At 37.3% G+C, this 60,948-nt stretch overlaps 3 protein-coding genes and 1 non-coding gene across 5 annotated transcripts; 2 read left to right on the top strand and 2 right to left on the bottom strand.

Annotated features, from left to right (window-relative positions):
- The first annotated feature begins 631 nt into the window (after positions 1-631).
- On the top strand, positions 632-22,134 carry LOC135465143 (coiled-coil domain-containing protein 33-like). The gene is made up of 25 exons (XM_064742589.1): positions 632-648; positions 1,653-1,777; positions 2,181-2,469; positions 3,212-3,744; positions 5,634-5,800; positions 6,340-6,471; positions 6,641-6,696; positions 7,220-7,329; positions 7,587-7,691; positions 8,314-8,405; positions 9,229-9,349; positions 10,160-10,292; positions 10,652-10,785; positions 11,410-11,481; positions 11,770-12,072; positions 13,029-13,053; positions 14,310-14,446; positions 17,039-17,181; positions 18,775-19,010; positions 19,354-19,442; positions 19,641-19,827; positions 20,065-20,141; positions 20,271-20,378; positions 20,813-20,911; positions 21,226-22,134. The coding sequence occupies exons 3-25, from the start codon at positions 2,190-2,192 to the stop codon at positions 21,325-21,327; spliced, it is 3,441 nt and encodes a 1,146-aa protein (XP_064598659.1). The 5' UTR covers positions 632-648; positions 1,653-1,777; positions 2,181-2,189; the 3' UTR covers positions 21,328-22,134.
- Positions 22,135-25,336: 3,202 nt separating this feature from the next.
- Positions 25,337-40,557, top strand: LOC135462224 (tether containing UBX domain for GLUT4-like). Its single transcript, XM_064739641.1, has 17 exons — positions 25,337-25,434; positions 27,114-27,172; positions 27,829-28,044; positions 28,535-28,616; positions 29,507-29,580; positions 29,833-30,310; positions 31,024-31,134; positions 31,344-31,390; positions 31,792-31,816; positions 32,038-32,104; positions 32,214-32,286; positions 33,068-33,216; positions 36,393-36,455; positions 36,913-36,965; positions 37,284-37,335; positions 37,622-37,694; positions 40,410-40,557. Exons 1-17 carry the CDS (start codon positions 25,354-25,356, stop codon positions 40,429-40,431), a joined length of 1,725 nt encoding a protein of 574 aa, XP_064595711.1. The 5' UTR covers positions 25,337-25,353; the 3' UTR covers positions 40,432-40,557.
- On the bottom strand, positions 35,117-35,198 carry Trnas-gcu (transfer RNA serine (anticodon GCU)). The gene has a single exon. It is a non-coding gene; the product is annotated as a tRNA-Ser (tRNA).
- A 427-nt stretch (positions 40,558-40,984) lies between the features above and the next one.
- On the bottom strand, positions 40,985-59,844 carry LOC135462223 (centrosomal protein of 95 kDa-like). 2 transcript variants are annotated; one of them, XM_064739639.1, is made up of 23 exons: positions 57,776-59,844; positions 57,045-57,266; positions 56,458-56,626; positions 55,847-55,923; positions 54,671-54,754; positions 54,289-54,404; positions 53,702-53,918; positions 53,375-53,500; positions 53,141-53,234; positions 52,351-52,497; positions 51,797-51,944; positions 50,646-50,725; positions 50,080-50,310; positions 49,666-49,840; positions 49,338-49,421; positions 49,008-49,071; positions 45,972-46,082; positions 45,507-45,673; positions 45,240-45,314; positions 44,793-44,945; positions 44,472-44,605; positions 43,782-43,866; positions 40,985-42,747 (listed from the first exon to the last, which is right to left on the bottom strand). In XM_064739639.1, exons 1-23 carry the CDS (start codon positions 57,918-57,920, stop codon positions 42,583-42,585), a joined length of 3,069 nt encoding a protein of 1,022 aa, XP_064595709.1. In that variant the 5' UTR covers positions 57,921-59,844; the 3' UTR covers positions 40,985-42,582. The 2 variants fall into 2 exon arrangements, with proteins under 2 accessions (XP_064595709.1, XP_064595710.1); XM_064739640.1 differs by lacking the exon at positions 54,671-54,754.
- Positions 59,845-60,948: the final 1,104 nt, after the last annotated feature.

The raw sequence follows: 60,948 nt of genomic DNA, 5'->3' as shown, positions 1-60,948 counted from the left end.
GTGCAGTTTATCCCGGATTTATAAAAAAAATTTCACCAGAAATCGCCTAGATTGCGTCTTCAACAATTGCGTTTCAATGTTCTTAATGTTAAAAAAAAAAACTTAACAGTTTGTCTATATAAAGAAACATAAATTATACCAAAGGTAATGGACTTCTGATTATACTAGTTTTATTTCAACTATTGTTTTTTAATCGTTACAATAAATAAATAAGTTGTCTGGTTATTTTCAGTAACAATAAAAGACAAACTATTCGGCTTTAATAAGTGCTAACAACATATAGTTTTGCTATGTGTAGTGAAAAAAAAGGATTTTGTTAGCAAGAAAAAATATTGTTTGTCTATTTTTAGTAGTATTGGTAGCATAGCATCCGAAAGGCAAAATATAATATTTTGGTTATATAGACCAATGTCAACTAAAAAGAAATAACCAAGATTTTGCTGGCAAGACAAAGATCATTCAGCTACAATATCGTTAATTGTACAATTGGCTCGGGCTTCAAAGTGTTCCTCACAGCGTCTGGACAACACGTAGGCCTACCTGTGCTCATTATCAAGTGTGTCTCACCCCAGTCCGCTTTCATGTATATCATGCCGCGTTTTACTAACACCCTTTTAAATGTGCTTTGACCGGGAAAGTTTGTAAAATGTACGTGAGTCTGAACGTTGGTCATTTAAAGTTTAAACATAAATATATCGTATTATTGATTTTCAAATGTGAAGAATTATCAATATTTTTTTGTTATTAAAAGGACAGCGATCGATACTTCATGGTCGGTGTGTATAAAACATGATCTAATGATATCGAACTTGAGGTTTACAGGTGATGACAACAACAACAACGACCCTAACTATTAACTAGCTATAATTAGTCTGAGATTGCCCTGACGTTAGGGTCTGGCAAAATTTTGTTCGGTCAAGTGTCGCCCTAAACCAGTGTTAGAGTGTGCTCCATATGCAAACCTGATGCACTTAACGGGGCGGTTTGTCACGGCGGTTAAGACAAAAATCACACGTCAAATATGTATCCACGGCCTGAAGTTTGCAGACACTTACATGTATGTTCCTTATCTTTCTATCTGTCGATTTATCACAAGTACAACATCGATTGCTTATTTCCTAGGCCGCATGGGCCCAAGATTCCTTGGTGATGCTTAAATCTAAAGGCTGTACCGGTACTGACATTCTGGACATATTTGGCCTGGGCAGGCAAACCTAACGTCAGTGCGATCTCCGACTACTAGCAAATGTGGACATAGCGGTAAAAACAAGTACCTAATGGAATTTCTAGTCAGAGAAGAAAAGTAGGGTGTCTCTCTTATATTTACCCATCAGTGTTTACTTTTGTGTAGTCCACTAATATATATTATTGATCTGGGAGATAAGCATGTAAGTATCTAATTTAATGGTAATATATTTTTTTAATAAGAATGGACTGTTTAGATGCTCATAAATTTCTCGACCAAATGAAAATGTGTGGTTGTCATGGCTGTATGACATGTATTTGTGTGTTATGTTGAAGTCATATTTGTATTTGAGGGAAATGTCCCTGTCTTTTGAATGAGTACATGCTGTCATACCTTAATTGTGTCACTGGCGTAACAGGGGTTGGTTATATTTGATAATTTCCCTGAGACTGACTTCTGTTTCCAGACTGGCCAGTGTCACAGCACCTCAGTTACAGTAGTTACCAGGATAGGAATGTTACCCAGTTGACACACCGGGCACTGTAGGACAGCTAGACCAGAATGTTCAAACCTGAGTGAACACACCCTTTTGTAAGCATTTATGTCTTCTTTTTGCTAGCCCCTAAACTACAAAAAGGTCATTTCATTGAGGACAGTTGGTGAATTTGGTTTTTACTATTGAGGGACATTCTGTTTACCCTAGTCACTGTGTTGTAGCACAGTGTGTTTGTGTGTTCACAAAACTGTCAGTGATAGGCAGTTAAATCCAAGACTGTTTAGTACTCTGTGGAATTGTACATCACATGTCGGTATAAACCACTATTACTGACAGCAGTAAACAGTTACAGCTATGGACTTGGTCTACATGTATCTTGGCTATCCTGTCAACACATGTACTCCCCATCCACAGTGGAAATTATGAGGTGTTCAGTGTTAATAATTTAAACTGAATTAATTTATCTTGGCCAGTCTTTGCATTTATTCTTTTCTGTAGGTCGAGGATATGGCTTTAGAGCCAGAGCATGATTTCCACATAGAGGAGAAGGTCTTAGAGTTCAGTGTTGAGGTAGTTGATGCCCAGTTCAATTCAGCAGGGCGTTATTTCCTCAAGCTTTCCATCCAAAGTCTTGCCACCAAAGACTACAGCCGTGTTCAGCTAAAGAAGGAATCTGCTTCAGAGTTTATCTATGACAGCGAGGTCATTACCGATGTGGTCTCCATATTTGACGCTACTAAGAACTGCAGTTTTCAAGAGAAATGCTTCACATTTAAATTACCAAAAGGTAAGTGCAAAGGGTTAGAGTTGTTTCTACTTGATGTCATTATATATGTCATCAGCTATAAGTTAGTTTTGCTCTCATTCCTGTAAAATAGAATACATACAGTACCTTATTTCTTTATACTTTATATTTTTATCAAGCCATAGTATTAAGCATGAAGAAGTAATGATTCAAGTTCATATTAATCTGTAAGAAAATTTCTTCAGTGTTTTTTTCTCTTGATTATATTAGTTAGATACTAAGTCACTGTTCTGCTGAATTCAGAATTTAAATAAAATATTTAATTGATCCATTATGCATTAGGATACACTGATTGTTTAATTATTATTTTGATTTATTCGTGCGTCATGCTCATTCTTTCAAGAACATTTCGGTTATTGAGGTCAAATTTAAAAGACACCATCCTTAACCAGGTACATCAGCTGACTTATACACCTGTGGCAAACTAGCAAAGTCTGGATTAAAGCACTTGACCTCATTTGTTGAGGGCAGATTGGCAGTTGCAACGGTAATGCCTAATGGTGATATTTTAGATGAATGAGCAAGTAAGGGACAACATACCAGTAAAGGATAAATATTTACATATATCATATGTATATCATATGTATATATATTGTTCCATTACTGACTTAATTGAATATATGGAATAATTTAACGTTTAACCTAGAATGTAGTAAGCATATATTATTGCTGCATGCACTGAATTATTATTTTGTGTTTTAAGATATGGTACCCTTTCTTACAGGTTTTCTCAAAAATGATAAGAACTATGATGTCTTCTTGTTGGTGGAGGCCTTCACCTTACCCAACAATGATGAGGACATGGGCACAAAGGTGGGGGAGGGTAAAGTGGCCATATACCCGCGCACAAACGCTCCCCGTATCAATGTTTGGGTGGCCAGGGGGAAGGACATGTACCACTTCACAGACATCATGACCATTCGCAGAACTCTTAGCTCGGATGACCTTAAGATGCACTGTGGCAGACTTAAGTGTGTATTTTCTCTGAGAGAGGAAGTCCCTCCATCATCCGCCCCTAAAACTCCTCCAAGAGAGTCTCCAGATTTGTCTGAATTCTTAGGCAAACAGGATGAGGCTGAGAAACACAAGTCTCCTGTACTGCCTTCTCCTAAGCCCAAGACTCCAATCCACACCTCCATCCCTGAGCCACAGCAGTCAGACACACCCGATAACTCCTGGAGGCACATATCCACTCCCCCACCTCTACGCTCAGCAAGAACTGCCACGCCCACCTCATCAGCTCCTACAAATCAGCAGGTGAGTCAGAACATGGTAAAGTGTTTACAATGAGCAAGGAATCTAATTTGAACTGTTGAGATCATTACTCAGCTGGTTACTAGGGAATACTGTGAATGAATATGTTTTTAGATGTGGCTTAAAGGAAAGACAATATTATGTGCAGTTACATAATGTTCTGCCATTACCTTTGGCCATGAAAGCAATCCACACATGTGACACAGAGGTTTTATTATAACTGGAATGGTCTTGTGTGGATAATGCATGAGATGGGCATATTAGCACCAATATACATGCATTTACTTTGTGTGATGATGAATTTAAGTGTTATCCTACAACAAGGGAAAAGGGATAGTGACATATACTCTGACTTCAGTGGCTCAGTCGGTTAGCGCGCTAGCGCAGCGTAGTGACCCAGAAGCCTCTCACCAATGCGGTCGCTGTGAGTTCAAGACCAGCTCATGCTGGCTTCCTCTACGGCCGTACGTGGGAAGGTGTGCCAGCAACCTGCGGATGGTCGTGGGTTCCCCCCGGGCTGTGCCCGGTTTCCACCCACCATAATGCTGGTCGCCGTCGTATAAGTGAAACATTCTTGAGTACGGCGTAAAACACCAATCAAATAAATAAATAAATAAAACTCTGACTTCAGTTTGTGTAGTATTTTCAAAGAGGTTTGTTTCAGTTATTAGGGAGTGACAGGTGACACAAAAAAACATAAGTCTTCAGCAAGTTACTTCAACTTTAGTTTAGTGTTAAAACCCATAATTCTTAGTACAGTGGGTGTGTGGCTAGGTACAGAAAATCTAAAATATAGTAATATAGTAACCAAACAAATATTGACCAGTTCACTGGTTGTGTGAATGGCCGTGTACATTTTGAGGGCATGGGAGGTGAACTTGACACCTCTGTTAAAGTAGGTTCTGTTCTTACACAGTATCATTGACAGATTTATGAATGGCCCCCAAACTTCGGACGCAGTAATGGCAACCAAGATCAGTGACCGGTTTCATGAAGCTTACTTAGCATTAAGTTGCCCTTAGCTAAGTACACTTTATATCTCTACAACGTATGTTGTCATGGTAGTTAAGGGCTTACTTAGCTAAGTGAGCTTCATGAGATTGGCCCCAGCATTTGCACCTTCTCTGAACAGTTTTAAGAGCATTCATTTTTAGTGAATATGGAGCTATATGTTATAAAAAAGATACTATTTGAGGCCTTGTCTGACTCCAGTGGTTGTGGTAGTTAAGTGCTGGGGACGTCTGCCTGGAAGGTGATAATGTGCATAAAATCATAGAAGAGTGTCCTGAAGAAACCCCTGGCCTTGGCCAAGTAACTGAAAAAGTCATTTCCAACATGTACAGAATTCAAAGCAGCTCACAGAGCATGCCATATAGGAAGAAAGTGATCTCCAGAGCATGCCATATAGGAAGAAAGTGATCTCCAGAGCATGCCATATAAGAAGAAAGTGATCTCCAGGGCATGCCATATAGGGAAAAAGTGATCTCCAGAGCATGTCATGTAAGAAGAAAGTGATCTCCAGAGCATGCCATATAGGAAAACAGTGATCCCCAGCTTTGTTTAAATAATTCATGTAAAACCCACTAAAGTAGTCTTGTGAGTTCTGATAGCCACTTAATTATAACCACCAAGCCCCAAGGTGCTGCACTTTTCCCATATAATGTAAACTTTGTCTCCTTTTTTTGTCAGACACAATGTTAACAGATAGGCGGTGGGATTTGCCACCATGCCCATTTTTTGAGGAGCGCTTTGCCTCATGATTCTTTTTATTTCTAGCTAGGGATCTATGGAAGGGTGACATTAATTTGATGTAATTAAATGTAATTGTTTGTTTTCTTAGTTGATGTAAAAGGTTCATCATGTGTTGTACATGTGTAGTTGTGATGTTTCAGATGATGGAGTCGCCTCTGCCCCATGATATGATGGGTATTCCCAGTTCCCACCCAGGCTGTCGCCATGTTGCTAGTCATGGGAACGAACGAGTGGAGGTTCTCATCCATGGAGCCACTAACTTACCCACCACAAGTGATGGATCAGTACCTCAACCATATGCCATCCTGTGAGTAACATATAAACCTTCAAACCTAGGAGAAACTCTATTATTATTGGTATACTTTTTTATTTATGCCAAATTGGTAAACAGCTAGACAAACTGTCATTGGAGCATGGATCAGTTTCCAGTCTCATTCGCTGTGCGCAAGGATCCCAGCAGTTAATAGGATGTTCTATGCCACAGTGTCTTTGAGAATTCATTTCAGAAGAGATAGAAATGTAACAATCTGTTCCTCATGTAATATAACAGATGTGTATTTAACATATGTGAGTGTTATCCCAAGGCTTGTCTCAAAATATCTGGCGGAAGATGTTTTTCAAAGAAACAAAATAGATTTATATATGTCTTCACATTATGTTGTCATATATTACAGAAAATATTATTTGTTATCATGCCGTGCAACCTAAAGGAATGATGATGTACAATGAACAATGTGCGGTTTTTACCTTACTATTCTGAATATTTCATTGTTACTGTGATACCTTTTACTCGACATCCCACATATCAAGGTTGTGTCAAATTTCGTCCGTGTCTTTTGTTGACAGGAAGTCTGGGTCTGATGAGCTGCATCGGCGAGTAGCTACTGGTCGTACACACGCGTCACTTCATTCCACACACACACCTTTGTGGAGGAGCTTGTGTCACTGGAAGTGGATGAAAGAGGGGCTTCAGATGAGGTAAATATTAATAGGTAGCACATGTGTTTAAAAGTTTAGATAGCCTGGATTGAATCTGGATTTTCCATTTTATTTGAAAGAAATCCAGTATAAAAACTGACTCCATTGTAAATAATAATTTGGCTTAATATTGAAGCTGTCTAACATTATGTCCATTATATTCCTGCAGTACGTATCATCTCTATGACTCATCTCTACACCTGTTAGATGTACATACCTTTGCCTGTATGTTCCATACTCATATGTATCACGACATTGTCTTACCTGTGCGTTTATGCTCCATACCTTTGTTTCTGATGTATCACCACTGCATGCTCCAATCCTCTGTGTCATGTGTATTGGTATCTCATCATTTTTTCACCTGTATGCTGCATACCTGGCTCACATGTATCCACATTGCCTCACTTGTACCACCACTTTGTCTCACCTGTATGTTCTACACCTTTGTCTCACATTGTGCCACCTGTATGCTCCACACCTTTGTATCGCATTGTCTGACCTTTGGCTCACATGTATAACCACATTGTTTCACATGTATCTCTACATTATCTCCCATTTATCACCACACTGCCTCACCTGATCCCAACACTGTCTCACCTGTATCACCATATTGTTTCACCGGTATCTCCACATTGTCTCACCTACATCTCCACATTCTCTCACCTGTATCTCCGCATTCTTTCACCTGTTCAACTCTCATGTATGTCTCACCTGTTTATCTGACCTGGATGATATTCTCTCCAACCAGCCATTATCCTTAGAGTGGGTGATGACAACCAGAGACAGAGCCTTGTGACTTACCGTTTACCATGGGCCTATCTCAAACCATACCATCAATATCACCTGGAACTTGTTACGGTAATTCTTAACTTTCATTTATCAAATATCAGGAACAGAACATCACTACACCCATTCACTGAATGTATTAAAATATGCACAAAAACGAGTATTGTGGTTTTTGCTATCTGCTATAATATTGATAGTCATCCTTGATGCAGGCTGCCCTGTAAATTAGTAACTTATATATTAATATTCCATTTGATTTCTGATGCCCTGCATTGCAAGCAGCATCAAGTCATTGTTTTTAGTACAACAGGTTTGCTTGGTTTTGCCAGCCCTCCAAGAGTAGTCCATTTGGCATCAGAACGTATGTGACAATCACAAGGAAAACAGCACGTCTTCCTCATGACATGGCCTCTCCTAACTATTGTGGACTGGAGGTATGTTTCATTATAAAGTACATATATGCTCTCTAGCTAAATTATTCTTCTAATTTTTAGGACAGATATTAGTAGTGCTGAAAGCAAACAATTACATTTCTCTCCCATTTTTTTTGAAAAATAAAGGCACGAATATGTTGTTCATGAGATGGACTAACAATATGAAAAATAAAGTAACTAAATATTCCTGCTACAATTACATGTATATTGGCTAAAAAGAGCAGACCAAGTGTCCCAAAAATTAGAACTGAAGAATTAGGGTAGTTATAATATGTATACTTTGTTTACAAAATGCATTGATGATTGATTTATTTGATATCAGTCATTCAAAGTTAAAACTTAAAACCGGCCGTAAGTGGGAATATCTGCCAACAACCTGCGGATGGTTGTGGGTTTCCCCCCCGGGCTGTGCCCGGTTTCCACTCACCATAATGCTGGCCGCCGTCGTATAAGTGAAATATTCTTGAGTACGGCGTAAAACACCAACCAAATAAATAAATAAATTAATAAATTGTCAAGAAACACAAGTATTATGCCAAAATTACAGTGTACTGGTGTAAACATTAGATTAATCACCATTTACTGTTTGTTCTGAGAATTGTTTTTGCTCTCTGTCCACCAGGTGTTACTGTGTGCTGTAGAGAAGCCTCTGCTGAACCCTGTTGGTCCGCTCATTGCTGTTGCCCGGGTAGTCCCAGACGGATCAGTTTATCAGTAGGTTTTGAGGAGGGTGTGAAAGTTTCAGTGGGCACGTGTCTGATTGCTGTGAATGTTTTCTTCTAAGCTGAGATTAATTACTTTTGAAGTGTTATATCTAGGTTGAAACATTTCTTCTGAGCCCTCTAGGGTGTGAATGATTATTTTTGAGTTGAGTCTGGCAGTGTTCGGGCTGTGTCCTGAGACCTCTAGGCTGTGTATGAATACTTATGAGCTGAGTCTGGCAGTGTTTGGGCTCTGTCAGTTGGCATCTAGACTGTGTATGATTACTTTTCAGCTGAGACTGGCAGTGTTTGGGCTGTGTTTAATGTCACCTAGACTGTGTGTTTCTAAGTTGTGAATTGTTTCTTTTGTGTTTGGTTGTCAGTGTCAGGTTGCTGCTGAACTGCTGTTTTCAATTATTAGAGGGGTGATGTAAAGTACATATGTCAGCTTCTTCCTGTTTTATGGGAAATTTATTTATTTATTTATTTGATTGGTGTTTTATGCCATACTCAAGAATATTTCACTTATACAGTGGCGACAACATTATGGTAGGAGGAAACAGAACAGAGTTCGAGGGAAACCCACAACCAGCCGTATATTTGTGTCAGAGGGGGAGGCTTGGTCTAGACGGTTGACATGCACTACTGATGATTACTGTATTTGCTTGACTCTGAAGTGACTGGTTCAATTCTCACAGTGGTGTGATCGCCAATTTTCATCGCTAGAATGTGTGTTATACTCATACTTTAATTAATTGGACTGATTTAGATCCCTCAGTGTTTTCTAAAATGCTCCAACTTTATTCCAACAATTGTACTGAAGTATTTGTTTCCAGAGAAGACAACTTAGCAGTTCACCCTCGGCCTGCTGGAGTGACTCTGACAACAGTTACCTGCCCTTCCCCTCACCCATCCTCATTTAGTGTGCCAAACTCTCAGCCACATGGCTACCCTCAGGTATTTTACCTCTACAGATTTACATACCCAGTGGAATGAAATGTCAGTACTACTGCATAAAGTTTTCCTATCAATTTAGCCATATATAATTCTAAATATGTTTGAGGGTTATGGTGATAAAAATGATACCCTACAGGACTGTTGATAAGTAAGCTAAATGTACATTCCTTCTCTCTACCATTTATTGTGCTCTTTGACTGAGAATCTGTCTCTGATAATTTTTCAAAGTAGGTTCTCTTTGTACAGCAGTGGCTGGGTAGAGTGAAGAAATATAATGTAGAGTAAATCCACTGTTTTTAGAGAGTTGGTACTTGATTTTGCTAGAATACCTAATGATATCACAGAAACATACCTGTCAACTTTGGGAAATGTCAGAGAGGGGGATTTTTTTGGGGAGCAAAACATGAATGCAGATGGTTTGGCGCTTTGGAACCGCTCTGTCAGACTGAGCCCACTAGTGGACCTTGTTATTGGAAGGTTGTTAGTATGAACTAGGAGGTCGGGAAATAACTCTCCAAATCGGAAGGCTCCTGATGATATCAGAAAAATTTACAGGTATGCAGAAGAATATTACAGTTTTAACACTCAAGTACTTTACTATTATTTGTCAGATCAGATAACATCTCCCACTTGTTTCACCATGTTTAAAGTGGCGAGTGCTTTGAATGTTTAGGTGTTTCATGAGCTAATGATATGATCTACTTGAGGGTTAGGATATGACTAATGAATAGTATGAATAATGGTTTGTGACACAGTGAGTAGCCTACTTGTACTGGGGCTGATTTCAGACTGTTACATATTTGTGAACAGATTACCCAGCATGGATATCCTGAAGCTCAGCCTGTGTGGAATCATCACTTTCTGTTCTGTGAACGTCGTGAGAAAGCTACTTTGTTTACCCCAACGGCTGCCCTTGTTGTAGAATATTATAGAGCCAGTGAAGGTATGTACACTGTATACTGGGCTCAGTTTGTTTTCGTATTATTGTCTAAGAAAAGGATTATAGAAATATTTTGCACAATAAAGGGATGTGAATTTGATGGTCTAATTGGCATCAGCATCCTTCTGGAAGTAATAAAAGCTTTTTATTCCATTAGTTACCTGACATATTTTACCTTTCAAAATAAAGGTAAGGATGAACCATTGACCTTTGATCACGATTGGAACAAGCAGCCTCTTTTAAGGTGATTTGCAGGCGGTGTGTAGAGGAAATCCATTGGCTAGTTAATATTAAACATGGAGGACTTAACCAACACACCACACCTGGATTTGAACTCTTCTCTTTCCTCACCTTTTTTTCAGTGATGTCTGACATGGTCTGGAGGGTAAGGAGTCCTGTGGGCTACTCCATATTACCGTTAGATGAAGATGTCTACAAACAATTGGTATCAGAAAGGGGTCATCTAGGACTCAGAGTTGAGGGACTCCAAGTTCAGGTGAGCTGTCCCGTTAATGTATATACAATATATGTACATGTACATTACTGAAACTGATGTACCTTCAACTTTACTGGAACTTTGAAAAAGACATTAGAGACTTTTTAGGGAGGAGGATTGTATTGAGAACGTTTTATCAGGGAGCATTTGGTAGAATAAACTACTTTTTCCCTGTAAACTGAAATGCTTAATTGGTAAAATCCTTATCGGAGCTTTTTATTATTCACATTGCCAGTTTAGGTTGGAGTTCTCCCTGAAGAGAGTTGGTACTGTACTTAATATAGTGTAACAAACATTACAAAGATGTGCACTACTGGGAGAATAAAAACCCCAAAATGTATGAATATATTCTAATTACCTGAAATTCACCCAATGATATAATATACACTTTCGTTATTGGTGAACAGTGACAAGAGAGAAATCCTTGTCAGGAACTAATGGGAATACTGTTGACCAATAAAGTGCAGACTTCTTGTTGGAATCAAAAATTATATATACGTGACATGCACTGCATATTGAAGAAATTTAAGATCGCATGTATGCTATTCTACCAGGTACATGTATACAGGTGTTTTCACCTCTTGAAATTTCATAGCTCTTTCATCTCCATCTGTGTCATTGTAGGGTTCTGACTTGGAAACCAAGGACAGTCAAACACCAACTGTGGGCTTGGTGCTAAGGCTAATGACTGTGGAGGTAAGGTTATCAGTCGTTCTAATTTAACGCATGTACTTTGTCTTATTATTATTTTTTGTCATTTCATTTATCCTCAGATACCATCAGCAAATGATTATGTACAGGTAATCTCTGGTGGTTTAGGGTTTTAGATGAAAGGCATGTTCCAGAATTGTTTTAGAAATAGTTTTAGAATTTTGTTGATGTCTAAAACAGTCTCACAGTAACTTCCTATCTATGCAGTATATATAAACTATTTCATTAAAGTCAACAAATAAATAAATAGTCATGAATTCACACTTTTTTCAGCGTCCTGAGCACCTGGCTAGTGTGAGTGACAGACAGAGTTTAGCTGTGTTACTGCGGAATCCTGCCCCTCAGGGAACCCCTCATGTGTCCACTGAGTACTACAGGAACCCCTCCCCTGAGGTCCTGTTTGTGGATCAGACTGCAGTGAGCCCAGAGTCATCAGAACCACAAGCCCCTCCAGAAACACACACACCATCCATACCACCAGCACCCACCCCACCAGACTCCAGAGAAAAGAGCCCACAGGCACTAAGGTCATCTCCCCTTCTGTACCAGCAAAGGATTCTAAAAAAACCACTACTGGTAGGTCATGTTACTCAGAATTTCTCAGATGAGAAAATGAATATTGATTCTTCTCCATTACTAGAAGTCTACATGAATTCATTGATTATCTAAGAATTATGACTCAAGTATGTGTAGTTTTTTGCACAACCCATTGAAGCCCTTCTTAGATTCTCAGTTCAAATTAAAGATAGTTTAGTTCAGAAATTCTCTCTTTTTCAAGCATTGCAAAACTTCCTGTTATCACTGACTGTCTATCAGTTTTAATGTATGCCTCGATCTTATCTTATTTGCTCTTTGAGTACTTCTTTTTTGACATGCAAATTTACTTACAGAGCAAGTTGACTTTCAGAACTTGACAGACACAAAATATTTTACAGTGTATACAACTTATGGAATCAGAGTGCTGGTGTGATATACAGTCCGTGTAATATATACCAGTGTGAGGAATCATTGACCTCAGAGTCAGTTGCTGGGAGTCCACCTCATGCTTTCTTTCTGGGAAGGTCTTCATGCAACCTGTGGATGGTCATGGTTTCCCACACGCTCTGCTCATTAGTCATTAGTTAGGTGTGTGAACAATACACTATGTTTCTTGTGGCAGGGCGAGCCGCCAAAGAGCTGTCGCCACTGAACTATCATGCCGAAGACACCATACATAATACCCCACCCAGTCACATTATACCAACCAGTGCTGTTTCCTTGCTCTAACCTCTCAGTGCGCCAAGCATTTTTTAAGTCTTCACTGTGACCGACCCAGGTTTGATCCCAGATCTACCAACTTTGAAGCAGACGCTCTAATCATTAGGCCACCGAAGCGGTCACAATCAGTGATAGGATGGTATAATATATATGTATATGAAGATATGTGATGATTAGTAGTCCCTGTGTGATTTAATATTGACTAGCATGAGGAATCATGGCATGTCTGGTATAGTTATTAGCAGGATATATGAGTGTGTTTTAATGTACACCAGTCTATGGAATTTCTCATCAGGAAACGTGAGGTCTTTGGGAATTTGACATTGGAATTAGTTTCATGGGTTGATGGCCTGAACTCTGATTTGGATGCTTCACTTTTTACGTGACCATGTCTGTTCTTGTGTATTTTTTACTTAATTAATCTATTGGGCACTATTAACATGCATGAAAACTGTATTTCGCCTAAAGTTTGGTATGTAAAAATGCACACTGAGAAGCACATAAATGCCCTAGAAATTATATTTTTGATACCAAGGCTAAAGTTTTTCTGATAAATTAATCTAACTTAAAAAAAACCCCAACTCTTCAGTGACCTTGTAAGATGGATGAATCAATCAGAAGGAAGGAAAATTTGTCACTTGAGAAATGACAAATTTTAGGTGAAATACAGTAAATTTTTGTTTTTTGATCTTGTTTAGAACATTGTTAACATAATGATTACATTGATTGCCTTTTTTGCTTCTATGTTACTTCATATTCTTGAATAAATAAAGTAGCTCTCCATTGCTGATTGCTGGGGAGGAAAGGGCAGTAGAGATGTCATGCCATGTAGAACGTACATGTATTGCAGTAGGTAGCATTATGAAACTCCTAACCACAGGGATAGTGGGGAGAGAGTTTTCTGAACATCACAGGTACTTGAGTTTCAAGTGCATATTTACTTAGCTTATAGAGATTAAGTTCTAGAGAATATCAATGTGTCATCAGTCATTTTCATATTGACTACATCATTTATCTCAATTTATCATCACTTGAGGCAGGCTTTACACTGACTTCCATAAAGATGGTCAGAAGATAATTATCTAATTTAGCTAGGCCTCAGTATTGTTGCTTTTAAATCTTATTCTGTTAGTCTGTCTATTTTAGCAATAAATCAGTGAATTAAAGCTGTGAATCTACAAGATGAAAGAAATCTGTCACATCACTCATGGATATAAGTTCTTGATTTTGATTTCGGAAGAGTTGAGGCATTACATTCAGACAGCGTGACATAAGTGCAGCTATGTAAGCTAGTTCTTACAAACAGCTTAGTCTCTGCCATGGTTCATAGCCTCTCTGGCTGAGCCAGGCAATGTCATGTTTTGACTTGTTACCTTGGAGCTGGAACCCCACCAAATATTCCTGTACCCTTTATGTGGGTCAGCCCAGTGGAGACTTATACACAGCCCTATCACAGAAATGGTCTGTCCATTATTATAACATACCTGCCAATGGAGTACATGTTTGATGTAGTGTCTTAGTTCTGTGTGATTAGGTTTTCCTGTGTGGGTAGTAAGAGCTGACAGTAGCCACACAGTGTATAACCACTAGTAGATGTAGTCCTCCACACTGGCCACAGGACACAGGGTGGACTATAGCTTACACCATATACCCCAGTATGGCAACACTTTACTACAGGCCTTACACCACAGAAGTAAGTGAGATGGAGTATATATTGTCAGTCAGTGTTTGGCGTAGATCCTATGAGATATCAAAACTTTTATGATCAGGTGAAGATTCATCCTAATCAAGATGTTTGCATTTACTGTTTGACCAGACAGCTATAATTTCAGTACGCAGCACATAAACCTCACAAACCCTTGGCAAATGTAGTAGTTGTCGTGTTTGTTGATTGTACATGTAGAAATGAAAGCTGACTGCCAGTGGTAATATTAGTCTTGACAAATAAAGGCTTGTATTTTCCACTGTTGAGTGACAGGGGGTGGCTTCATGTTAGGAGTGGTTGGGGTGGGGTCATCTGATAGTGATGACTGTTTCACCTTCCATTGATCTCTCAAATCATTCATTTCACAGTCTTCAACCAGGGCCATTTCTGGAATGACTGGATGTAAGAATCTAAAAATTAGTAGATTTTCATGTGTGTAGTTCAAGTGACACCATTATTTACATGTGTTCATTTTGAGCAATTGTTGAGCTTAAGAGCGAGTTGTTGCTTGTGTGAAGAAATTTAGGATAACTCCTTTGAAGGCAAACTAAGTATGTATTATAAAAGAATATTCTGCAGTGTAGAGGTTTTACCATAACGAATAAATACAGGACAAGTTGTACCAATCTAAACATGGTGTTATTGGTATGAACTTTCCAGAGCAACTGCTCTCATCACGTGAGTATAATATCTGATGATGAGAGCAGTTGCTCTGGAAAGCTCATATCAATAACACCATGTATAGATTGGAATTATAAAAGTATGTGGTGACATTAATTCCTCAACCTTTTCGCATATGAAAGGACAACTTTCACTGCAAGTAATGCACATTTTTAATTTTATTTTGGAGACAAAATTACATTGGTTTGATTGACCAGTTTCAGGGTTTACAAAATGTAATATGTCATCATGCTTGAGAAACCACCTTGCAGCTTTTGCAATCAAAGGTTGAAGAATTACATTTATAGTAGTATGTAATGCTATTTTATTTCAGTGCCGTTTTCAGCACCGACTTAAAAATATACTTATTTTCTCCATTTATGGTCTTGCTAAAACAGACTTTTGGCTAGCCATCAAACTATCTTCTCACTCCAATCTTTAAACTTTTGTGGTATAACTATTCCAGTTTGAAAGCCGTGTCCAAACACCAAACTCCTTGGTTAGTCTATATCTAAATGGTTTTTCTCCAGAGGTAAGCATGATATCTGGTATATAAGCACCGGTGTTATAGTGTAGAAATAGCTCCAGGGCCACGTACAAGCTTTCCAACAAACACATTGCTTATATTTATGCTTGTAGCAGATTTTGGTTCACTTTTATAGTCAAGTCTCCATGTATAGATGATTTTATCAGTTTTGGTTAAGGCTGCGACAAAAAGAACAGTTATTTTAGTACCAGGCTAACATTAAACTTTTACATTTAGATCACTGTTGGATAGAACAGTGGCTGGATTTAAGAACTGAAACCTCTAGGCTTAGGTAGAGTAAATAAGTATGGCATTTGGGCTCAGACTGAGGATGAGTTGTTAAAAGAAAAAGACTGAAATGTGTCATGTAATGCAAAGAACAACAAACACTGGTTCTGTGTATAACGAGTATGTGTCTTGTCAGAATTACAGCTATAATTATTATGAATATAATTGTCAAAACTCTTGTTGCTTACAGTTTGTCTTTGGGTGTTTAATGGATCAAGTGATTAGTGTAACCTTTATGTTGTGGGTTTATCTCTTGCCTGTGAGCAGCTAAACCTCGTGGTTTTGTCACACATATTAGTGTCATATTTAGCTGCATGGTGAGAAAGGCCCATGGCCCATCTGTAGTCATAAGGACGCAAGGTGTGGGGTAACCCTGGAGATTCCCTTGCCGCAGCTGTCTTCAGATGCATATACAGCAATATAAACAGTCAACACAACTCAGTTTGGTCATTTGCTTTTTAGTCAGTCTTACTAAATTAAATTACTCAGAGATTATTTCACCTTGTTAAGTTTAGCTTTTTTCAAGTTGAGTATTTTGATTGATTCATTCACCTTATATGTCCACTCAAGAGGTTTTTTTTTGGGTTTTTTTTTAAGCTTGATGAATTTCCCAGAAAAAGTGACGATACATTCATGATAAGAATTTTATTCTGCTATGGGTATTGACAATTAAGATGCCTTAGTTGACTTAATAGTTACAAACTCAGTTACTGCTTAAACTCTTAGGAGATTATATATTCTGCTGTAGAAACTAACTGAAACTAAAAACTGAAAGTGTTGTTTTCTAAATGATTTCAAATTTCCAGAAATTAAACCACATTTTTTTTGTTCATGATGTGCTTGTTCAATTTCATGTGTGAGCCTACCTAAAGAACATATTTTACTCTTCAAAATCTAATGAATTTTGGCATCAAACTGCATCTTAAGTTTTTTTCAATGGTAGAATTATTTAGGGTAAGTTTTTTGCTAGTATTACTCTTACCACAGGATTACTGTTAAATAAAGCACAAGGTCTTTTCTTTTCAAACTTATTTAAAAATTATCATGTGAAAATGAGCAAGTTGTGTTACTAGTTACTGTATTGATTTATTGTTTTACTTGTACAGCCCATCAAAGATGGTGAGTTGCCCCCTTTTGATGCCATGGAGTCTGTATTACCAGAGTATCAGTACATATTTGTGGATCCTAACCAGCCTCGTAGAGAAGCTCGTCCTCTCCCACCCCCTCAAGACACACGGCCCCTGCCCAGGTACATGCCTCGTACATTTACTTTAAATGAGAAGAAAAACATAAAAATGATGCCAAAATCAGATGAAAGAGCCTCAAAATTTATTTGCAAATATGGTCTTCATTATTTTTTGGGATATTTTTTTTCAAGAGAAAAGGGTATTTGAAAATATTTTGTATGGGGGTATTTGGGACCAACTTTTGGTATTTATCATTGTTGCATAGTAATGTTCTAAATAAGGATGTCATGTTTGTCTAATAAATGTATTTAAATGTAAATTTGTTGTTTATATTGAAACATATGCATAACCTAAATTATGGTAATGTTTATAAAAAATACAAATATGCTCCAAATTGAGGTTTAATACATTTGTTAGCTGAGAAGAACAAAATCTAGTGCAAAAATATGTATTAAACCTGTGTTACATCGTCATTTATGACATTGTAAAACAAAGACTATAAACACCAAAACGTGGTCCCAAATACCCACCATACAAAAATTATTTCAAGTGTCTTTTTATCCTTAAGAATGAATCAGAAAAAATATTGAAGACCACATTTAGGAATAACTTTTTGCACTCTTTCATCAGAACTTTGTCATTTTCATATTTTCTCCACCTTTAAACTGGGTCCTTGATAGAGTTACTTTGTTTTCTACATGCTCTTGGTGCCACTTGATGAGGTCTTGATAACAATAAAGTTGGTGACATCATTCATGGAGCTGTTTGAGACATGAAGACCACTGAATTGTTTTAAACTAATGCTAGTATGGTGCGCTTATCTTTATATCTTGCATGCGGGAAACTTGCCAAACATTAGTAGTTTTCCCTAGGCACTCTGGTTTTCTCCACTCATAAAACAAACTGCCAGATAAGCAATCAGATAAGTAACTAATTTGTTTCACAAACTGAACGAATTGAAACAGCAGTGTATAGGCTGTAAACAAGTGCTATTAAGTAATACAGCAACACGTCTACTCAATCTGGTTAAGTTGTCCCCTCAGTTATATGTGTATGCTGTATAAACTTGCAATGTTTGCCATCATCCGAAGTGCCAAACGGACTTCTACACCACCCCGTCAGACATTTTTTTGAAATTGTATGATTAGATTTTATATACCAATGCAGTCAGCAGCGTTAAGGATGAAATAAAATATTGATGAAGCCCAGACAACTCCTTGACACAAGGAGTTCTGTGATGTGAATTCTCTGCCTGTTTTCTTCCCACCATACTGGCTGCAGTCGTACAGGTGAAATATCGTCTGAGTATCGGTATGGCAATCAGTCAAATAAATAAGCCATGCCAGAATAGTTGAGCACCACTTTCTCTGGCTAAAATTGATAAAATCCATTTTGATAGAGCAAAAGATACCACCCCCATGCAACAGGCTAGGTTGTTGTTAGCCTTCTGAATGACATGTACAGGCTGGTTCATGGTGGTACATTGTAGATTATATAGGCACGAACATGTTCACATTAAAGCCAGGCTTTAAGTCACTCGTAAGAATATAATAATAATGAGGAAAACTTCATTCTGTGTTTGATCAGATGGGTAGGAAAATGTATATCTCAGAAGTGCCTTCAAGATAATCTGTACATTTGGTTTCTGCACTTAGTGACCAGGTGCCGTCCTCTGTACTTGAGCACCAGCTGAAGGAACTGGAGAACTACCGTACTGCTGTTCACAAGATGGGCAGGGATATCCTGGCCCTGAGGGAGCAGATCCGTGAGCAGGAGATAGAAAACAGCCAACTACGACGCGACCTCGCCCACTACGATGACTCTACACGCCTCATCCTGGACTCCTCAGACCTGGATGGAGTCACAAAGCCAGAGCTGGCAGCAAAATATGGTGAGACCGCAGAATGTTTTGTGATTGGCAAGCAAAACCAGCAGAGAGTTTTGTGATTGGCAAGCAAAACCATGGAAACTAACAACAACCGTCCTTCTGCTGGAGTTTTCATCCCTCTCAAACACACCTCTTAATGATAGTTTCTGCTAAGTAATTTTTGTAGGTCCAGACAATGCTTTATATATTCAAAAATCACATCATTTTTGGCTCAGTTTTATGCCATTCAGTAAAATGTCAAACTGAAGTATTGCTTAGTTACTGGCTTGTAGTACCTGTATGAAACTTGTACATGAATCCAAAGTTAATTCTGGCCTTGATTTTGTTGTGTGTTTCTTTCTCCCAGCCTCGCTGAAGCAGAAGTTAGCAAGTCAGACAGCTGATCTGAAGTCCTACAAAGATAGAGTTCAAAAATTACAAAATGAAATTATTAAGGTAAGTAATGACAAATAAATTTGAACGACCTAATTTGATCTCAGATTTATCAGACATGAAATATAGCAGTCATAAGGTTGTTTACTTATGAAATTTGAGCTGTGTAGTTTGAAATGATCATAAATGCTTTCAGTAATACCATGCCTGTTTGTCACTTGTATGATTACAGACATGATTTTCATGTTTAAACCTTACCAGAAAAATGACAGAGAGAAGGAATTCCTGAAGGTGAAGGATGCTCACCTGTCTCAACAAAGCCTGATGCTGAAGTTCCAAGAGAAAGCCAAGAAAGTGAATGATCTGGAAGAGGCATGTCGTAAACAGGAGAAAGTTATAGAAAAGATGGAGAAACTGTTACAGCGACAAAAAGACCACAAAAACAGAGGTATTTTAACATAAATTAGCAAGAATTAAAGTATTTTTAATAGCCCCAATAGTCTACAATACCACTGAAAGTTTTAATTCTTGGCAGCTTATTTAGTTCAATAGATCTGTACTTTATTGGAGTCATTGTGTAACATATTCTTGTTTGTTCTCAAGTGTATTTATATGTATGATTAAGTGATGAGTACTTAATTGTTTACATCAACTTTTATAATGTTAGACATGATTTTAATTTTAGGTAATTTACAACATGATACCCATGATGCACTGCTAGAGGAAAATCGACGTCTAAGAAGAGAAATGGAAATAATGAAGGTAAGGGATCTCAGACACAGAAGTTATAACCCAAAGAATACAAATAATAACATCATGTTTTCGAATAAATCCTCAGTAATGATAAAACAATTTGACCATATTACTGAACCATGTTCTGCCACCCCTTAGGATCGAACTCGCCACATGGACAGTCCATCAAATGATGAATCAGAGAAACTCGAGCTGTACCAGGCTCTGGACAAAGCGGAAGGGAGGATCATGTCCCTTGAAAAACAGGTCAGGTTTTGTTAATTAGCTCGCATTGTACCATTTTGCATTGTCTAGGATTCATTATTCATTTGAGAAATTGTTTTAGTGTATTATGTAAAATGCTAATTATAGAATGTCTGTGGCATAATAGAACATTGACAGTGGCAGTATGGTATAATAATGCCATGTCCTCACATTCTGTTAAGTAAAGGTGTAAAGGTTTGCCTTCCACCAATTTGACATGGGAAAGTTCACGAGTAATTATGTCAAAGGTCGGTGGTTTACCTGAAGCACTTCACTTTCCTCCACCTGTTAAAGTGTATAAATGTTTGAGTGTGCTGTTAAACAATAGTCAACTTAAATAAATAAATACATGTATTTCAGTAATAAAGAAACTAAAAGATGTATGTTGTAGGTCATATCAGACTATTGCAATTTGATTAACTTCTTCTCTTATCCAGTTGGCAGACAACAGTAGACGGTGGGGTCGCGAAAAGGCTGATCTTGTTCTCAGGAAGAATGAAACTGACTATGGCTTTGGCCGTCCCATTGTCTCCCCTGTAAGTACCTTATCTCTATTACCAATTGTCTGTCTAGTTCTCTGTCAAGATGAGCACAATTCAGCTGAAAGAACTCTAATACTTTAAGAGTAACTGCATATTTTCAAATTAATTTAAATATTAGTTGAAAATTTAAGAAGTAAATAATATTTAAAATTTATGTCATGGATTTATAGGTGATAACATATTCCAGGCAAATGATTTTGCGGCTTATGTACTATGTTCAAGTTGTCAAAGAAATATTCGTTTTAAACCTAATCAGTTTATTACCGACAATCTTATTGGTTTTCCATGTACTGTTTGTTTGTCTTCAGGCTCTGCTACATCACAGTTTTCCTGCACCTAGAGAACCCAGGCGCTTTTCAAAGGCTCCATCAAAACATAAATTTTCTCCCAAGATTGGCTCATATTATTGATTGATAGCTGTTAGTTGGTTCTTGTTTTAGTTTTGTATTTCTTTATTTAATTTGTTTCACTGAAAGTGCTATATTTGTTTTAACATCTCAACATACTGTGAAAAAGAGAGTTGTGATAATTGAATGATGCTCAGGATTTTGACCGTACACCAGTATGACTGCAGTGACTTTGCATAAAACAAACTTCTATCTTTTGTTGTGGTAAAGACCTTTGTTTTAAGAACATCCAATGTTTTATAACTACATGACTACACTCATTTTGTTTTGGATGGTAAGTTCTAGTTTTTATTCAGAATGTTTTTATGTTAGTACTGTACCATGCAGTACATTAATGATCCCAGGACATCATTTTTGGATTTTCTGGCTTATATACCGTCTTTTAAAATAAAAAGAGGTGAAACTTGTCATACTAAAACTTTAAAATACCACTGCAGAACCATGTAGATGTTCTGAATTGTTAAATGTTTTCAAATATCAGTTACGTACCTTAATATAAATATATTGTTTGGTGAATAACATGATACACAATAGAAACACTGTCATCAACAGTTAAATAAAACTTTTGCTTCTTTTAGATTTGTTGCCTGGCATAGCTTAATTGGTATGACATTTGTTATTTTGTGTAAAATATAATACACTTATTAAATAAGAACCATACTTATACTGGGATTGACCCCCGTAGGGTGACATTGGACAGTGTGTGTTGATGATTGGAAGTTACACTGATTTGTCATTAGGAATTACATTTAAATTGGTTAGATGTATGTACTGTACTGTTTTGTCATGGTTGGATTAGTCAAGATGGAATGGCTATAGCACAGGACTGGTATGAAGTAGACTAAGCAGATATTTTATCCAAATGTAACTCAGACCAAAAAGAAATATTTTATACTTGTAGTTTTAAAATGGATTTTTTTTTAATGAAAAATATCGTTCTTGAATGGAATTTACAAAACATCTGTTGTATGTTTTAGTTTACGTAATGTTGACAAATTGCTGAGTTGTACTTTTGTACCCGAGAATGTAAACTTAAAAACTTTTAATGGTATTCATTTTTGGCAGACTGAGCAACAGATGTAAATAGCCCTCATTATCGTAATATTTTGTTATATGGAATATGTGTCATGAATGTGGAATGTGCATGGAGTGGAGGAGAGGAAAGATGATGGATTGTCAGGGACAAGTGTGTTCTTCACTATTTTGTCATTGAGGTAATGCTTAAAACTTGAATTAATACCTACGTTAACAAAATACAGTTCTATGATTTATGTTTAATTAGTAGAAACACCGGGGGCCCATTTCACAAAAGCACACGCAGTGTTAAGTGTGTATTACCATGGCAACTAGTGGTGAAGGTATAACATTGTCATGGTAGCCTTGTGTATATCACACTACAAGCACCTTGTGAAACTGACCTCAGTATGTAGTTTTGTAGTTGCTTTATATGGTTATGTTTATTTATTATTTTTTTTTTATATAAAATCTGAGTATAGTTTAAATTAGTTCTTATTGCCAACTTGAAAACATCACCAGCTTTTCTGGTATCATATATTTTAATTTAAAGGGATACAGAATCGATTCTGATTGGCTGGTGTGAGAGATAGTCCAGTCTAAGCTGAATTTTAAGTATGGTAGGGATATTCAAGGATGACCAAAGGTGGAGGGTTTAACCCAGGAAGCCTTTCTCGACTGTCGGCCAATCAGCATCGATTTTGTCTCCCTTTGAAACTTAGAGCATCTTACATTAATATGAAGGTGGTAATCAACATTTTCTCTTTCAAACCTGATACAAAGTCTTCAGTTGGTTTGGTTGGTCAGAGGTTACTTACATCTGCATTCAACTAAAAGTCTTCTGTTGGAAGTGTAAAGTAAAAATCAGATGGACTTGATATCCGATGTAAAATCAGCTGCTTGAGATTAAGCGTACAAAGCTACCTAAAGAGATCACACAGATCATTGGAATAAATACTTACAATCAACATTTCTTTGTCTGAAATTCTTCACTTTTGTCGACATATGGTCATTCAGATAGGTATTACATTGTGACTTTGTTACTTTAATAACTCCGCTCTATGATTATTCCGCTTTAAGACAGCGCAAGAAGTCAGTGTACAGGGTTACCTTTACAAGTGAGAAATAAGCCCTTGTCACATTCAGCTGACGGTGGAGTATGTGCTCTGCAAAATCTTGTTTATGAAATAAAAATTATACTGATGTGAATTGTCACATTATATAAATCGTAATAATTTAGTGAAGCTGTTCCACGTCTCTGCTCTCAGAAGGCTGGAAATGTTTCTCCAAAGCCAGGTAAAGCTGTTGCAGTTTTATTGAAGAAAGATGGGCATACATGCACCATATATTCAGTTTTGCTGTTACACTGCTGCACCCGAGATCATGCTGAGAAATACCATAAATTGGCAAAGTAAGAAAATTATTTCACAGCATTATTCTTGTTTTACGGCAAGCTAAAAAACTTTCATTCCTGCAAAGGCAGTCAAATTTATGAATGAGGAAATCGGAGTGTGTGGGGTGAACTACCATCCTATGGTAAGTTACCAACAAACTCTCTCACACGTGGAGTATACATATACACATCATTTTTGGTGGAGGACAAGTGGTCTTTAACAAACGATAAACTGTACAAACGACTACACAAGCAGTGTCCACTGCTTACTGTCACAAGCCAAGTTTGGGTTTGAACCCACGCCTACTGCCCTAGCTCTTGAAGGGCATTGCATATGTGATTCAGTAAAGGTGGACACAACAAATAGTGTGTTCCTGTTTTGTGCTTCTTATCTGGCCGCTGATGACCAACAGGTTGTTCCCCAGACAATTCTCTGAGTTATCCAATATTCCAGAAATCAGTTATTCAGATTGCATTGATTTCTCAGGATGAAATTAACTTCATTAATTATTAACTACACTTCAGGTGCAGTGGTCTGTCTGCAGATTAACTGAGCACTGTGTCACAGATCACAACTTCCTTCGCAAGACAAATAAAACATATTCAAGTAAATGTATGTTTCACAACGGTATCTTTTCATATCATTGTTAGAGTGCTCATTCAAAACTGTTGTATTTAGTGCAGAGATACTTGTCAGTCAGAGGACAGCTTGGTTACTAGCATGCGACTGATGCGGTGGTTTGTTTGATTTCTAGTTTTAGTTCAGCATGGTGCTGCATTATTAATTCACTTCTGACATTTATACAGGGGCATCAACTGACAAGATGAATGTCACTGTATTTTTTAAGAAATGAAATTAATGAATGAATTCTTGGAGTTTAACGTCGAACTTAGCAATTTTAAGTCATATAACGACGATGTGTCCATAGGTGTGCTTACATATATACTGTTTTTTCTGGTGGCAGGGCGACTCCTTGCCGCCAAAGTGCTGCCGCCACTACAGTACCGAACACACCAGAGGTGACACCTCACCCAGTCACATTATAGGTATACTGACTCCGGGCCAATCAGTCTTGTTCCTCGCTCAAACCTCTCGGTGCTGGGTGCCAAGCCAGGCAGCAACAAGTACCATTTTAAAATTTATATGACTTGACCCGGGTTTGATTCCGGATATTCCGACCGTGACTTCGAGATGGACACTCAGAAAGGGAATGAAAGACATTTTAATACTCTATTGAATACTTCACACAGATCACAAGATTACTATTTTTCAGCAGGGTGAACGTAACCATTGACCCATGTAATACTTTTCCTTTCATTTCACATGTTAAAAATGACACAACCAACTGAAGGATGTTATCAAAATCATGGCTGCCTGGATAGCCCACAAACAGCGTTAACACTGGCGTGCCTGTGTGGTGTTTATGAAAATAATAATTGGACCACGTGTCTGGAACTACGTATATCTTAAATACATAACTGTGCTTTGATGAAGTTTATTTGTGCATGTGGCCGGCTTCTAAAACATGAACGTTTGTTTTGAAGAGTGCGACTCGTGGGGATGAAGGGGGACAACTAATAATAAAAGTTACCTCCCCATTATAGTCCGATCAAAAACAAACATGGCGACCTCCATCCAGGTTCTGTGTCCCAATGGAAGACGCCAAACAGTAAAAGTTACTCCAAGTACCACCTTGCTACAGGTAACGTTTTGCCTCTGGTCAGATGGTGTATGTTTAAATACTGATTCCATTTCCGAAAGTTGCGGTTAGTTTCACGACAATTGACATTTGTGAAAGACGACGTTGTTGTGGTTGTCAAGTAGGCCTAAATGACAGTGCTAATATTTGCCTTTTGTTTAAATTGCATGATACGGGAAGTTATAAAAAATTCGATGGTGTCACGTGATGACGTAACGTCAGTTCATTGAAGACTTTTTTTTTTACAATTTATAAGTGAGAAGCTGATCATCAAAAAACACTGGCATCATCATTTACTACTTGCTCTGGATCTTTCCAGCAACAAGTCACATAGGCCCTATATATAGCCCATGCAAAGCTGGCTTGTCAGTACTACGTATTTCCTAGCACAATTTTATTTCTAGGGCTAGCAACGTAGACAAATGACAATATGTGGGTTTTAGGGAGAACATGTACATGTAGTAGCCCATCTGGATGGACTCAGTGTGCTATTTTAAAATTCTGATATTCATACTGAGTCCATCAATGCCTTTCAAACAAATCGCCACACATCTGCGCACTTCATGAACTCAGTGTTGTAATGAATGTCAGGATTTTAGAATAGAACACTAGGATTGATGGAGCGCTCCAGGCGCTTTAGTGTGATTTCACCTTCCACCAGATCAAAGCATAGCGATGTGGTAGGGCTAGCCATAGAATTGTGCTATGTATTGCCCAGCTTGGTTGTAACGTAGATCCACGCAAACAATTTCGTTAAAATGGCAGCTCGAACTGTACTTTACATTTGGTATTAACCTATTCCATAAAACACCAGATGTGGTAATATGTCAAAGCCAGCATCAGTAAACCATCTTTCAACAGTAATCCAGCTGTTTAAACTTTTGAACTGGACAAACTGAACCAACAATTGCTATGTTTAGAATTCAAACTTTTAGCAGGGTGATTGGCCATGAAAATTGGAACCTACCAACATTCTCTTTAATATAGCACATGCAGTTCTTAAAGAGAATGTTTTGTAAACATGGTAAAGAGAATGTTGGCTGGGACATTCAGGTGTTTTATGGACTTGGTGAATTCCAAATTTGAGGTAAGGTTCAAGCTGTTATTTTAGTGAAATTGTCTTCATGGATCTATTTTACACCCAAGCTAGGAGATACGTAGTACTGACCTAGTCACATACTGATTAGACCTAACTCCTCTACTGCTTGACAGTCAGACCAACAACTCACCGAGTCGTATTATATAGGACTACATACTGATATAAGCCTAGTGAGGAGGTGAAGTTTGCTCTTACTATTGTCTAACCATATTGCATCCTTTGTCCAAGATTGCTCTGAAACAAAAATTGTGCATGGGTAAAGATGGACTTTAACCAACATCAGCGTGTTCTCCATTTCAGATATGATACTTGTTGCCTCAGTTGGTGCTCAGCACTGTGGGGTTAGAGCAGGGAAACTGAACTGGTTGGCGCGATGTCAGTATATTTTTTATGGGATTGGTGTCTTACGCCATTCTCGAGAATATTTCACTTAATATCGCTGTCTGGATTATTGTGGAAAATTAAAGATATCTAATGTTTGAAATAGTACATCACCCATACTGAAGCACTAGTTAATGTTGTAGACGATAAATGGTGCAAACATATACTTAATAATAAAAACTATAATTACCTTTATTTTCAGGCTCTGGAAGAAGTTTGTAAGAAACAGAATTTCCTTCCTGCAGAGGATTATAATCTTGTGTAAGTAAGGTGATCTCAAGATGGTTGAAAATTACATGACTCTTTGTTCAGTAGCCACTGATGAATAAAACAGCTGGTACAAAGTTCATTTAAGAATTATACAACCTTAAGCATGTATGTGTACTGCTTACTGCCAGAATTCCCTGAAGCTGTTAAGGCCTATGCTATTTAATTTCTTTCATTCTTGTAACCTACTGGTCTGGCTGGCGATCGTGGGATTCCCCCTTTCCCTCCCCCCCTCCCCCCTCTTCAGCTCTGCCCAGTTCCTCCCGCCATAATATTGGTTACCGGACACACCTTCAACCTTTATCTTTCCACTTATATAGAAATATATTTTAACATATTATAGGTGTAACTTGTACATCACATGACTGACTTGAGGCGGCACATTGCTGAGGACTAAACACAGAAAGCTGCCAAACTATTTTTGACTGAGTATCCACAGCATGGGTGTAAATCACAACTGAAATTGTCAACTTGTGTTTGAACAATATGCTATAGTCACTGAATTAGCTGTGCTCACAAAAACTTCTGTCACCTGTGGGAAACTGTCTAGCATATAATCCAACAGCTAGTGGTTTGTTTAAAGCACTCTGGTAATCAGTCACTCTTTTTTTTTGCCTGAATTTAATTTTGTGAAAATGACTTTGTTTCAGACATGGAAGAAAGGTTGTTGACTTAACCTTGACATTTCGCTATGCCAACCTTCCAAACAATGCCAAACTTGAGTTAGTAAAGGCTGCACAAACTCGAGCTGTTTCAGATGTGGTGATTGCCTTACAGCTGGAGAATGGAGAACGGCTTCAGCATCAGTTCTCACCCAACATCACTTTGTGGCAGATACTTGAGCATTTTGAAGAACAGAAAAATAGGTAAGATTACCAATTATCGTACCATTCTTTCATGAAATCTTGAAACTTGATAAATTCTGATAAATTCTGAAGGACACTAACATAACATCAAAAATGGATGAGATCTTAACAGAGAAAGTAGTAATTCTTCGGTCTGTGGCTGCTTTCAATATATAAGCTACCCTAATTCCTCAGTCTTTCGGCATATGAGTGACTTTCATTGCAATTTATGAACATTTTTAATTTGTTTTGGGGGATCAACTACATCAGTTGGATTGACCAATTCCAAGGCTTCGCAGAAAGTATATTTTATCAGTAAACATAGAATAATGGCAGCAGAATATACTTGATTAAACACCTTGCAAACATGCGAAACATTCAAAGAATTACAGTATTATTATTTTACTGAACTTCTTGTACAACACAATGTAGATTGGGCATTTTAAGTTGCCTTTGTAAATATTTAGTAATTTCACAAAGATATGTATATGTATTGATCGGTCTGTTCCAGTTGTCAGGAAAGAAGGCTATCTTATGTGGACACATCTGTGCAACCACCACTCCACCCTGTTTGCATCTATCTTGGAGAGGAGGTGAGTTCTTGAACAAACAAGAAAAAGAAAAACCACATAGGTATAAGTTAATGTAACAGCATCAGATAATGTTTCATCCATTTTGATTAACTGCTGTTATGCAGAGTGCCTCAACAAGACCTAAACATCCAAGTGACTTGATGTAAGTATCTGCAAAGACATTTTGGTAATTCAGAATATTACATACTGTAAAAGACATTAAATTTCATCTGTACATAGCTAAGTTGCTCATTTTACAATTTTTTTTGGCGAGGCTCCATTGATCTTAATAAGGTGTCTTGAGGCTTGCCTGGAAGATAGTATGATATCCTGCTGGAAAAAGCTTCTAAAGTGGCATTTCATGACATTTACTCACATATTTACCTCTAAACAAAGCTTCCTTTGGGGAATGTTGTTGGGAAATGCTTATAATGGACTTCCCTGGGATCTCTCTGGTGAATAGGTTCTCTTCTTGTTAGACAACGCACACTGAAGCAATCATATTTGCACCCTGGTGGAAATCTTCCCTCCAAAGTCAGACAGTGTCTTATTTTAGGGATGCTTCCCTGTGAAAGCACTAATAACAAATGACATTTTTGGTGACAGAACTAAAACTGTTCTCATAACAAATTAATCAGACTTAACAAAAAACTCTTCAAGTGGCATGATAAGTTGAATGAATAAATTAAAATCAAAAGGTATGTCATTTGAAAAATGCAAAAATTCAGGTGAAATACAGTCTGTGATACAAGAATGTGTTCATTTTGGTAATGTGTGATTCTTAGTTCTACAAAATCCTAAATATGCATGTATAAGTGTTGAAATTGTTGTCATTGTTACTTCATAGAAATGAATGTAATGTTTTGTTGCCTGTTTACACAGCCTGATGTATGATGCAATTGCTGTTGCAGACAGTTGGTGAGTTTGCACTAAGGGAAACAACATTGAAGGCATTAGGATTAACTGGAGGAAGGGCTATTGTCAGGTAGGATGGCTGTAGAATGTGCATTGCGTATCTTGTTTTAATGTTTCATGCATAGGAGTTTTCTCTGTTCATGAATCTGACTGCAGTCACATCACACGTCAAATAAATAAATCAAGCGAACTTTAAGTTATTGTTATCAGTGTTTAGTGCAAAGGTTTCTCATATATATTTAGCTGGTATGTTATTATGTATGTTCTGTACACGTTTGGTATGAATGTCTTATTTTTGCTGCGTTCATGTTTCATTTTACAGGTTAATTCATAGAGCAGTAGATGACTTGACTATTGCAAAGTCAATAGAAGAGATTGAGAAACAAAGAGCTAAACAGGCCAGGCTTGAAGCTGCAGTTGCCAAACATCAAAATACTAATAGCTGTGAGATGCCAATTCCAGCAATAAACACCCCTGAACCATTGTCAGGTGTAGCAAGTGACACTAACAGATCTGTTCCCTCAGGAGCCAGAGCGGAGGCACCAGCATCACAAGTGCAGAAAGAGGCACGGTGTGAGAGTTTTGGGGCCAGCAGAAGTGCAGAGCCCATGGAGATTGATGTGCCTAGTGTGGGAACATCAGGGGTACGCAGTGTTCAGTCACAGCCTGTGGATAAAGCGAGCCCAAGCGGAGGTGGAGCTGAGGCTGCTGGTGCTGCATTATCATCACTGGAGAACATACCTGGAGTACAGGTGTTCAGACCCAGTGACTTCCAGGATCTAACTCCTCAGGAACAGGAGGTAAGTTCTCTCTCGCATATCATGTTGGGTACAGGGTTTTAACAGAAAGGAGTTTGAAATATGCTTTTTGAATGTTCTCACAATGTAAACTTGCATGGTTTTTGGTACATGTAGGTCTCCTAACACTGTATAGATTCTGTCTATATTGTATATATTATATATTAATGAAAATGTGTCAAGGAGTTTCACAACAACAAAAGAAGATTTTGTTCATTTTTTGTTAAAACCTAGATCCCATGTTTTTGTTTTTTTTTCCCATGTCTACCTTGAAAGTGGAAGGAAGATGTTGTTATTCATCTGTTTGTCCTTCAGACCACCCTACTCTCTTTTCAGTCTGCATTGTGAACACGATATCTTGGCAGCAAAACACTTTTATACTTGTGCAATATCTTGTCATTAGTTAGAGGGTGGTTGCGATTTTTTTTTTAACTGAGCTCCATGGTCTGCTTAGTCTATTACTTATCATCTGTGCTGCAAATGAAATATCTTGAAAGCCAATCACTGCATTTGCCTTCATACTCTGGCAGTACCTTAACATTGGTGAGAGGATGGTTGGGATTGCAAGAGCACATATAAACTGTTTACAGGTAACAGGTAAATGTATTTCATTTGTAACAGTTATCGGGTTCAAATTGTAAACATGGATGTTATTGACACAAGCACAGTTACAACTATTTCTCCTGTAAAAAAGACATTCTGTTCTGTTGATGCAGATTGCCAGGAGGTTGGCACAGAGACTTATGCCTCAGCTTGGACTTGTCCCATCCTCCTCCCAGGCCCAACCCTTACCTGTCATGCAGGCACAGCCATTTCAGGCATTTAAGGTGAGTACAGGAACATGATGTCAAATAAAAAGCCAACTAAATTCCCTATTTATATATCATCTTCAGAATTACAGGACACATTTACTAAGACTCATAATAGGTTTGCATGAAGCAGTTCTGAACAGAGGAATAATGTAAAACTGATTGACCTTTTTACTGGATGAAATGTTCTCTCAGTATCACCATTTACTTTACCTGTTTTTCTTCAGTTTCCAGAGGAAACAAAGGGAAAGACCTTATATCACAATGAATTAAGGTGTGTTTATTACTTCTTTTGTCTGAATGTGTTTAGTCATGCAAGCACTAAAAGTGGTATGAAAAGCATACAACTGATATTTGACAGGCATGCTTCCCATGGTTATGCCTTGTATATGTTCTGGCCCTCCGCCCACAGATCAGATTGTCATCATACACTAAGTGGAATATTCATGAATATGGTATAAAAACATCAGTAGGTAAGCTTGCAAATGTATGTGTTTATTTTATCCAAGAAATCTGTTCTTATACAATTTGTCATGCTATTTTTACATAAATATTGTCAGTAACTATAACAACAGTTTAGTAATAATAATCACCATTGGTTGTGAATTTGTAATGAATTATGTTTGCTGACCATACTTTTTTTTTTTTTTCATGGATATTTTAATTATGTTTCAGTGATGTGAAAAAGGAAGAGTTCCAGGTAAGTTTGTGATGGATTTTAAGAAAAACTGTGTTCCCTGATTGCATGTATAATGTGCAGACAAAACTGAATAAGGCTGAATACATTGCAATACTGTATCAGGTGTATTTTGGATAACATAAGTTTACAGATATAGCAATATCTGTAAACTAAAGTGCATTGCGAAAATGTATGTATAGAATAGTTTAGAATAAAATGTGAATTGTTTTGTGTCATTACAGCCTTGTGAGAGAGAAAGTGTGTTGTTCAGTGCAGACGAACCCAGATCACCACGGCTGTCAGATGAAGGTAAAACAATTTACAAAGTTGATTTCAGTCTGTCCTTAAAATCCCTGTGTCATCCTTACCAATTATCAGAAGTTGTATCAACTGCCTTCTTGTGTTTGTACATTTTCAGCTTTACCAGATGACTTTTTTGAGGTGACTGTAGCTGATGTGAAGATTTTGTTATCCAGCTACCAAAAGAATTTGTAAGTGTATATTATAAAGCATATGTCTGCACAATTTTTAAGTCTAGACTGTAATATATGTTTGCAAATGTTTACATTTAATTTAGTTGCATATCCAGTCAAGTTTATTGGCTCACCCTGGTTAGTTTTACACATTTATATTGTAGTTTTAGTTTTTTATAGAGTATCATTTTGTAAAATATAGAATTTATCTCCATCTTATTAGTTAAATCTACTAATGATTAAATGGTTAGGGTTTATTGCCACACTGACAATTTGGTCATATAGAAATGAACAGAGGTATATCAAAGTCGCTTCATTTTTCGTCTTGTTCTGCAGTATTTCCTCAAAATACATAAGTCTATGCTGTAAGAGAGAGTTTGTCTTTTTAGGAACTTAATTTGAAACATCAAAAAATAAAAGAAAGAAATGGCAAAATTTTATTTTCCAGTTGTTTATAGAAGTGTGGATTATTTGTTAATCATATCAGCTGCTGCCTCCATTTATGCATGTTTTCTGTTACAATTGACAAATTGTTTGTTATGATATTAAATCAGTCAAATCTTCCAGCATGTTGATTCTGCTCAAGCAGACAACTTAAGGCGAGAGGAACTTGGTCGATGAGAGTACATGTAGTAATACTACAATGGGTACTGTTAAGATTTATACAAAACTGTAGTTTTACTTGGACTTGGGTTGGTTTCATAAATACATGGACTTGTCAGTACCCTTTAATTACCTGAAATTCATTTTGTTGGTGCTGGGAAGATTTTAAACAATATCAAACTTTTTTCCTCATCAGAGAAGCCATGGATGACCAGCCATTGCAAACCCAGGCCATGAGGAGGAATGAAGCAATACAGCGGTTGAACAAGTATCAGCGTGTTGTCATACGAATACAGTTTCCTGACAAGTGGATACTTCAGGCTCTCTTCAGGCCCAGGGAAACAGGTGACGGCAGTTCTAATAATTTATGTGTTGTACATCCTCAGACGTCTTGAGTGCTCAGACAAAATGAGAGTTTATGGTCCAAAATATGGAATGTGGTCCAAATCAGTATATTGCCATGCTTTTACTGTATAATAAAGAGATTGGGTTTATATAACGTGTTTATATGTTATGCACTTCATTGTAGTTTTTTATGAGGTGTATATCTTGAGGACTGAGTTAAGACTTCTTTTTACATTAGCCTGTAAACTGGCTAGTTAGACCCTTTTCTCCCCAGCATACTACTGGAATTCTTCAACCTTTTTGCATGTTAGCAAGGTGTTTATTCAAGCATATTCTGGAGGCATTATTCTCTGTAAACTGATTAAATTATACATTTTGTAAAGCCCTGACACTGGCCAAATTCCAGCCAGTGTAGTTTTGTATCCAAAATAAAATTACAAATGTGCCTAAATTGCACTGAAAGTTGCCTTTTCATATGCGAAAAGGTTTAGGAATTAGGGTATTACGTGTATATGCCAGGGAATATGCACATAGTAATCAGTGTTCTGTCTCTGTCTGGCCATAAGCATGTTCGCAGGTTTTCCTATGTATTTTGTTCTTTCTTTCTTTTAGTGTTGGAACTTGTTAAGTGTTCACTATTTGATGTGCATGTCCATTTTGGTTTTCATTCTGTGAATTATTTTCAAAGTTCCGGACATATGAAGACAGAATACGGACAGTGTTAATGTAGCTCCTCCTCTAACTTTCTACCAATTTCCCTGAAAACTTGGTGATGTGTCCGGGATCATCATTGGATGATAGATAGATGTACAGATGCTTTTTGGGTTACATTGCCTGAATTATTTTCCAAATGGTCTCTCTTTCAATATGCAATTTGAGCGATTTGACATCAAATACAGCATACTGTGTTGTCCATAATAATGTCTTCATTTATCAAAGGTAGCTCAGTCAATTTATTCTTGACTATTCTTCCCCAAGGCCTTCAGAGAAATACTATATAGGAAACATGTACTTCGGAGTCCAATCAAAAAATTGCTTCAATATATATAAAACAAGATAAAGGAATAAAACAAGATAAAAATGAGTTTATGGTTCAAAAAACATTTCATTTGATAATACTTTGGATATTTTCATGACTGACGGCTGATTTTGACTTAGTTATTTCATTGTTTGGAGTATAGCATTATTTTCAACATTGTTTGTTAACTTCATTTAGAAACATGAAAGACCTACTATATCTACAATTCCATTTGCACAACATAAAATCTGTTTCAACTTCTCAAATGTTTGTCCAACTGTAATCCAAGAGTGACCTACAGGATGATAAGAGCACACTCATATGCAACGTCCCTACCTATATGACTAACTAGTTATGAGTTTTTTACCTCTAAACCATGGAACCAAACACATCAATCTTTCAAACAGGCAGGAAGCCACAACATCCTAACTGTAGCTTTACTACATAAACACCAAAACAAAAGGAGAATTTTCCAAAGAATTTCTGAATAGGGGCTTGTATGTTGTATTAATAAAGCAAATTTGTATACTTAGTCTAGGTATAGGTATTTGAAGCCAATTTATTTAGGAAATCACCTGTCACCTACATTTTTTGGTGATACGAAATGATGATATAGTTTTGTATGATCAACATTGTGGCAAATATCCCAACCAGATGGCCCACATTGGTTACATATGTTCTGTTGATGATGCAATAGCATCACAATGACTTTCCCCAAGTACGTGCATAAATTGGCAAATAGGTGAAAAATAACAGAAAATTTAGTTGGAATTGTTTAAACTGAATATTTATAAGTGATCTTTGGTATAGTACGTTTGAGTAACATCATTACGTGTGAGACTACTTTACTAAAATTTAAAAATAAAAGAAAACAAAAGTAATCGACGAGGATGGGATTCGAACCCACGCGGGGAGACCCCAATGGATTAGCAGTCCATCGCCTTAACCACTCGGCCACCTCGTCATATGGGGAGACTTTGGGCTGGTTTTCGGTTATAGTCTAGTTGTAATTGAATAGAATGGAACTTGAAGCACGATTAGTTGTTAGATGTCTTTGTAATGTAAATGATGATTAGTGTCGTTGGTTGATGGCTTTCAGAAATCTATACATTTAGCAAGCAAACAGAAGACTCAGACTAAAATACGTTCTCCCCGATTCGGGAAAGATCAGATGTAATCCAGTTTTCAGCCCGTGAGCTGACAGTAACCGATGTACGGAGAATGATCTGTATCGGATACGCACGATCGCCAACTCAATGTGCTAGCAGCGGCGGGCCGAAGGGTTCCCGAGAAATGATGAGATGTCCGCAGTCTTTCACTTGCGTGTAATATGTAAACACACACGGTTATCGGTTGTTATGAAAACTTGGGAGTCGTAACCGTGACCGATGTCCATCAAAAAGTTAAAGATAAATATATATGTAATGGAATGTAACACAGACTTTCAAAACCCGATGCCGGAGTCATGGATGTGGCGATGTTAAAGGCGACACTTCATGTAGAAGTCCGCTATGTGCCATTAATTAAGTTCATTAATTTAACCTGGGATACATATGGTATAGGCTACCGGTACTACATATATGAGGCGGCATTTTGCCATGGTGTATATTGGAAATGTACGGCACCATACAGAGTCGAGCAGGTCTGTAGGCAGGAGCTGCATATCAAAGTAAATTGCTAGTTATTTTATTATAGGCAATATACATGTAGCTAGGCCTACATGTAGGCTAAAGAAAATCTTCATGCACAATGTCCGGGCAAAACAGATTTTGTTCGTATTTCTACATTTAAATAGTACCAATAGAGTACCAATAGCCAGGGCTATGCAAAGGAGCTGTGCTATCATTGTCAGGGAAAACAACAATTTAGATTTAATTCCAAAACTGAGACAACTATCTCGAGATAGATAACTGGAGCAAGGAGGTGGAGTGTCGCTCAAGCCTGTATTTTCTCACTGGTCATGGCCTTGGAATATTGAAGTTGTTTCATAGTCAGAAATTAAATCTAAATTGATAATATAAAGAGACCTATCTGAATAATAATAATAATAATATGTAATAATAAAAGAAGTAAAAAAAACCATGAAAAAATGGACAACTGTGATCAGGATTGAGTTTTCATATATTTATGATTGCAATAACCATTTTGTCTTCTACAGTATTTGCAGTTCAGAAGTTTGTCAAGGAGCATTTAGAAGACAAGAGTATCCCGTTTCACCTATGTAAGGTTTTGTGTACATTCAACATGTACAATTTCATGTATTGTAAATCTTTAACCTTTTCAAAGACTAAAAGCCTTTTTTCAGTGGAATTTATGCATACAATCATTATGAAAACAACGCTAAAAATGAGTTGTTTGTGTAATTAAAGATGTAAGCTTCATAGAACTCTGCAAATTATTTCTGTACCACCATATTTCATTCAGACTGTTTCAAAATATTGGTTGCAGAGGCGGTTGAAAAATTTGAAAAATTAGGGTACCTGTAAAGTAACCAGAGATTTTAGTATTCTTAAAGAATAGACTTTTGTAGATAAGTGTTATTGTTATAGTTAAACTGACACTATAATTTACCATGACATCAGCTGGATATTAAAAGTATATTATGTTAAAACAAAGAAGAACCTTTTTTATTTGGTACTGGTTTGGGCATTTGTATAACTTCACCTGTTTCGGTACAGATACAAGTCCACCAAAACAAGTCTTGAAGGATATCACCAAGAATCTCCTGGAGGTATTATTTTTGTGTTCACTCCAAGAAGTGTACTTTTATTTTTTTTTGCGTATTTAATTGCTTGTGTGTGCAGTGAATCCTGATATCCTACATCATACAATTTTCAGCTACATAAATCGGTTATGTACAATATATGTACAGATAAACAAGACCATGAAGACTGTTGTGTGATGACTTATACATCAGTGCCCAGTTTAGGGATACTCTTTGGATGTTTACCGGTAACAAACCGTAACAGCTAATGGATTATAATTCCGAACCTTCTAGTTACATAGATGCTTTTATTGGTCACATCCATGTCTGTGTTCCTATTTGCAGGCTAAATTAGTACCAGCAACTGTGATCTATTTCTCATCTGAAGTCAAGAAGGGTAAGTCTGGCTTCATCATAAATTCTCATTATCATTGTCGAATGCCAGATGTTTTGGATATGTCCCCCTCCCCCTTGGCAAGAAAACCAAAGAATCAAAACATTTGAAATATGATCAGATTTTATATTTGGCCTATCATATTCCATGAACAAATCTTTCAGAATTTTCTTATTTAGAACTGCATAAATGTAGATAGAAAAGGTTAACTTGAGGCAAGTATGCATTGTTATTTGCAGTGGCTAGAATTGTAAGCTCTGTTAGTAACCCGAGTTTCTGTTACTTGTAGACCACTATCTATCAAAAGCAGTTCTACACGAGGCCTCTTCACTAGCCAAGGCTGATGCAGTGGTAGCTCAGTGGTAAGTTGACAGGATTGAGAAGTATTGTATGTTTTAACACATACATCGTGTGATAGGTAAAATCCATCGCATCAGATAAAACATATAATTCTTGAACCGAGCATACATGTAAATGTATCTCAGCAATAATTATACTTGTTATGTTCAATTTCATTTGAAATTGTATCAAGCGACTGAACCTTTGACACAATAATGCTGATAATGGTAGTTGATCAAAATTTGTTACATGCAATCGAACTGCTCACAGTGGCCAGTAAGCTGGATTAATCTTCTAAAATATGGTGGATTTTGTCTTCATTCCAAGAAGTCCAGATTTTATATTTAGGGTCTGGAACTGAAGCGAACAGAGTCCTTTGAAGGCATTTGTGAGTCGGTGAAAATTGTGACCAATTTACCGAAGTAGTTCCAGTTTTATAGTGTATTGCAGTGGTGTGTTTTAGCATCACAGTAAGGTTTTCTTGTATTTGAGTAAGTAAACCTGCCTAGAGTATCGTTGTTCTGAACCACCATACTTTGTTCATAAAATACCAGTCAAATTTTACAATTTTTTGTAAGCTTGGAAAGCCTATTGTAAAGATTATTATTCTTATTATTATTTTTCGTGCTCACAGGTTTTTGTAACTGCATGAAAACTGTAACCGGTACACAGTAAGCAATACTAGGTTTCACAGGATAGGTGTGGGGAAACTTTTCTGCACTGTTTCAAACTTTCTGCGTGACCTACTTTTGCCGCCATATTGAAATCTGGAAAAAATCTTCAAACACCTTCTTCTCAAGAAAGGCTAAACTGAGTGACCTGAAATTTCATACGTTGATAGAACATAACGAGGCAAATATAAATTGCCGAGCTCGTCCCTATATGTCAAAAACTCTGAAAGATTGCTACTTTGCATATTTGTCAAAATTTTTTGAAATTGAAAACGAAGGATACTTAACTTGGTAAAGTTTGTGCTGCTGATTACGAATCTGGTGTTATTTTTTCCATATTTTTAATAGTTTTGTGATGATTTGGGAGAGAAATTGAAAATAGTAAAAAAAAAAAAAGCATCTTTTTGCTCACAAACTGACAGAATACTTGTTGCATTAAAGAAACGTAATCTTCGAATTGTGACGTTAATACTTTCGCAGCTGTAGCGTGTCAACTTTCAGTTGTTTTCGAGTTTAATCAAAGGCTATTTCTTAAGAACCACTTGTCTGATGGCGTTGAAATTTTAATAGCTGATATGCCAGGCCAAGGCCAATCAAAATATAAAAAAATCTTGGTTTATACGTGTAACAGTAAAGAAAAAAATGAATTAACACATGGTAATGTGACCACAAACTTGTGAATTTCAACATTAATAGTAGTATTTTATCTGGTGGAGATAATGGTCCTGATGATGAACCTGCTTTTATTTTTACCCTTCTTGCACCATTTTGGTGCAAATTATGATTAACGTTCTATTTTGCCCATATTTGGAGGTCATGAGACAGGAGCTGTTATAGCTTTAAAGCTGGAAATTGCTGCATGGAAAGGTCTACGTATGTATTATTGGTGTGTTGGAAATTGTCAAGCTGTGTTAATAAATACAAGACTTGTAGGCCTTCAAAATATGACAAAAGGCTGATTTACTATATTTGGCACATTTAGTATACAGTATACAAATGCGTTGATGACTAGGAAGAATGTATGAATGTTGTAAGCAGGCCTTTGTTACCAAACCTACATGTAGTAGTGTTATTTATTTCCTGCGATGTATGCTTTTGTCAAAAATATTGATCAGAGAGCGAAAAAGCGCAAAATGGCAGATTTCGCATCTAAGACAAGATCAGTCGCTATGAATACTCTGCCAACAACAGCCAGGTGCTGAGGGCAAATGCTGCAAACCGTGTGTAAAGACAGGCTTGGAAACTGTAAAACTGTGTGCAGTTCCAGTTTGCTTTAAAATTTTAGCCTTGTCTATTCGAACTCTTTAGCGGCATGTTACAAAATGGTTGTACTTCCTCTGGTTCATATACGCCATGATTTTAAAAAATGTTTGTTGTAACGTGACCAGGTCGCTAAATCTGGGCCGACTTGAGGGGAAATACGAGAATTTCTTTCTTCGAGAGATAAACATTTCCAAACACAAAGCGCTGCATTGCTCCTATTTATCAAAATTAGGTTCATTATCACAGGTTTGTTCTTGCCGGAGTCAGAAGAAAATTCATTCCACCCATCTTCACACCATGAATTCAGGTCCTAAAAATCCAACAATGGCATTGGTTAAATCCTGTTGTTTTACAGCCACTTATCACATATTCCTTAGACCTACCGTTTAATACCACTAGTCCGTGTGGCTCGGTACTGCTCGGTACATTAATGCATCGTTACATCATGGTTCTAGTTTTGTTTCAAACCGTTGACGTGCGAATAGTATTTGGTTTAAACTGACATACTGCTGATGTTGCTGTTATTTTAGATGTCATTTACATGTACATGAAGTTGAAATTTCCAGATGTCTATGGTCACATATCTTACTTTGAGTGAGCGATGGAATATTCAGTTTTATCGAGCATTCATCTTTTCTGAAAGTATAGGGCCAGGAGGTTTAGTTAAGAGTCAAATGCTACTCATTTTTATATTTAGCTGATCCAATTCAAAAATTCTGAATTTCTTTCGGCAGTATGTCCCTTTGACTACTGAGGACCACTTCTGTTCATTACTCAATTATTCTAGTGTATGTTCTTGTTCAGTTTACAAGTTGGAAACAAGTGACACGGACATGGCACCATCTACAAGTCAGGGGTCATCCTCAGCCAGTCAGTCTACAGGTCAAACTTCATTAGCTTCAGGTCAGAAGACATCCTCTGACGCAAGCTCCAAGACGGGGAAGATGCCAAAGTGGTTTATGAAAGGTATGTGTATTTTACTTGAAACTAGAAAATGAGGAAAAACTCCCAGATGGACAAAATATGTATTGCAAATATGTATATGCAAAATTTATAAACTTGTACAGAATCCACCAGGAAATTGGACTTCACTTAACAAAAAAAAAGAAAGAAAAAAATTGGTCAATTTTTAAAACTTTCCTTGCAGTTTTTATTATTACCACATGCCAGTTGTTACTGATGGTAAATATCTTTGATAAATGATTGGCGGCCCACCATGACCTAAAGTGAGTGGCAGCAATCATGGATTAAGGCCAATAAAGCTGAGCAATACCCCCAGCAAAGTTAGGCTTACACATGTATTATTGTTCATTGGGTGTACATTGATCCATTGACAGATAGGAAATGTATGACCACTATCTATTCTCTTTCAGGAAAAAAGTGAGGAAGAATGTTCAGATGGGTACCAGGTAATGCTTAACATTCGTTACAGACCTTCAAAATCACCAACGCTGAGAACAAAGCTGTAAGCTTGGGATGTTGGTCACAGAAATGTGACCTCCTTCAGAGTCACTCCAAAGGTTTTCCCTCAGATGTGTTTTTCCACCACAGATTAACAGAGAAATTGAAAAATTTGACCTGCTATAGTATAGAATAATCTGAAATACAATTCCTCAAATGTTAACAACTTGGCAGGGAAAGTGTTTCCAAAATGTAATGCAAGTTGCAAATTTGTGAGTATGTATTTTGTTAAATAAAACCAAATAAATTATGGATCAGTTGCAAGTGATTTATTTGTTCATTACATCACAGACATTCACATGGTTTAACGTTGCACCTGTTCCAGTTCATCACACATATTGCAGGTGTGCTTCTGTTATATGGTTATTGTTCAGGTAGAATTGGCCTAGGCGCCATAGCATACAGGATCAAATAAACCCGTTTAAATCTCCCTACTGGCTACTGCATATTCACAGAGGCAACCAAAACATTCACATTTGAACCAGTCATATGTAGCCCCTCAGCATATGCATTTTGTGCACGTTACTTTTAGTTTTGTACATATATAGAGGTCATAATATTCCAATAAGACGAATGATGGTATAAGCATAAGCTTGGAGAATAACGGTGAATATTATGAACATATGTTACCAGATCTATTAATGATGTTGAGAATAATAAACATGTTTGACCAGTCCATGACAGATGCTCCCCACATAAGTATGGCAACATTATCACCCATTTGTGTTACAGTTGACATTAATGGTTAGAAACAGTTGTGACTGCAGAGATGTCACATTATGATTACAGTGCAACATAACATATTAAATACAAAAAGAGCAAAACAACCTTAAAACAAGTTCATAAACATGGTATTAAAAATTCCACGACATTCATTACAATTATATGTATTAAGCATCATCCACAGGGTTCAGGACTTGCAAACATTCACAAAGATTCTGGAACTGCATCATTGAGGTCTCTTTGATAAGCCTTTCCCTGTGATAAATATGACATTTTGGTGTGAGATGTAACAATATCCAAATGCTGTACAATGTTCAAAAGATTATTTCACTTTTTTTGGGGAGAACTAGATCCTTTGTTATATTTTTTCACATGTACATATTTTAGGGATTTTAATGCTCCTCCTTACATGCTTTCATATATACCACTCTGTACAAAAATGCTAGTTTTTACATCATTAAAGTTTGAAATATTTACAAGATCACAGTTCATAAAAGAATTCTGTTTTGTACATTATTTCACTAATAATATTGAAAAAAACATCATAGAATAATTATTTTATCACAGAACATGATCAGCAATCACATGAATGTTTAATAATGTATGTGCACAAGCTGAGGAAATATGTTGATTTTAATAATATTAGCATCACGGTATTCAAAAAGTTAAATCCCATGAGCATATTCCATACACTTTGTCGAGGACACTAACAACACAGTTAATTCTCTCCAGGACATAACGCTTTGATGGAATTGGGACGGCTGAATCATTCTGAATAACTAATTGCCTGTTATCAGACTTTGACATGGTATTTAGCTACACGTAGCTCCTCCTTCAGTCTATCTGCATCCAGCTGTCTGAAGTAAATGTCATCATCATCTCGGAATAACTGCTCCTGGAAGTCTTGTATTTCACGTTCCATTTTCTTTCTCAGCTCTTTCTTCATCTGTTCTAACACCTGCAGAGCAAGATGGTTTTGAATTTGTCTTAAAGCCATGGTAAAGGTAAAAGATTACAGTTTAATCTTATTTGTTATGCTGACGGTACAATGAAAGAATCAGCAAGACTAATGCTTCATTTATTAGCTGGAATTTACCGATGGTGTGAGAAAAAGAGGTTGAGTGAATCACTGGAACCTGACCTCAGAATTTCAACTACTAAACAACATCCAGACTGACACTGAGTGGGATGAAACAAGCATGAGAGGAATGATGGAGACTTTCACTTACCTGACACTACTCTGCAGCTGGGTGAATTTTAACCATGCCGTAAGGTGTCTAATGTAAATCTAACCTTGATTAATTTATCTGTTAAACTGACTGTTGTACATTCCTCCAGAGTATTTCCCTTTTCGAAAAGTGGTAAGGTTTATTACCTAACCTAAGGCTGCTGCCCAAACAAGCCAGATAATTGGTCCTTAGGGGGTAAGCAGATATCACTTCATGTTTACACAGGAAAATTCCTGAAGTTTTTAAACCGGGCCCAGACACAACATTCAAAGGCTCATCTCATTTACATTACCTAGCTGTCTACGTCCTTGGAGCGAGCATTTCATGGATAGTTGCCACTAAGAGTACCAGTTATTTACTTACTTCATTTAACAATATTTTCCAAAAATGTTCACTTGTCACTAAGTACATGTATACAATATTATACACATATTTATTTACTTGTGTAATTGTTGTGTTCATGCCATACTGAAGAATGTGTTGTAAACCACTGACCTTCGGCAAGTCACTGAAGAACTATCCTATTTTGCGACCTACAGATCATACGCATGCTACATTGATCTTAGACGGATCTTCAATGAACAAAAGGAACCTAAGTTTGTCATCAACCCTTGTTATTGTCAACACCCAGGCCTTGCAAACAGTAAATGAGGGAATTAACAACTTCCATCACCAAGGTCAAAGCTGACCCCGCACCACGTTTGTCCTAGCTAAGTTTTTGAGGACATAGAGATATATAACATGGGGATAATAGGAGACTTACCCTGGACTGTGCTTTCTCTCTCAGCTGCTGTTCCTCTCTCTCACGGGTAACTGACTCTGCCAGCATTTCAAACTGATCACGGTAACTTTCACAAGTCAAGGGTAATATACACAGTGCTTTGGGAAAAAAGTCAGTCACAGAAATTATTGTGTGACAATATTACACGAAAAGGATAAGTCACAGTGTTCATCCATTAATCTGTCTGTATCCCAACAGATGCAGATTTTAAATCTGACAAAGACTTGGGACTGGTTTTGTGCCAAACATTAAATTTGTGTTTAAATGGCAACATACTACGCTTCCTAAAATAGTCATTCTTGGGAGTAGGATAAAAGTTGGCCTGCTGCAACTAGGAGTGAAAGGTGTCAAAGGTTTTTTTTTACGAAAGCAGACACATTGTTAAATGCACATATTTACACATCTACCATAACATGGCTGTGTCACCATGGTAAAATCTATTTGGTTATCACATCTAATGCCACCCTGCTTTGTGGCACACCTTCTGGACATCAGCTACACTCACTTAAGCCCGGCTTTCATTGTGAAATACTGTAGGTCGCAAAGAATTCATGTTACAGCTAATGCTGTCCTTTTCTGGAGTTTGGGTTTCATGAAAGTAACATTCAGTGGAAACTGAAATACTCTGAAAAGATCTAAGATCAACAACATAAGCACTCTTTAAAAGGATACTAATTTTCCAGAGAATCAATATCATTCTGCCTCTCCTGTGCCTGAATCTCTCGCTGCTCCTTGGCATATCTTCTCAGTTCTCTTATCCTGTCTTTCTGGATGTCTAACCCATCACGGAATAGTTTCTTGAATAACTGTGAAAAGTCAATGACGTGCATAAATAATACAACTTGATTTTATAGACACAAAGAAATGTTCATCTAATTAAGCTGACAAATCAATGTCACCAATTTTGCAAGATTATTTTATGGTTTTAAAATATAGTACGAGAAAATTCTACTGAGCCAAACACATTTTACATTCAGAAAGTTCAAAACTAACCATCTCTTCCTTTGTTCTTCTCTTTAACATCTTTGCCCTTGATCGGACCTGGTACTCATTGTAATACTTCCTGGATCTTGCTGACTGCATGCGTTTCTCATGTAGTTTGTTTTTGACAGACAGCTCTTGTTCTCTCTTTAATTTTTGTTCTCTCTGTAAAATATAAACACCCACTGATTAAAATCCACCATGTGATGTTCAGTTGTGCCCTGGAAATATCACCTATATATATGACATAAATTTAATGTCATTACAATATACAACATTCTTTCACTCACATTTTTAATTGAGAAAATTAATGGCACACACAATAAAAAGCTGCCTTTTTCATCAGGTATACAATAAGAACACTGGCTGAGATCATATGTCAAACATTTCTACATGTCTCAGATTGCATTCATGCCCTCAAACCCCCTACCATAGCAGTCCAAACGCAAAGACACCTACCATTCTCTGACTGTGAGACATCTCTTTCCTCAAGATGTTTAATAGAATTTTCTGCCTGTCTTCTGCTTCCTCTAACTGAAAAAAAAAATATAAGACAATTTTCGCTACTGTGAGAAATATATCATCTTGATTGAGAGCAAGACAATGGTACCATTTATTAACTCTCATGAATTTGAAGGGCAAATGCCAGACACCTCACCTTACAGATGAAGCAGCAAATGCTGGGTTTAACACTCTACCTTGGTTGGAGATTGTGTATCATCTCACCTGTTGGATGCCTCTATTTTTGCGTGTTTGAACAGCTTGTTGAGCCCTTGTAAGTCTCTCTATTTGCTGGATCCCCTGACGCCATAGCTCATGCCACGTGTCCGGTGATAAATACAGGTACGGGAATTCCTCGTACAATTTGGTGAAAAGGTTGTTCTCAGGCTCAACTGAAGAAGACAATTCAGCCAGGTCTCAGATGACACTCGGTGTGAAATAGATATCAAACTCAAATTACCCATCATGGACAAGCAGCTTATGCTAAGAGTTTTTACAATAAGAATATTATCGTCTGAAGAAATCAAGAAAATCATTTGCCATCCTGATAAACATGGACCTTTATTAGTTCTGTGACAAAGATTCAATCAAATTCCACCTCACAATCTGAACGGCGAAAGTTTGAGACTGTTACAGACGATTAAAAGGTCCAGTACAAGAGGAACATGTCTAAATGTATATTCCACTTACTGGTTGTGTCAGCTATCCTTCCACCCACAGATGGACTGGCCGAGGCACTGCGGCGCCTCTGTTTTGCTTTGGTTCTTCCTACCCTAGAGGTGGCTTTTCTAGCTGTCACACCTAGAAAATACAGAAAACACAATGACCGTGCGTTGTGGAATTCAATGAATCTGTCTTTGAAACATTTTATAGTTACCCTTCTGGATTTGTTGTAAACTGTTTCTAACCTGCCTTTGAAAGTGTAGCAAGAAGTTAGCTTATTAAGTGGCAAAACTTAAAACTACAAGTGAGAGGTTGTTAATATACCCACTGTATGGCTCTGTAGCAGCCTGTACTGAACTGAAACAGTTAACAGATTAAATCTGATTCATGGGATTATGGTAGCAGGCCTTCCTGCTAAGTACTGGGATTAAGAGGCAGAGGAATATGCAACTCCGCTGACTCGCTATTGCTTTAGCCCGGGCAGTGGCACCACAAAGTCTGAGCACACACAGCACGCCCGGACTTCTCTAGACTGCTTCGGAAACTATCGTCGTATGCCGGAGTGAGCCGATGTCTACACGGACTCAGCCCTGATGAATATAGTTAACACGCCTGTTGCCGTAATGCCTGCTAGGTTATGGTCAAAGTATGCCTCCCGATACCACCAGACAATTGTGTGAAATCATATGCTATTCTGTAAGGCAGCCCAGAAGCTAAAGACGACATGATTTCCCTGGTTACAAACTGGGTGGGTGAAGAAATTCGTCCTGCAAAATGCTACATTTATAGGAAAATGACTTTTTAAATCAATATCGGTGATAGCGTATTCGTTGAATTTGCGTAATTTTTCTGCTTTCCAGATATTCTACGTTTTTTTGCAGAACTCGTGTAATGTTTTTTGTACAACTTGTTGCTTACTAATCCTGCATTGTTTATTGTGTTTTTTTGTGTCAATTCGTGTTCAGAATTCTAAAAACCTTGCTGCAGGCATCAGCATGTTCTTTGAGCGATATGTTTTGTTGTGCAGAAGAATATTTTACTGGCAAAGATTCATTCCCATTTTTAAATGTGAGCGTCAGATGAATCTGCTCAGATCATATAGAAAGAAGGTAGCACATTAAAAAGTCCATGTCATTCAGAATGGATTCCTCATTCAAATGAGACGTTGAAAAGTTATGGTCATTTCACTAAATTACAGAATGGCTTTGGCATTTCTTTTCATAAGAAGCCACTCCCTTGATGCCACACACAGGATGACATCTGAGTTGAGTTCGACTTGGTCAGGGTACGAGTTGTCTGGTTGACGACGGCCAATTGGCTTCTTAATTCTGGATTTTCGAGGCATAAGCATTCAACTCTACAAAAGAAAACAAATGTTTTGTAAAGACAGTTTACAATAACAGAGAGGGCTAAAATGTTAAATCAGCATTAAACCTCAGATCTAAAGTGTACAAATCTTGCTTCACCACCCTCATGAAAATCAACAGTACTTCAATCAGACCTGAATGGCACATTTTCATTCTTTTCCCTTAAATATATCTGTAAGTATAGCCTGCCAAATCCACATGCTCTATCAACATCAAATGGAACCAACCTCCACCAGCAGTACACCTGCTGACAGTTAATTTTTCTTCTGCGCATAATAGTACGCAATTTAATCTCACCTTACTGCTAGGTTTTCATTTTACATGCCATAGTGTTGTAAATAAATGCAATAAACACTAAAATAACTGAAAACAATCCAAGCAATATTTAGTGCGTCTTGTTGTGGAAATAATTATCTAAAATTTAAATAGTTCTATTACTGTACATCTGTCTGCGGAGGACTGGACTCTGGAATTAGAAATTATAACAAAACAGCCGACTTCTTACTGCTGTTCACATTTTAACAGAAAAAAATTATAACAGAAATTATTTTAAAAAAAAAGCATGTCCAAAAATGCTATAAAACATGCTATTTTTTTTTTCGAGTTTTTTTGATGCAACTGAGGATAAAGACATAAAATTATTTACATGGCTATTACAATCCGTAATGTACGAGATTTTAGTAATTGGGCCTAATGTCTAAATTTTGGACGAGTCGTCTTTATCAGTTGATGGGAAGAATAGATTCTAATTTTTAAGAGTGATTTCCCTAGCATTTTTTTTCACTTGCGTGAAAGGTGGCACAAACAAACTGAAAATTTATACGCACAACAGTGTAATGAAAGTGCTATAAGAGTACAATGCCTAAACAAATCAAAATCTGGGACGTCTTTCAAACTTTAAAGTCCTAAGGTGAAAACTAAAAAACACAAAGGAACATTTGAAAATTTTTCTGTTTGACATTTTCAACAACAGAAAAATTCCAGTAAATTTATGTAATACAAACATATATTAACTACGAAATGAAAAATCAATTTCGGTGGTAAATACCCTTCGAATTCATGATAGTTGAATTAATATGTAAGCAAACATGTACCATACTGACCTCAGTAACCTTTTCCAGAATCTGGTTCTTGACTTTATCTTGACCGCTCTACGGCAGAGATTAAGTGATGTCTTTTTTTAAGCTCTGTGGCTGGTGAGTTAATCTTGTGAAGTCACGGACTGCCGCGTGATCAAGCAAAGCGAGGGCTTGATTCTCAAGCCTAACTTAGCCAGGACAATAGAGCCTCATATCCCTCCGTCTCTTAATACCAGTAAGGTTTAAATGGTGCATGTGGAGGTCCAATAAAGGCTTAGCTCACTGGGTGTGAGGTTGATGTGATGGCCACTCGGACATGACCTTGAGTTATCGTGTATGGGTGTAATCAGTGTTGCTTTATATGTAGTGATAGCTTTCTCCATCTGTTGACAACATTTCAGTAAGTATTAATAAAATGTACACCAGTTTTATTTTACTTTTAAAAGTGAAAACAAATATGCATGGTACTATATAGTTTCCACATCTATCAAGCACGACACTAAAACCACTTATATAATTTAATAGCCTACATGGTAAAGTTAGCAGAGGCAAATAAAAAGACTATTCCACTAATCTTCACTCATACATCATCTGAAATTAAATCGGACTTCGTTCACCTGTTGTTTTACTTGTTGTTACTTTTGGCTTTGCACTTAAAACTTTCTTCTTGTATTCTGATTCCTGAAAAAAAAAATTCACAAGGACAACATCTAAACATTAACCAAAGCGTTTAAGTATTCAGTGAAAATGGATTCTTATCCACATGTAATACCGTGTTCAATTAATATTTCAAACAGGATAAACTCATTCTTACAGATTCTGAGAGTTGCATTCATCTTAGAAAGGCATTCGAAGCTTGGCCTGGAAATTAGGGTGATATCCAAATGTGTTTCAGCACCAAAATGATAAAACCTTTTTTCTAATACTTGGTAAATGAACAAACTTACTGTTTTGGTTTTTTCCTGTGCACGCTGTTCCTTGAGATCATCCCTAAAATCCTCTAGCTCACGTTCGTACAATAATCGAAGATACTGTAAACCACAAGAGTTTTCACCATATAACTAATATTAAAGTTTCATGCCTTCCTCACCCCCTTCCCTTCAAAACAGTGCAAATGTGTGCTAAAATGTGACAAACCATGATGACTGTTTTATGATGGCCGTTGGCTAAAACTGCTCAATGATCACAAAATGCCACACATCAAGAGATGTCTTAAAATGGGAGAACCACTCTATTCAACTGTTCATAAACAAGAGAAACATTAATCTAACTTACATCAGCTTTCTTCCTGGCTTTGATGTTCTCTTTGTCCACATAGTTTTTGGTAGTTTTCAGGGCATCTACTGAACCTTTCTTCCTGCATATGTTCACAACAGTTTTCTTCTTTTTCTGTGGTCCCTCAGTTCTGGATGGTGCCTTGCCCAGGTCTTCCATCAGCAAGTCACCATACCTGAGGAGGGTTGGATAATTCATCATCATAATGTGGGGTAATTAACACCTCACAATTATAATATTATGACTCCTAACCATTTCACATACATGGTCGTCAAAAAAAAAACCACAAAAAAAACACACAGCTCTGAAGAAAGAATAATAAATAATTAATTAAAAGTAAGTCCCATTATCTTTGTAGAGATTAACTACAGTATGTACAGTTCCACAATAATCCATCGCGTGATAGCTGTTTACCTTTTGCTGTAAGTAGTTCTCCCTGGGCTACTCTCAGGTGAGGAAAGTCCATCAGATAGACCCCCAACATCCCCGTCAGAACTGTAACCTCGCCCTACACGAGGCACCAGTACAGCTTTGTGGGGCAGAGGGCCTGACTTAGCTTGACTGCTGATGAATTCTGTTGGCTTCCTTCGTGATCTCTCCTCATAATACTGTCGCAAACTGCTCTTTATGGGAGACTCTTGTGGACTGTGGAACAGCACATTTGGGGTTAGTTAACACAGGGTAAAATGTATCACAACAGTGAATTGCACAATAAATGTTTCCAAATGTTTAAACAATACTTGATTCACGTCTGAACTGATGCAAACTAATGCTTTAACCTTAAAAACCACATGCAAGTAATCCAAGTGACAAAGCCTGAAAGAAATGACTCAAAGAACACATCATGATCCAAAAATACCTGGACATAAATATTCTTACAACGAAAAGAAAAAAAAACAGTATTCCTTGCCATCAGTAGGTTGTCAAATCTGCACCTATGTGTAATGGATACCTATACTATGCATATGTATATAACTCACTTTGTCTCAGCTGAAGATGGGTCGGTCACACTATCATCTTCTACCAGGAAAGACACCTTACGTGGGATTCTGCTCGGACTCTGAAGAATTAAAACAGAGGTAACAAACAATCTATCAAACAGGCCTCACACAATATTTTTTCTTTTGGATTGGTGTTTTATGCACAGAGTTCATACAGAAATGGGCCTTAAAAATTGCATGATTTTCCAGTCCATAATTCCAGGACGTTCAATGGTTAAATTCAAACCGTCAATTAGGTGTTTGGTGGGAATGTTAGCGCAAGTTGATGGAATAAGCAAGTTTAGACTGTTCTATATGATTTCTCTATGCTTTCAACATTATTTCAGTCACTTTATTTGATTAGAGTTAAATGTCATACTCAATAAATCATATGCCTATCACTGTTCCTGTCTGTTCTACCAAAGCTGCTATGTTCAAATAGTCATGCTGAACATGACACAATATTACAATATATAAACTCTGTTTTATTTTTACAAAAAGCAAAGCCCAGGCAAGTAACATTAATACATGTAATCGGGTCATTTTAAATAAAGCCCTTGGTTATCTGATTCTTGTTTGATATCATACTTCTGAAGATTTACTTAAGGTATGCTGCTGGTAATTAAAATTTAAGAGCGGAGCAAACCAGGTTGCCAGGAGTAAACGCGGTTCAATGCTGATTGACCGACAGATACAAAACATATGGTGATGGTGGTGTGCAAGAATAGTGAGGAATTATCCTCGTTAGGTTACTTTTGGAAACCCTATCCAAGCCTATGGCTTTACCTGCATGAGTTGTACATTGGCATTTCTGAAATCACTTAATTAAAACACGGAACAAATTTCAAGTGCCCGTACGTCTGGATTTTATATTTTATAAACCATTAAAATGTTTAATTCCCTGATATTCCAGTGTCTGGAACAAGCTATTTTGTTTTCGTGGATATTCCAGATTTTCACCGATCTGTGTGAACCATAACACAATAGGTTTGTCATTTTCATTTTAAATGAAAACTAGGTTCATACTACAAAATAAATGAGCACAATCCAGACACAATTTCAGTTGACTACTACAACATTTAAGTCTTGGCACATCTCACCAGGACATTTACCCTCAATGCACCGATCAGTGTATGTGTATTAAAGCCTACCTCTGCCTGAGCTCCCTGGTTACTAAGTCCTGCACTCTGATGAAGACTTTTTCCACGATCAACTCGCCTCCCTGGCTGGGGAAGATTTAGGGACGCAGCCAGCTCCTTGATTTCCGAGGATTCCTCCTGTATTCGGTTAAGTCGCTCTCTAAAAAAGGCAAAAACAAATTTAAGAGAATGAAGAAGATTTTATAAACAATATAAATTCTCTGAAGTTGTGAAATGATGATACAATATGGAGGCATAACAACTAAGGCATGGCTGTAGGCATGCAAAGTATGTCAGACAGGAAATCAAGAAAAAAAAAGAACGATTGTTAGCTGATTTTATGGGACAAGAAAACTTCAATAATTCGTTGTCAAGTTCCCCGAAGAACACAGGCAAAACCATCATATTTAAATGATTTAATGAACAAGAAAAGACTGTCTTGTCTTACAAGGACTGTCCTAGGATTTGAGGACTGGTCTTCTCTAAATGGCAAAATTTACTAAATATTCAACAATCATATTCACATGCCAACAAGAGATTCAGGATCTCACATGCAAGCTTCATACCGTATGTCATCGGACAGAATATTTTCTTGCACCATTCTTCGCCTCTCAGGGCTCACAGCTTCCCTGGACATCTGAACTGTTTTCTCCACAGTAGCTTTAAGGTTGTCATACTGAGGAGGTTTGCTCCTGACATCAGAAGAATGCAACCTGAAAGTTAATAACATAGGGAATGTGTAATTTATACATGTGCTGCTTGGTATTACATTTTTATAAAAGAAAATATCTCATAATTTTCCTTTCAGCAAAATTCATATCGACACCGTCATGTGGGATGCCAACATTTGCAAAATGACAAGACTTTTGTTCATTTAAAGTTTTACTGTGACCTTTTCCTATAAGTAGAATTTAACAGATTTATTTATATATTTGATTATTGTTTCATGCTGTCCTCAATAATTTTTAACTTTTATGAAGAGTGCCAATTTTACTGGAGGAGACCTGTATAAACCACCAACCATGTTTGAGTTACTGGTGAACTCTCTAATATTTGACATGCTGTAAAAATTTGTCTGTGGCTAAGCTGCTCATTTTACTTAAGAGTAAGAGTTACTAGAAAGTTTCAGCACCATAAGAATGTACTTTAGGACATTTATTTTCCTCTAAAAATTTGGGGTTGGCACATCCTTTAATTTCAATGCAAGTTAGTACAATCCCATATACACTGTAACAGCTGGCAACAGATTTACAAACAGAACTTTTTCTATTTTCACCATGCCATACATGCAAAACCAGTTGATACACTAATGAAAAATTTTAGCTCCATTTTTACAATGATAATGATTCAATTTACCTAGTTAAGGATCGACTATATGGTTCAGGGTCTTTAGATCCGGGCAGTAGGTTAGCTGTCTGAGCACGACTGTGGGTGGTAAGCCTAGTAGACTCTGGAAGAACAGAATATAGGTTATGCAGTCAAGTATCAAACCATAAACATTTAGGACAAACTTTAAGTTCACAACAGAAGTAGTCATGTAAAAGTCTATCACCATATAAAACCAAGAGTGCAGTTAGCTGAATTCATTACCTGTGAAGACAGTATCCTCAGGTAACCTGGATGCTCTCTGGTGATGCTGATGCTCTGTGATAACAGGCACTGTAGCCTTTGAACCAGTTATCACATCCGTGTCATCCTTCTTAGATCCATGCGCTCCTACAACAACAGTGTGATAAAGATATGGGCCATATAAAAGTGGTAGAATATAGTTTGATTGCCTAATTAAGCAACACACAATACTGCAATATTTGAGGATATGTATCACACTTATTGTTTCAGGACTGGGGTCACTATAGTGATGATACAGATAGTAACCAATGGTGAAGTATATTTAAGGCGAACAATAATTAAACTTACCAGTCTTTGTCCTAGGATCACTATAATGGTGATACAGATGATGAGTATATGTGTGATGAAACCTGTCTGTATTGTCAGTGGCTGCCAGAGTCCCTAGCTGTGCAGATTCTCTCTCTGGGTCTCTTATCCTCTGTGAAGGACCTCTCACTCCCACCTGTTCAAATTCTGCAGCAGCTCCCATGGATCTCTGGGGAGGGGTCAGTTCTGGAGTCCCAGCCTGTAGCAATTAACAATATATCACACTGTTCAGGCACATTAATGATGACATTGTAATTTTGTCACTCCCTGATTCTGAATAACAGAGAAAAATGTGAAATTTCAATGAACATGGTTTTAAATTACGTGCGACATAGAAAACATTTACCTACATGTAGGATTTACATTCAGTGTCACCCATTAACATTTCTGCACAACATCAAGCTAGAAAAGGTACAATGCTTCAAAATTCTTTTGTACTGATCAAGTTTTAACACTATACAGCTCCCTATGATGCAATGCAAAATAGCAAACGGGTAATGCTACTGTCATTTAGTGGGACTAGGCAGAATTACTTAGTGATAGCTACATGTGCTATACATAACACTCACGTCTGCTGATCCTCTTTGAGACGAAGATGGTCCATCCAGGACAGGAGGTTCTCTTAACCGTTTTTCCAGAAGTTCCCCTTCTCTGATCAGGCTGTCTGTCGTCTCTAGCCTCTGTCCTAACAAATAAGCACAGTACATCACAGATTCAAGGCTAGCAGTAGAATACCAACTTTCTTTATAGACTATCAAAATTTAGCTCTATTTATATGCACATAAACATCATCAACAAAGAACTAAAGTATATGTAAACTCTACAGGTACTGCAGAATTGAATAGCTTTGTAAATGTAAAGGATTCTGGAAATGTAGACACTGGCTGGTTGCTAGAAAGTATAAACATTTAAAATAACTCAGTAGAAGTCAGAAATTAGTGTAAAACATACTTCCATCATTTTGGTCTAATGTACATCTTCCCAAAGTTGCCTCTCTGTCACCAGGTACCTTGTGCAACCTGCCAGAACCTACAGCTGCAACATACAAGGTAAGAGTGTAGAATGCTTGAAATATGCTCAGCACACTGTTCTGCACAGATGAATCAAAAGCTATGAACAAATGACAATATACAATACATCAAAATGTCTGCTCTGAATAACCTCCCTTGTTAAAAGACAACGATTTGAACTGGGCGTGAACAGGGTTTTTCTGAGGCTTGAAACTACGAAAAGTGGGACCTCGTCTATCACAGCATGCAGTCTATAGGTGACATGACAGTAACTAATATTTTCTTGGTAACAGAATGAAGAGACACATGATATCAGACTTGAGTCGTTAAATGGAGTCTGTTTTTCAACCTAAGTATATACATTTGGCAGAATTACAGGAGCTGCCAGTTGTATTTTGACCAATTGCCTCCAAATGTTTTTAAAACATAACGTTAATCCAGGGCTCTCCGAAGATGTTTACAAAATGAAAATCTGTCTTAAAGTTAGGTCTTCTAGCTTATGTCGCTTTAACTCAGAAATTTGCCATAAGCAATTTTCTCGGAGGTCCCACCCCACCACAGCTGTTTCCTACAAACACACCTTTTAAGCGGGAAAGTGAACTCAAGGGAGGTAATTCAGTGAGTGAGTGAATGAGTGCTTGGGGTTTAACGTCGTACTCAACAATTTTTCAGTCATATGACAACAAAGGAATCCTTAGGGTGCATGTACATGTAATGTGTCTCCTTGTTGCAGGACGGATTTCCACCGCTCTTTTATTTAGTGCTGTTTCACTGAGACGACTTACCGAAGGCAAGTAAGCCGCCCCGCCCGAGCCATTATACTATACAGGTCAAACCAGTAGTTGCACTATCCCCTTCATGCTGAACGTCAAGCGAGGAAGTTACAACTTCCTCTTTTAAAGTCTTAGGTGTGACTCGATCAAGGATTGATCCTGGATCTACTGGTCCCGAAGCGGACGCTCTACCAACTGTGCTATCCGGGCCGGTTGGTAATTCAGTGAGGCCCTATTCTTTTCACATTAACTTATACATATACTTCCATGCAAGAAGCCAAGTTCTGAAGAATTAAAGGATGGTATAGGTCCAGTGAATTACACCTCGTGGAACTTAATCTTACCAGTTGAGGTGGCCCATGTGGCTGGTGCTTGCACAGTCGCCATACTGCTCGTCTTCAAATGACCAGGAGATCGCTCTCTACAAAAATAAAGAAAAGGCAGAAAAAAAACTATTTTAGTTTCAAAAAAGTTTGACTGCTTTTTAAATTCAGTACTGAATGTTTCACTTATTATGACGGTGATCATGTTTGAACGGGTGAAGTGGCCAGAGAAAATTAACATCTTTATCAGGTACATGTACCTGACAAAGAACTAACTGTAGCAAGAACAATGCTTTAACCCAATGAAACTGAACAATATAAAAACATTACAAAATTCACTGAAAGGAGGCTAAAGAGCAATGAAGCTATATCGACAATCAAATCAAACAAGTGCATTTCCCTGGTGTAATAGCCCATAAATAAAAATGTTAATAAGGAATGGCACAGTGTCACAATCTCAAGTTCATCGAGATAAATTTAGTCCAGAAATTCTCCTGCAGGTTCTTGGAGAGGTGTTCTGGTCCAGCAAAGCTCTGACCACTTTTCTCCGCCATTAAACCCTACCACCAGGATCATTATTATTGTGTTAAAGACCTATAGCTTATATAAACATAACATGTGAAGAATCTTACCGTGCATTAATTCTGTTGTGGGTTTGACTACCTGCTGGTGGCTTGCTTGGCCAAGTGGCACTCAACTGTTGAGGCTCTCTAGACTTTTCAAGTTCTTTTTCTAGTATATCATCAATAATGTTGGAGGAGAGAGCATCTGGATCTTCCTCAACCTCAAAGCCAGGATCCCCTGATTCATGCAACAGTAACACTATTTTAACACACACATTATTGAAACAATGGTTATAAGACAAGAATGACGACAGACAGTTGAATTTAAAATATGCAAGTGAACTGGGATGCATATAGTATGTTTACATTTCATTCTTTTTCAGGGATATTCCCAATGTCATCAAAACCGCATAAAGCCATAGATCAGAATGCTTGATGTAGCACAGCAATATCCAGGGAGATGTTCTTAGGTCATTAACTCACTGTATATGGTGAGTCAATTTCAATTATATCGGTATATTTCAGGTAAGAAACATTCAGCTGGCTTTATATTTAACCATCTCAAACAAGCTTTGCTTTTACATGGCAGAAGACAGTGGCTTTGCACAGTGACATAGGTTAAATTTGCAGCCTGTTAGGACTCTCCAGTGGCCTACCATCTGTACTAGAGATGTCACTCTCTATTTTGTTGAGGATATACTCCATCAGCCCAGAAAAGATCTCCAGCATGTTACTGACAGCGATCTGGTCCCCAGCTGCCAAGTCCTCTCCTGTGATGTGTGACAGTGATGTGTGCAGGACATCCATGGACAAGGCATCAATCACCAGCTGACAGTTGTGCACCTCTTCCTGATGACTGCGTGGCTTCTGAATCAGATCTGTCACCACATAAAACATGAGGACAAGTGGATAATGCAAGCATAAAAATATAGATCTGTGGGTAGGATAGGACATCTACTGTTAGGTCAAATAGCTCAGATACAACACATCTCCTCAATTATTAAGAAAAAGTTGATAAATATAAGAGGTACATATGCACTGTGCATGTATATCACCTCACAGGAACATAACCCTAGATGTTTGTACTATTCACGTTAAATACATACAGGAAAATATCTGACATGAGGTAAACAAATAATGTTATTTACATCTGCTATATTATTATCAATGAATATCAATGAACACAACCTGACAATGCATGTATTAATACATAATTAAGGATACACGCATGTAAATTTTCTGGAAAAACAATCAATGAAGGCAAAATTAAATGCATCAGCTAAAAAATAATGTGTAGTTATGCTGACTGTCAGCAATAAATAATCAAAACTGGTCAGGCAATAGTTGTACATTCATTATCGAACTACACTGTATATTGTTTACTTACCAGGAATGCGTTCACCACAAAGGCCTTCATAAATCAGTGCAAACACAACGGATGTCAGATCATTTAGACTGGAAATGTGGTTAGATATGTGCAACTGATCCAAAATACTGTTGGCCAGCTGGACTAAACCTGAGAATGATATCATGATAATAATTTATATTTTATACACCTCTGGCATGTTTACTGTTGTAATCAATTTGAGAAGAACAAAAAGAAATCATTTAACACAAGAATGAATATCCACAAAAGTAAGTCTAGCCTGGAATCTTCATTAATCCTATTGGAGGAGTGCGTGTATCCTTTATCTGTAACTTTTAACTGTACACAAACTGTATATCATATATGAAAATAACTATATATATATGGGCATTTACAATTCGAACTCCACCCACGAGAAACTGATCTTGCACGAGCAGGCCATTTTTAAGCCAGGTATTTCTGTGAAACATGGGTCAATAAATCATCACAGTTCCAACAAATTTATTGATAAAAGTTTGTCTTCACAGTAATGTAGAAGTCACATTCATGACAGTTTGATTAAAACTATTCAAAGAAAACATTTTCAAAAAAACTCACCTACATCTAAGTCAGCCATGTTTGTCCTTTAGCAAAGCTGTATTAAGTAAATATCACATAATCTATATTCATATAGCCAAGCATGGTCTCTTTCCATCATATATATATATGCCATTTACCTTCAAATATTTTTCATTAGAGATCTATATGTTAAGTTACATGTTCTCATAAAACATTTCCTACTTGACAAAAGATGGTATCCAGTATATACCATATACATATTGGGTATGGAATGACTAGAATCCCTGATGTCTTGCAAGACAAAAAAGTTTACTCGTTCACACTGATATTCAATAAAATGTTGCAATCTATTTTCAGCAATTGTTTTCCGTTTATCTGCTCCACCATTTAATCACTGAACTGAAAAATTCAGTCGGTACATTACGCAAGGCACTTTGCAGAATGAATTAGGTCTATAAATACACTCTTAAACAGCAGAACATGCCAGCTGTTGCATGGACTAAGAGATTGGTCTTTTCAATCACTCATACAAGTTTAAATCCATTTCAGGCTTGCTGTATATAGAAGATGTAAACAAATGTTGACCTCTGACTCTTCACAACTGCTAGCCCTAACTTCTCTCATTCGAATAACTGGGCAAATTCTGGTTCCCAATCTACCCTTGGTGACACTCACTAAACTTGCCATATAACACTTACAGCATGGTTTTTAGGTTGATATCTATGCTGTCACTCATGGTTCCAAGATTTTAGTACCTTCGACTTGTCATGACTGCACAATGTGAGTGTGACCAGGCAGAAGGCAATATTTCTTTGGATTTCACCAACCGTTTGACTTGGGAAAAGATTTATACTTGCAGGGGTTATAATGAAGGTCCTATTCACTTTAGTTCACACCAGAAATCTGGGTGTGCTGTCGATTCAAAATGGATTTAAAAACCCATGTCATCCTGCAAAGGACCAACTGGATTTTTCCAGTTTGGTAATTGAGCACTAAAGCAGGAAAATATCAGAAAATGCTGAAAATAGACCCCAACAGTTAATTTAATTGAGCTATCATAGTAAATGATTATCTATTTAGTTATTGAAATACTCTAATAAATATTTCACTTATACGACGACAGGCAGCATTATGGTGGAAGGAAACCCGGTAGAACCCTGGGAAAATACATGACCAATTGAATGATTAACCTATGTTTTCTTAATATTATGCTATTGTACCAAGATGCACATATTTAGAACAGAAACTGGCCGTAACCTACTGACAAAATGACCACTTACATTACTTTTTCCCTCACTTCTCTCGCTAGTGAAATTTAATTGTTCAACACTGAGACAACCGAGTTACGTAAAATTTGAAACTGACTAACAGAATCCAGCTCAACAACGATAAATCATTCATGTCAAAACGGTGTTGATGGCGCAACTGCTCTTGTGTCAGCGTGAGTTTACATAACAATGCATAGTGTCAACAACCAGATATACTTCTCAGAGCCGAAGTGAAATTTGGTGTTATCATACAGAAACATGCAAGTCTGTAAAGATACACTGTCACCAAGTAAGGAACATCTGCTAAGTTCACAACGCTCTTGCCGAAGAATATGTCTGCACATGTCGGTAAAATCGTGATATTTACCCGCGGAACAACTTCCTCGTTAATCAGCACAAAATACAGCTATAAAGGATGGTACTATCTTGTGCATTTATTCTGACCGTGGATTCCAATAAAACACATAGCAAATCGGAATAAAGTTAACTTTGCCTTACGATAAGGTGACAAATATTACCTTCGAAACCAGCAGTGATGCCATTCGAAATCTCCGCTGAAATGTGATGCACCAAATGCTGATCTCCCATTTGATTGGCTTAAAACATGCTGACCTAAATAATTGACAAGTAGAATCAAGGGAGAAAACTCTTATCTGTTTTTCATTTAATTTTGCTGTAAATTCCATGTGAAATAAGAGATTTTCACAAGAAAATGGCTTATTCGAACAATTTTAAAACCATATAAACTATCCATGTTTATCTGGACCTGTTGTGGAAATTAGGACAGCCCAATGTTCCTTTAAACGAAGGACTTGGTATGCGCCATCTGGCGATTTATTCACACGTGGGGTAACAACACAACAGAGAGCGAAGATGTTCAAGCAGACTTGCACAGCAGTTAGTCGTCTTATTCTGCGCGTTGGAAAACTTGACAAACAGTAAAGGCATCTTAAAGATTGGAACAGTAACGTAAGTAAATAGAACCGTTGAATTTTATTGTAAATATGGTCACTATATCATCTCAAAACTAGATATGTGTAGCCTAAGGAGTAAGGCTCTTGTGTTAAACATTGGCTTGTGTTACAGCTGTTCACTAAATATATCACATGTTGAATTATATAGACTTGAATATACATAAATACATAAATAAATAGACTTTAAAATAGACAAATTATGTTTGTCATTTTATTGACCTTGTATTGCATTTTGTTTGACTCGCTGCTTTCGGGTGCTGGTCAGCTAGTGTTTTGGGTAGAGCCGAAATGCATGATATATGATGGTCTCTGTACATTCAACAGATAGGACCTACACATTATGACGTAGGCCTACATGTGTCCCAGAGATTAGCCAAAAATATAACATTTGTAT

This window comes from Liolophura sinensis, chromosome 1, assembly GCF_032854445.1.
Source record: "Liolophura sinensis isolate JHLJ2023 chromosome 1, CUHK_Ljap_v2, whole genome shotgun sequence".
Taxonomy (NCBI): domain Eukaryota; kingdom Metazoa; phylum Mollusca; class Polyplacophora; order Chitonida; family Chitonidae; genus Liolophura; species Liolophura sinensis.
This window is presented reverse-complemented; position numbering and strand designations above follow the sequence as displayed.

Excerpts from the sequence above, each read along its gene's own strand:
- LOC135465143 (XM_064742589.1), top strand. The coding sequence starts at position 2,190 with ATGGCTTTAGAGCCAGAGCATGATTTCCACATAGAGGAGAAGGTCTTA. Across the intron at positions 10,786-11,409 it reads TTGAGGGACTCCAAGTTCAG|GGTTCTGACTTGGAAACCAA; the intron begins GTGAGCTGTCCC and ends GTGTCATTGTAG. Across the intron at positions 20,379-20,812 it reads TCATGTCCCTTGAAAAACAG|TTGGCAGACAACAGTAGACG; the intron begins GTCAGGTTTTGT and ends TCTCTTATCCAG.
- LOC135462224 (XM_064739641.1), top strand. The coding sequence starts at position 25,354 with ATGGCGACCTCCATCCAGGTTCTGTGTCCCAATGGAAGACGCCAAACA. Across the intron at positions 25,435-27,113 it reads CAAGTACCACCTTGCTACAG|GCTCTGGAAGAAGTTTGTAA; the intron begins GTAACGTTTTGC and ends CTTTATTTTCAG. Across the intron at positions 28,045-28,534 it reads TTTGAAGAACAGAAAAATAG|TTGTCAGGAAAGAAGGCTAT; the intron begins GTAAGATTACCA and ends GGTCTGTTCCAG.
- LOC135462223 (XM_064739639.1), bottom strand. The coding sequence starts at position 57,920 with ATGATATCATTCTCAGGTTTAGTCCAGCTGGCCAACAGTATTTTGGAT. Across the intron at positions 52,498-53,140 it reads TATAGTCGATCCTTAACTAG|GTTGCATTCTTCTGATGTCA; the intron begins GTAAATTGAATC and ends ATTAACTTTCAG. Across the intron at positions 49,841-50,079 it reads AGAACTACTTACAGCAAAAG|GTATGGTGACTTGCTGATGG; the intron begins GTAAACAGCTAT and ends AACCCTCCTCAG.